Raw genomic sequence first — 72,089 nt, 5'->3', positions numbered from 1 at the left:
GCTTTGCAAGTCATCTCGTAGGTCATTAATGACCCGATTAGTTCTTAAAGAGGGAAGTTGTTTAGATCTTCCGCCTCTTGAATAGCAATGACTTTAGGATCCCAACTCTCAGGAAGGGATCTTAGAATCTTATTTACGAGCTCAAAATCTGAAAAACTTTTTCTGAGTCCTTTTAGACCGTTGACGATATCCGAGAAACGGGTAAACATGTCGCCAATAGTCTCACTCGGTTTCATCCGGAAAAGTTCGAAAGAATGTATCAAAAGATTGATTTTTGACTCTTTCACTCTACTTGTGCCTTCGTGAGTCACTTCGAGTGTGTGCCAAATATCAAATGCGGTTTCACAAACTGAAACACGGTTGAACTCGTTTTTATCAAGCGCACAAAATAAGGCATTCATAGCCTTTGCATTAAGAGTAAAAGCCTTCTTCTCCAATTCATTCCAATCGATCATTGGAAGAGAAGACTTCGAAAATCCATTTTTGACAAGATTCCAAAGTTCAAAATCTATAGAAATAAGAAAGATCCTCATTCGGGTCTTCTAATAGGTGTAATCCGTCCCATTGAATAAGGGTGGACGTGTAATAGAATGGCTCTCTTGGTTTCCGACGTATGCCATCTCTCTTGGGTTTTAATCCGTTTGAGAGTTAACCCCGCTCTGATACTAATTGTTAGGATCAAGAGCACTAAGAGGGGGGGGTGAATTAGTACAGCGGAAAACTTTTGACGATTAAAAAGGTGTTCGTACGATAAAAGCGATTTCGGTAGAAAAGTCGATTCGTAAATCTCTTTAACTTGTAATCAAGCGAGATGTAGTTAAAGGAAATCTATGAAGACAGTTTGCAATTATGATGAAAGTTAAAATGTAAGTGCAAACTAAAATATGATGTTCATACGATAAAACTGATTTACGTCTAAACGCCGATTCAGAAAATACTGAACTTTAAAACACGATCATAAATGTGCAGAAGGCAGTAAGCTATTGAGGAGGTTTGCAGTAAGGATAAGATGCTCAAAGTAAATGCAAACCGAGATTTAGAGTGGTTCGGTCAATCTTGACCTACATCCACTTTTGGCTTCCTCCACCGACGAGGTCACCGACGTCTACTAGAGGCCTTCCTTCAATAGGCAAAGGCCAACCACCCTTTTACAGTTTCACTCCTTTTGACGGGCTTAGGAGACAACCCTTACAGAATTTTCTCTCCTCTCTTTAAAGATCAGAACTTGGAAGAAAAGAGGGAGAAGAACTTTTGGCCTTTACAACAATTTTGAGCTCTAAAAATCACAGAATAAAATCAAGATTTCGGTGTGTTTTTGGTGCTCTTTCAGTGCTGAAAGGGTGGGGTATTTATAGGCCCCAACCCAGTTTGAATTTCGAGCTCAAAACTGTCAATTCTCGAAATTCCGAGATCTAGCGGTTGCATCTCCTGACAGAGGCGGTTGCACCGCCTAGCAGAGCTCGAAGACTAAGCCTCTGGGCGGTGCCACCTCCTGTCAGGGGCGGTTGCACCTCCTGCCAGAGCTCGAAGACCGAGCTCAAGCGGTGCCACCGCCTGACTGAGGCGGTTGCACCTCCTGCCAGAGCTCGAAGACCGAGCTCAAGCGGTGCCACCTCTTGTCAGGGGCGGTTGCACCGCCCAGTCTCGCTCTGAGACTGAGCCCAGGCGGTGCCACCGCCTGGCTGGGGCGGTTCAACCGCTTGGCAGAAATCAGGGTCCGAATGGGTTGATCCATTCGGCCCAATTTGGGTTTTTCAAGGGCCCAATTGCCCCAAGATTAAGTTAATGGGATCACCTCCCATTTCCAACTTGATCATTTTGCTACCTATGATATTTCCTAAGACATTTACTACAACTTGCTCCGGTGCATCAATCACTTCTTCCGGCGAGCTTCTGACGAACTTCCGTCGATCATCCGATGAACCCTCGGTGATGCTCCTACGGACTTCCGGCAAACTCTTGGACTTGCGACGATCCACTTGGTGAGTTCCGACGAGCTTCTTTGGCAAGCTCATGGACTTCTCGGATTTGTTCCCGTAGAACCTCCGACGACTGTCCGAACTTCCGTCGAACTCTCGAACTCCCAACGTGATCATTGTCTTGATTCCAGCGTAACTCCTGCTGCATATCTTACTTTCATCGTAGTTAATCCTACACACTTATCTCAACATATAAATTAGATAACAAATGACAATTGACTTCATCATCAAAACCCGAGATTCAACATAAATGACATAATTTATTTTGAGAAATCTCCCTTTTAGTAAATAACAAAAAGAAACATGGGAGTTCAAAAACAAGATCTTTATTCATATCAAAATTTCAAGTATCAATATCGAGAATTTAAGATCATGATATAGATAAAGACATTCTTATAGCAAAAAAGTGTCATAAGAGAACACATCTCGATTCATGTATAATATCTCTCAATTCATTATAAATCATAAAAATTATAATTCTAACAAATCATGATTCATTTAGACAGTAGATGGTAAAAAGAAACATTAAGGATAAAAGATCTCAATTTATATAGGGTAAATCTCGAAGTTACAAATCTGAAAGAATCAAGATAAAGCTCATTCAAATTCAAATCGTCAAATCAAAATCATTTTCAAGAGATTCACAAAAGCATAATATACATGGATTCATTAATATTTTATCGAAAAATCAATAGAGATGGAAAATGTATTCCCCTTTTTTGTGTGTTTCATTTTAAGTGATTGATTTCATATAAGAATGCTTAAGTTTTTCGTATGAAATCTATACATCACAATTTAAAATCAAAAGAGCAAATCTTATCACAGAAATCATCAAGATCAATAAACCATAATTTACCCAAAAATCATCATTACTTCAAATGATCAGGCATAATTTAAATATAAAATCGTCAAGCATGATACTTACATTATTTCATATAAGCATGCCTTTTTCATTTATGCCAAATCAAAACATGCATCATTTTTAAAACCAAAAAATAACTTTCATTACGGTATAAACCGATAAGCCATAAATCACAAAAATCATCATGCATAATTTTGAAATATAAATTTATTAAGCATGATCATTATGTATAAAATAAAATCATCAATTATGGTATCAAAAAATTTAATATTTTCATTACATCATTAAACATGTAATTTTCATAATCACTTTCAAATTTAGCTAGAAAAAGAAAAGCATGATCCCCTTCTTTTTTTTTACATTTTATATACTAATTTAAAAACAACATATAAAATGCATCAAGTAATTTCAAAATAAATTAAGGAGGTTTCGGGTGAGTCATTTACCTCATCGTCGAGAGCCGTTAAGGCGAAGTTCGTCATTTCGTCTTTATCGGTTTATTCCTCGTCATCGGATGAGCTCGATTCATCCCAAAGTGATTCCTTCTTCTTGCGTTCATAACAAGTAGTTATGTTCCTTTAAGTTTATTTTTGTTCTTTGATTATTGTTTTAAAATCTTTTTAAGCTTTATTGTGAGAAGTTCAAGTTCATCATCACTTGAGCTTTCGCTCAAGTGGTCCTTTTTTGTTCTAAGTGTAAAATCCTTCCTGTTCTTTGTAGAGTTGTTCTTGAGTTATTCATGTGCATTGTACGTCATTTTATAGGTCATCAAAAACCCTATAAGTTCTTCAATCGGAAAATGGTTCAAATCTTTTGATTCTTGTATTGCTATTACTTTCGAATCTCAATTTTTAAAAAGTGATCGTAAAACTTTATTCACAAGTTTAAATTTGAAAAACTTTTACCAAAAGCTTTTAGACTATTGGCGATATCTGTAAAATGGGTGTACATGTCTCCAATACTCTCACTTGGTTCTATTCGAAATAATTCAAAATCATGTATCAAAAGATTTATTCTAGAATCTTTTACTCTACTAGTGTCTTCATGTGTGATTTCAAGAGTGTGTCATATATCGAAAGTCGTTTCGCAAGTAGAAACCCGATTAAACTTATTTTTATCCAAAGCGCAAAATAAGGCATTCATAGCCTTTGCATTTAAAGAGAAAGTCTTCTTTTCTAACTCATTCCAATTATTCATTGGAAGAGAAGACTTTTGAAAATCAAATTCGACTATATTCTATAAATCGAGATTCAACGAAAGCAAGAAAACTCTTATTCGAGTTTTTCAATATGTGTAGTTTGTCCCATTGAACATGGGAGGACGAATGAGAGAGTGACCCTCTTGAAAGCCGAATATAGCCATTTCTTTTTGGGTGTTAAACCAAATGAGAAAAAACATAACTCTGATACTAACTATTAGGAACGAGGCGGCACTAAGAGGGGGGGTGAATTAGTGCAGCGGATAAAATCACTTCGGTTCAAAAAACTCATTTCGATTAAACCCTTTTCGTAAAGATGCTTGAATTGAAAGTGTACAGAAGAGTATAGCAAATAAGGAAGTTTGCAGTTAAAGTAAATTGCTCAAAAGAAATGTAAACCGAGTTTATAGCAGTTCGATCGTTGTGACCTACATCCACTCCCGATTCCTCTTCCGTCAAGGCCACCGGCATCCACTAACGGTCTTCCTTCAATGGGTGAAGACCAACTACCCTTTTGCACCTCTCTTCTCCTTTTCATAGGTTTAGGAGATAACCTTTTACAAGCACTCACTTCTCCTAAACAGAATTCTAAACTTAGATCAGAGGATGGGATCTCTCAAGTGATTGCAATAGTATTTTCCCACTTTTAAGCTCTCTGTGCTTATGTGTGTTAACCAGGCATGAGAGGGGTATTTATAGGCCTTAAGTTGATTCAAACTTAGAGCCTAAAAAGGTCTTATCCCTGGTTTCTCGGATCCTAGCGGTACCACAGCCTATGTTGGGCGGTACCACCGCCTACAACACTAACACTGGCGGGACCACCGCCCAGTCTAGCAGTACCACCACTTAGAAGATTGTGTCTATGCAGTATCACCGCCCAAACTTGCGGTACCACTGCCTGACACTGCCATTGGGTGGTACCACTATCTGATACAGTCTCGGAGATTGTGTCACGATAATACCATATATTGAGTCATTGTTTAGGCCTTTCATTAGGCCCAACATAGTCCATACATATGCCCAACCGACCCCTAACTGGGTTAGCCCAATTCCAATCCTAATTATGTGCTAACTACGAAATTTAAGACATTTACTAAGTTAAACAAGTCCGAAAGTCTAGGTTTCTTCCGGCGATCTTCTGGCGAACTTTCGACGATCTCTCGGCAATGTTCCAGCGGAGTCTCGGCAAGCTCCTGGACTTCACAATGATCTTCTTGGTGAGTTTCGATGAGCTTCTTCAGTAAGCTCCTGGTCTTCTTGGTCAATTCCGACAGAACTTCCGATGAACGTCCGAACTTCCGATGAACTCTCAAACTCCCAACGAAATCACTTTCTTGACTCCAGGACTTTATTTTGCTTTATGCCTTGATCACTATCGTAGTTAATCCTGCATAAATAAAATCTACTTCGATATAGATAATTAATACTAAGCTAATCAAATATTGTTCGATATGTCATTGGTTCATTGACGCTTCATCTGATTATTCGACGCATTGTCCTCTCTTGCGGCCTATTGCTCAATCAGCTAATTGACCTTCACAACTCTAATTTCCTTAGCACATTATCCACTTTTCTTGGCTTGATGCCCGAACTCATAGCCCGAAGCCTTCTGTCGATACGTCAACCGATCCTTCGGCTCGACATCTAATCTTCTGACATATTTTTCTCCGGCCCAACATGATTCTTCCTACTTTAATTGTCTCTCACTGATCGAAGCATCTTGTGTTACTCAAAATACAGATCAAATCATAAACCCTATCAATTGGTTTCATCATTAAAATTCGATATTTAACATAAATATGTTGAAAAGATACTGAGTGTCCTCCTCCTCCTTAAGTCTTATGATCAATCTAAAAGAGGTGTGAGGATTGTAAAAAGTTGTCTCCTAAACCTGTAAAAAAGAAAAAGTATTGTAAGAGGGTGGTTGGTCTTCACCTATTAAAAGAAGATCGTTAGTGGACGCCGGTAGCCTCAACGAAGGTGGAATCGAAAGTGGATCTAAGTTACAACAACCAAACTACTATAAATTCAATGTGCTTTCTTTCTATACCATTTCTTTCATACGTTATATTCTCATCACTCACTAATTTACTTGCTAATTGCCCTCAATCACTTACGAATGTTTTTAAGTTTAAACGCTTTTTCGGATATAAGCTTTATCAAACAAATCTTTGGATCAATTTCATTTTTATCAAAAGCACTAATCCACCACCCCTAGTGCCAACTTAATCCTAACAATAATAACATTCTAATGAGTAGTATCTATACCTTTTGCAAACATAGTATTGTATTTTAGATCTTTTAGAAATTCTACCACGTCTGTGGCCTCGGCTAGGTCCTCAACTATAACCTTGACCTCTTTAGTTAAAATTTTCTCTATCACCTTCATTATTTTGAGATTCTTGATTAGTTTAATTTCTATCATCTCTTCCTTTTTGTCTATGACCACTTCCCTCTTTGAGATTTTGATTTATCTTTATTTTCAAGAATAAACTTGATTTCTAGTGCTTGCTCTATATATTTTTCTTCTCCTCTTTTTCGAAGTCTTTATTGATGAACTTGAAGAGAACTCATTAGTTGTTCTAAAGATATTTGTTCCAAATCTTTAGACTCTTCAATCGCTATAATAATAAAATCAAACTTTGGATCTAGATATCTTAGTAATATTTTATTACTCTTTGATCACTTATTTGTTCACTATTTCATCTCATTTGATGAACAATAGAAATAGTATTAGAAGTACTCAGAAATATACTTAGAAATACCTTATTGTAATTTTTCAAACTCAGCTCGTAAAACTTGTAGACAAAACTTTTTTAATCTTATCCACACTACCAAATGCTTTTTGAAGCATTTCCCAAGACTCTTTAGAAGTATTTGCTGGAGCGATGTTCTAGAATAATGTATCATCAAGCCCTTGGTAAATCATGAATAAAGTTTTTTTTCTCCTTCTTCCTTTTATCTTTGAGTTGTTTTCTTGCTTCTACATTCATTGCTCCTACTTCTACTGGACTTAATTCAGCAAATCCATCTTCAATGATCTCCGATACATCTTAGGAGCCTAGAAGAACCTTCATTTGAATACATCATATATCATAATTTTCTTTTATCTGATGGGGATATAAAGAGGAATAACCTTTGTATATAAACAAATACTAGAAGACCATAATACGCAACGGAATTAAATAGAAACACAATCAAATAGAACACCAAGATATACGTGGAAAACCCCTTCAATGTGAAGGGTAAAAACCATGGGGCAAACTAGAGATAATCCACTATGAGAATAATAAATATACAAATCTCAATCTCTTGCCCTAAACCCTAGCAACAACCACAAGAGAATAACTGGGATACAAGGATCACGTCACTGCCCACAATATCTAAAACCTCCCCAAGTAATCATAGCAAGAGTCTACTATAGATTTGATCTAACCTGAGATGAGAACACCGCTAGATGATTGAGAACAGTCTCTCTACATTGTCCTTGTCTTCTTCCCTTTCTTTCTCTTCCTTTTCTGCCTTGTTCTCCTTCTTCTCTTTGGAATCTCGTGGCCATCAAGATCTACCTCATTGCTGCCTTTTTATAGCCCTTTTCTGCTTCTAAAACGCAGCCACCACACCCCCCTAATCTTAATTAGGGTTAGGTTAAGAGGGGGTATGGGCTGTGGGCTGCCCTAGCCCACATGGGCTGAATATGGGCTGCCCTAGCCCACATGGGCTGAATATGGGCTATTAGCCCAACAACCTCCCCCTTCAGCCCATAAGGGAGGCTATCACATGACTCCTCAATGTGAAGCCATGCCAACCAACTGTCGGCATATCTCTTGTCTTTCTTTTGGTAAGGTCTTCGTCAACATGTCTGCTCCGTTGTCATTTGTATGAATTTTCTGAAGCTGCAACTACTTCTCTTCAAATACATTTCGAATCCAGTGGTATTTGACATCTATATGCTTTGATTTGGAATGAAACATTAGGTTCTTACAAAAATGGATGGTACTCTGGCTGTCACAATGCACCACATAATTTTTCTGTTTCAGCCCCAATTCTTGTAAGAATTCTTTCATCCATAACATTTCTTTGCATACCTCTGTAGCAGCAATATATTCTTCTTCTGTGGTAGAGAGAACAATACACCTTTGCAACCTGGATTGCCATGACACAGCTCCCCCTACAAAAGTAAGTACATAACCTGAAGTAGACTTTCTCGTATCTATATCTCTTGCCATATATGCATCTGTGTAACTTGTCAACGCATGCGGTCCACCTCCAAAGCTTAAACAAACCTTAGAGCTCCCTCTGAGATATCTAAAAATCCACTTCACTGCTGCCCAGTGCTCTTTGCCTGGATTTGCAAGAAATCTGATAGTAACACCCACTGCATATGCGATGTCCGGCCTCGTACATACCATTGCATACATTAAACTTCCAACTGCTGAAGCATAAGGAACAATTTGCATTTTCTCCTTCTCCTCATCACTTGACGGACTCTGTTCTGAGCACAACTTGAAGTGACCTGCAAGAGGAGAACCAACTGGTTTTGCGTTGCTCATACTGAATCTTTCCAATACCTTCTCGATGTATTTCTCCTGTGACAACCAAATCTTCTTGTTTTTCCTGTCATGGGAAATCTGCATGCCTAGTATTTGCTTTGCTGGCCCCATGTCCTTCATTGCAAAAGACTCACTCAGTTTCTTCTTCAACCTGTCAATTTTAGACATATCTTTCCCAAGAATAAGCATGTCATCAACATAAAGTAAGAGAATAATAAAATCCTCACCAAACCATTTGATGTACACACAATGATCTGAAGCCGTTCTTTTGTATCCATTTTCTATCATAAATGAATCAAACTTTTTGTACCACTCTCTTGGAGCTTGCTTTAGCCCATACAAGCTCTTCTTCAACTTGCAGACAAAATTATCTTTACCTTTGACTTTGAAGCCTTCTGGTTGCTCCATATAAATTTTCTCCTCCAAATCACCATGAAGGAAAGCTGTCTTCACATCTAACTGCTCAACCTCCAAGTCCTGGCTAGCAGCAATATCAAGAGCAACACGAATAGAAGACATTTTAACAACAGGAGAGAAAATCTCTTCAAAGTCAATACCTTTCTTTTGACCAAAGCCTTTCACAACCAATCTAGCTTTGTACTTTAGTTGAGAACAATATTCTTGAGTCTTCAACCTAAAATCCCACTTGTTCTTCAAGGCCTTCATTCCATTTGGTAGCAGCACCAAATTATAAGTGTGGTTCTTCTGAAGAGCATCCATCTCTTCCTGCATAGCAACTAACCACTTCTCTTTCTGCTCACTTTCAACTGCTTCTTGGTAACTTTCTAGTTCACCAGCATCGGTAAGCATCACATACTCATCTGTAGAGTATCTTCTGGAAGATTGACGTTGTCTAGAAGATCTTCTCAACTAAGGTTCTGTTGGAACTTGCTCTCCTACTTCTTCTTGCTCAACATGTCCTACAAGTAGATCAACATCAAGCTCTACACTATCTTCCTGCACATCTCCCCCATCACCACGATATACTAGAGGAATAACTGGGTCACAATCTGCTAATCCTTCTGTAGAAGTCTTGGCCTGTGTCTTCTTCTTCAAATCTTCAAAGGTTTGATCCTCAAAGAAGACTACATCTCTGCTTCTGAATACCTTCTGCTTTTCTGGATCCCAAAGCCTGTAACCAAAATGATCATATGAGTAACCAAGAAAAATACATTCTTTAGACTTACCATCCAGCTTGGACCTCTCATTGTCTGGAATATGTGCAAATGCGCGACAACCAAATACTCTCAAATGCTTGTAGGAAACATCTTTCTCTGACCATACATGCTCTGCAACATCACCATCTAGGGCTGTACATGGTGATAAGTTGATCACATCAACTACAGTCCTCAAAGCCTCATTCCAAAATCTTTTGGGTAGCTTGGCTTGTAAAAGCATACATCTAATTTTTTCCATGATGGTGCGGTTCATCCTCTCTGCAATTGCATTATATTGAGGTGTACTAGGAACTGTCATCTCATGTTGGATCCCATGTGACCTACAATAGTCATTAAACAATCCTGTATACTCACCACCATTATCTGATCTTATGCATTTCAATTTCCTTTTTATCTCCCTTTCAACCCTAGCATGAAACTCTTTGAAGACATTAATAACCTGATCTTTGGTCTTCAAAGCATAGGCCCAAACTTTCCTGGAAAAATCATCTATAAAAGTGACAAAATAAAGTGCACCACTTATACCAAGAACATTAACAGATCCACCAAGAGTTTTTGTCCTCAAACGACCACATACATCTGTATAAACACGGTCTAAGGCATGTATTTTTCTAGACAAAGCAGCACTAGCAAATGAAACTCTATGTTGTTTACCAGCCAAACAATCAATACAAGGGTTCAGATGTATACCTCTGAGATCTGGCAATACCTCTCTCTTGGAAAGAGCTTGCAACCCCTTCTCGCTCATGTGTCCCAATCACCTATGCCACAACTCCATACTGAAGTCTTTCTCTATAGCATTTAACTGCTCACCATAAGCTTTAGCATGCAACCTGTACAAAGTATGACATTTCTTTCCACTAGCTATAACAAGAGAACCCTTACTGAGCTTCCATTGCCCTCTGTGAAATCTGCTTTCATAGTCTTCATCATCTAGTCTTCCAACTGAAATTAAATTCAGCCTCAAGTCAATCACATGCCTCACATCCTTAAGCACCAACTTGCAGCCAAAGTTGGTCTTTAAATGGATATCACCTATGCCAATGATGTCTATTGTGCCATAGTTGCCCATCTTGACAACACCAAAGTTTCCAAACCTGTATGTAGCAAAAAACTCCCTCCGTGGTGTAGCATGATAAGAAGCACCTGTGTCAATCACCCACTCAAGATCCTGACACACACAAGAAAAAATATCATCAGAAGGAGACAAAATCAAATAATCACCACCCTGTAGTTGTAGTATTATCCTTTGACTCTGTGGACTCCTGTTCTTTTCCCTTTTTCTTGTTCTTCTTAGGTTGCTTACATTAGTTCTTGTAATGTCCTTTCTCACCACAATTATAGCAAACAATATCTTTTCTTGATCTTAACTTGCTCCTACCCATACGTGAATTGCTTCTAGACTTTGACCTTCATCTGTTCTCTGAGATAAGTGCCTGTGAATCATTCTGAGATGTTGCTGAACTCTTTCTTCTCAACTCCTCATTCAACAAACTGCTTGTTACTTGACTCATAGTGACAATACCATCTGGCGCGGAATTACTAAGGGAAACCACCAGTGTCTCCCAACTTTCTAGTAATGAACTAAGAAGTAACAATGCCTGCAACTCATTATCAAGAGACATTTTCATAGAGGATAACTGGTCAGTAATACTCTGCATTTCATTTAAATGCTCAGCAATAGAAGCACCCTCTCTATATTTTAGGTTCACAAGTTTTCTGATCAAAAAAGCTTTATTGTCAATTGTTTTTCTTTCATAGAGACTTTCCAATTTTTTCCAAAGAGAATATGTAGAAATTTCAGTAAAAACATGGTGAAAGACACTATCATCAAGCCACTATCTAATAAACCCAATTATTTTTCGATCTAACCTCTTCCACTCATCATCTGTCATAGTTGTATGTTTTGCACTATCCCCCTACAAAGGTCCATACAAATCTTTGCAATGCAAGAGATCTTCCATTCTTGGTTTCCATATCATCCAATTATTTCCATTCAAACTAATCATGCGAGAAATATTACTGGCCTCCATGTTCAAATACAAAAATTAAATCACCAAAACCCCGCTCTGATACTAGTTGATGGGGATATAAAGAGGAATAACCTTTGTATATGAACAAATACCAGAAGACCATAATACGCAGCGGAATTAAATAGAAACACAATCAAACAGAACACCAAGATATACATGGAAAACCCCTTCAATGTGAAAGGTAAAAATCACGGGGCAAACTAGAGATAAATTATTATGAGAATAATGAATATACAAATCTCAATCTCTTGCCCTAAACCCTAGCAACAACCATAAGAGAATAACTAAGATACAATGATCACGTCACTGCCCACAATATCTAAAACCTCCCCAAGTAATCACAGCAAGAGTCTACTGTAGATTTGATCTAACTTGAGATGAGAATACTGCTAGATGATTGAGAACAGTCTCTCTGCGTTGTCCTTGTCTTCTTCCCTTTCTTTCTCTTCCTTTTCTGCCTTGTTCTCCTTCTTCTCTTTGGAATCCCGTGGCCATCAAGATCTGCCTCGTTGCTGCCTTTTTATAGTCTTTTTCTGCTTCTAAAACGCAGCCACCACACCCCCATAATCTTAATTAGGGTTAAGTTAAGAGGGGGTGTAGGCTGTGGGCTGCCCTAGCCCACATAGGTTGAATATGGGCTATCAGTCCAACATTATCAATCTAGGGATCTAGAGTTGGATAGTGCTTAAGGAAAAGGTCATAGCTTAACCTGAACTCTAATAGCAAATGTTAAACTAGATAGAGATAGAGGTATCACACAAAGAAAGAGCAGGACAAAGACAAAATATTATATCTTTCGCTCAAAACTCTTTACAACTTCAAAAACTTTATTTGTTTTATGACCCAATATATAATATATGAGGTTTATATAGTCACCATATATATGGTATATTAATTATATTTAATACAAGTCACTTTTTTCTAATAAATTCTTTCAAGAATTAATAGTTAATTTGGTTTATCTAAATCTAATCTATTTTTTCGCAATAAATCTCTTTCTTGATTCAATAAACCTTTTTATAATAACTTAAAATTCCAATAGAATGAACTTAATTATCTCGGAAGCACTTAGGATGTATGAATTTAATTGGCTATTCTTTGGCACTCACATGAATTCTTGTCAGTAGGCAATGCGTTTAATAAATCAGTCAAATTAGCCGCAGCATAAACTCAATTTATTGAGTGTGTTGAACGATCATATTTGGAAGCCTTTTAGATTTTATTTGCAACCATTACGATGAGATAGCGTTGAAATTTACCGGATTCTCAAACCCAATTTGGCTACTGGTCTTCAAATGGATTTCGAAAATAATTCGAGTGTCTTTATTTCTATTTGTATTTGTGTCGACCTCAATTAGTTACTAATATGGATTATGTGAGTCCTGATCCTTATTTCTCTCTCTCTCTCTCTCTCTCTCTCTCTCTCTCAAGCACACAAACAAAGAGAGAAGTAAACAAATGATAGGCTGCTTTGAATTCGACAGCACGAAAGGTCACTCGGTGACTGTCTTGCTCAATCGACGCCTTGTCATCTTTTGTTTCTCAGACCCTTCGACATGGAATGTAGTTCGAAAGAATAAGTATATGAAGTCCGATAAATTACATGAGTTTAGACGGTATTAATATCGTATGCAAATTTGTTATTCGAAATGTTTTAGATTTTATTATATTTGAGTTGAGTTCTAACCAAAAATGCTTGGAAGGGCTTAAATGTCATTGTCACTATTTCTTTTGCTTTTTTTTATATTCCTATCTAAGAATTGTGATGGTTAGATTTGAAATGGCATTTGTTTGTTTTACATTCGTTTGATATTTAGATAATGTATCCCCTTAAAAATGCACAATATATTTGTAATTGTATTGCGTTTAAACTAATATGGTTAAAACCTTTGAATAAAAATTCAGTATCTATATAGTTAATTTAACACACACAAAAAAAAAAACCATTAATTTAATATAATAAAAAGAAAAAAAGAAAAAGAAAAGAACCTCTTCCCTCGCTTCAAGTCTCTTATAAGCGACACACATCCTTGGTACTTTTTCTTCTTCGTGTAAACTTGAGCATCCATCAGTAATGGCCTTATCTCCAACATTCCTTCTACCAACAATGGCGGATGTAGGTGCTTTTTTGTACTAACTCCACGTCTTCTACCTACGTCTTTGATGCTAGCGAAGACATGGACAGCACAATTACCAGCTGAGATCATACACAGTGGCATCCTGCAGCAGAAACAGAGGAACCTATGTGCCCAAGCTGGTGTAACATGTCTCCTTCCAACCGCAAGGCAGCAGCTCGAGCCCTAGAAAGAGCAGGTGGAGCGTGAACGCCGGTCCTCACCATGGCCGGGACCAGAGTCGTAACTCAAGCAGGTCTCCTTTTTTGTGTGACTGCGGTTTATGTGGCTGCAGAGGGGAAAGCAGATGCATTCCCATGTTCCTACCTGAAAAGGAGCTCCCACTATCTCCTAGTGGGGCTCAAAAGCATGCATGCATGATCTATTGGCTACAGTGGCCCAAAGCCTTTCCTCCCTCTTGTGATGTGGAAAAAGGGAGAAAGCAAAGATAGCAATGGGGGCCATGCAGAGCACTCATAGTCTCTGTCTCTGTCTCTGTCTCTGCCGCAGTCGCAGTCTCAGTCTGAGTCTCAGTCGCCGTCCACCACCACTACCAACACCACCACCACCACCACCACCACCTCCATCTTTTGCTAGATTGCAGAAGCACTCGTCCTAAGATTCCTTCCTCCCACCACACCGTCCTTGGCTCACCAGATAACGACCCCTTGCATCCTTTGTTTCGATATCCATTCATATATATATATATATATATATATATATATATTAGATATATGCTTAAAACTTTCTACCCTGATAGCACCATGTCACCTAATCTCCATCATTTCTCATCTTCTTTATTATTGCCTCTTGTGAATTATTGTAGTGAAGCCCACTGACCGGTTTAAATTAGGATGCAAAGCTTTCTTCTTCTTTTAGTTTTTATATATGATTGGAGTGGATCCCTTCCCAGTTGGTGTCCTTGTCCTGTGTACTACCACAAAAGAAATATATCATTCTGCAACGCTGCTCGCAACATAAACCAGCGAAAGAAGATTACAATAGAAGACTCTCAGAACAAACACAAGAAGAATTGAAGGAAAGCAATACAAAGAAGAAGAAGAAAAAATACAGAGAAGAATGGTGGTGATATATTCTGGCAGGATTAAAAGACTTTCCCCTTTTTCTCTTTCTTCCCTTCTCTCGACGACGCTGCCCTTTGTCTTCTCGCCTGTCAGCTCCCCTCACCTGCAGCTTAATTTCCCGTACGTGCCCAACCTTAAGGAAAACGCCCCCCCCCCACCCCCTCCCGCACGTGCTAGGCACTATGGCCTTCCTCTCTCTCTCTCTCTCTCTCTCTCTCTCTCTCTCTCTCTCTCTCACGGCTTCCACGCGCTCGCCCATACCACCGGTTGCGCCTTCCACGCGAGGAATATCCCGGCACCGGCACCGGCATCGGCACCGACCTCCGACGCCTCCCGCATCGACCACCCCTCCCTGTATCTCCGCAGCAGGGCCTTTACGTCGTCGGTCACGTCCTCGCTGAACTCCGCCGGCTCAAACCCTGAGGCCCGCATCCGCCTCGACCACCCCGCCGCCGTGTCGCGCCGCTCCGTTGATTCCGATGCCGCGCACGCTACCAGATCCACGACCGCCCGTCCTGCCGCCCGCTCTAGCGCCAGTCGCTCGTTGCTCGTCTTCGGGAAGTTCTCCTCCAACGACTCGAAGTACGCCGAGAAGAACCGTAAGCTCTCGTTGAACACCTTCAGAAAGGCCTCCCCGTCCTCCTCCCCTCCCTCGCAGGCGACGAGCTTGGCTTCCTCCTCGACGACCGTGACGATCAGCGGCTGGAGCCGGTGGAAGGCCTCGACGAGCGCGTCGCGACAGTGGCCGGCTGGGGAAACTCTATGGAGCGTGTTGACGCAGTTGACGGCGAGGACGGCGCTCCCGCCGTCCCGGAGGTCGAGCTGATCGAGGTCGAGCTCTGACAGGTCGCCGGGGTGATGAACTACATTGAATCGGAAGGGGACGCCCATTAGTCTCGCGAACTTCTCCATCCGCTGCCCGATTTCCTTCATAACCTTCTGTACAACAGACGAGGGCGAGGACGAGGACGAGGGCGAGGATGACTGTGATGATGACGACGATACGACGGTGGTAATGGACAGGTGCGGCGTGTCGTCGGAAGACCGCGTCGCAAGCGCCTCGAGTAGGGTCGGCCACTGCGTGCAGAAGGTATTGCTGAGATCAAGAATGTGGAATCTCTGCGTCCCGCTCGAAGCCGAGCTCTCGAGGAAGGACTCGAGGATAGCGCCGTTGGCGGCGACGTGACCGAAGGAGGACCAGGGGCTGAGTTCCTGGAAGCGGAGCGCGGTGCGGCGGGTGGAGTCGAAGGAGCAGTTGCGATCGGAGACAACAGAGAGGGTGCGCAGGGTACGCGGGCCGGAGGACGTCAAGCGCGCGAAGAGGCCCTGGAGAAAGTAGGCGGCCAGCTTCTGATCCACGTCGCCGTAAGGGGATGAGAGCTCATTCAACACCCACATCAGCTGCTGCACCCTCTGGCTGTCGCAGGCGGCAACGGCGCGTGCGCATTCCGGCAGAAGCTTAGATACCCACCGGACTCCGGCGCCGCCGACATTGCCTGACGACGAGGATGGAGAAGAAAAGTCGATGTTGAGGTCCCGAAGAAGAGACGAGTCGTCGGGATCAACAAGTGGAGCCGAGGTGGGCGTGGTGGCGGCGGCAGAGGAGGGAGGGTGGTGGCGGTGCTGTGACGATGGGCCGGAGGAGAAGTCTTCATCCATGTAAAGACGAGAACTGTTGGTGCCGCATTCTTCCTGATACTGCTCCCCTTGTTGATGGTGCAAAGAGCTTGTGAAATAGTGGTTATGGTGGTGGTAGGTTTGGTGAGCTTTGGAGGCTGATCTCGAGCTACCAGAAGTGCGGTTGGAATTGAGGGAAGACTGTTGATCAGATGATCGCAGGTTAACCAATCTAAATAGCGTGTCCATCTACCCGAGAGAACAATTGCTTGTCGCCAGCTTTACCTCTCCACACATAGAGATTGACGAACAGACGGCAGAAGACTATGTACACGGTAGGAGGCGAAGAGAGAGAGAGAGGATCTAGGAATTGGAATTTAGCTGAGGGACGGGCTAATTTGTAGCTTTTGAGAGTGGGGGAGAAAGAGTGGGAGGAGGAAGGAGGTGGGGAGGGGAATCTAAGGAGGTGGGTGTGGAGGTGTTGGTGAGTGCATGCTTCTCAATGGGGCCAATGAGAGATTTGCCTTTATCTTGATGCTTTTTGGTGCAGCAGATGAGCGAGATGAGGGCTGTTCTCCAATTTTTCTCATGGCTTGCTTTCCTCCTCTTCGCTTGCTGTCATCTCTCTTTCATGATGTTGCATTTGGTGGCAGTGAGACTGGTACGTACGTGGGCCTGGAATCATGCATACACACACAAAGGTCAGCAAAAGGAAAAGAATCCAACCCAGCTTGCAGGAGGCAACAGTGCCTGGAGGAAGACGAGGATCTACAGCTTTCCCTTGCGTTGTTGAGGTGGCGATGGAGTTGTGTCTTCTGACATCCATACGAGAGAGGGAGACCAGCGAGAAGAGAAAAGCTGGAGAGCGTGCATTACCACCACCACCATCATCATCATCACATTCCATCACCACCTTCTCGATTCACTTTATTGCAAGCTTAATCATAATTATTGACAGCGAGCCTTTTTTTTATTACCATAAATTTGGATAGTGTACATCAACTTGCATCAAAGGAAAAAAAAAGAAAAATCATACAATATTCTTGACGGAAAGGTAAAGAAGCTCATATTTCGGAAACGTATTTGAATATCAGCTTCCACCGTCGGTAATTCTTCTCCTATTTCTGTGGGGAATTTTCTTAGAAATTATACGTTACCACAACTTTCATTACGTGAAAGTTTAGAGGGAACTTAATTTCGGCAATTGGAAGTTTAGTGCCACATTGTTTATTAGTTTAGGCATGGCTGTGTCATCAGTCTTCTGGTTCTCTTTATCAAAGCAAAAAACCCTAAACAGTATTAGTTTTGAGGAAGCCATGCTTTGGAAATCAAGTTTTAGGAATTTGACCTCCGTTTATGTGCTTGATTCGGAGCAAGTAAAATGTACTGTTCAACTCAATTTCTACAGCCTCCATTTATGTGCTCTTTCATCCCATGCATGTCTTCTTGTTATTTATTTTTATTATTATTTTTTTCTACTATCAGTTCTTCTTCTTAGGGGACAAAAATACATAACTTCCTACTTTGTGCGCGTGTGTGTGTTAAGTGAATTAAAATTCAAGCTTAAAAAGACCTTTATACATACACCTTCTCACATACAACTCACAGTATTTTCCTACTCTCTCTCTCTCTCTCTCTCTCTCTCTCTCTCTCTCTCTCTCTCTCTCTATATATATATATATATATATATATATATATATATTCCTTACTTCATATAGAAGTACTTTCATGCTTGAATACTTTGGTCCTAACTTGACCAAGGTCATAGATATTGTTATATTAAATATCAATTCAACTTTAAAATCTAAATTATTAGACTTTGGATCAGAATCAATATATGTATGTCAATGATTCTCTCAATTATTCTTTTAAGCCTCTTTTCAATCTTTCCTCGTACACAAATATCCCATATTTCATCACGAGGGAGAACCGCTGCACAGAGCTCCAGTTGTCTAGCATTGCACTATGTTTCATCCCTGTCTTAAGGCAAAATCATTCATCGTTCTTCCTATACCTATTCTGAAACATCATAAGTATGGAGAACCGCCTGCTTTGGTGTCGTTCTCGTCTTTTGTTTGTCACGGGAATCGCAGAATGTTCCATGGGTGTTCTCTCCTTGTCATTGGTTCCTTTTCTTTACGGCCGAAGCCATCCATACCTCCTGTGAACCATCGCGGACAACTCCCTAGTTGGAGCTCATGCTGTCTTTTGTCCGTCATGAGAACCGGATAAACTTTGGTGGATGCGTGCTCGTGGAAGCTCTCCTTTCAAACGAAGGAAGCCAACGTCCGTACGTCATCATCATCCGTTTGCCTTTGTCTTGCTATTAATATTATATGTGGCATCTCCTGACCTCGCAACTGACATCTAACATGTGAACTCCAAAACAATTATCGTTGTTCTTTCCGGAAGACACTTCGATTACGGTGAGAGGGGTTGCAAAAGACTCAAACTCAGCATATGAGTTTGGTAAATTGATGCTTAATCTTTCAAAGAAGAACAACTATCAAAGAGGTTCACTAATTTATTTTCGATTGAGTGCTTAAACAAGCTACAGACCTGTAAACTTTCTCATGTGCATGTTCATTGGATCGATCAGCGTATTGTGCAAAGTGTAATCAAGCCTATCATGTTCCAAGGTTTAATTAATTAGTTTCTGGTTTGAGTATAGATTTGTTATAGATACTTAACACGATAGAGTCTTATATGGGAGGTTATAGGGGGGTGGGGGGAGGGGGGTGATGGGATATAAAGAGAAATAAACTTTTGTATATGAACAAAACGTAGCAAAATTAAATGGAATCACAATCAAATATAACACCAAGATTTACGTGGAAAATCCCTCCAATATGAAGGGTAAAAACCACGGGATAGACTAGAAATAATTCACTATAAGAATAATAAATATACAAATCTCAATCTCTTGCTCAAAACCCTAGCAACAATCACAAAAGAATAACTGGGATACAAGGATCACATCACTATACATAATATATAAATTCTTCCTAAGTAATCACAACAAAAATTTACTATAGATCTGATCTAACCTGAGATGAAAACACTGCTGAATGATTGAGAACAGTCTCACTGCATTGTCCTTGTCTTCTTCTCTTTCTTTCTCTTATTTTACTACCTTGTTCTCTTCCTTTTTGAATCAAGTTGCTATAGTAATTTTCGCCCTTGCTGTTTCCTTTTTTCTACCTTAATTTCGCAACCCTAACTCTCCCTTAATTAGATCTAGGGTTTAGTCAAAGGGGAGATGGGTTGTGGTCTATTAAAGCCCAATATGGGTTGAACTATGGGCTGTTGGGCTGTTAGCCCAACAACCTCCCCCTTTAGCCCATAAGGGAGGTTGTCCCATGACTCCTCAATGTGAAGTCATGTCGATCAACTGTCGGCATTTCTCCTGTCTTTCTTTTGGTAAAGTCTTTATCAATATGTCTGCTCCATTATCATCTGTATGGATTTTGTGAAGCTGCAACTGCTTCTCTTCAAATGCATTTCGAATCCAATGGTATCTGACATCTATATGCTTTGACTTGAAATGAAACATTAGGTTCTTACACAAATGGATGTCACTCTGGCTATCACAATGCACCACATAATTTTTCTGTTTTAGCCCCAATTTTTGTAAGAATTCTTTCATCTATAATTTTTCTTTGCAAACCTCTATAGTAGCAATATATTCTGCCTCTATGGCAGAGAGTAATATACCTTTGCAATCTAGATTATCATGACATAGCTCCCACTACAAAAGTAAGTACATAACCTGATGTGGACTTCCTAGTATCTATGTCTCTTGCCATATCTACATCTGTGTAACCTGTCAACATAGGTGGTCCACCTCCAAAGCTTAAATAAACCTTAGAGCTCCCTCTAAGATATCTAAAAATCAACTTCATTGTTGCCCAGTGCTCTTTGTCTGGATTTGTAAGAAATCTGTTAGTAACACTAACTGCATATACGATGTCTAGCCTTGTACATATCATTGCATACATTAAACTTCTAACTACTGAAGCATAAGGAACCTTTTGCATTTTCTCCTTCTCCTTGTCACTTGATAGACTATGTTCTGAGCATAACTTGAAGTGACCTATAAAAGGAGAACCAACTGGCTTTGCATTGCTCATACTAAACCTTTCTAATACCTTCTCGATGTATTTCTCCTGTAACAAGCAAATCGTCTTGGTTTTTCTGTAACGAGAAATCTGCATGCCCAGTATTTACTTTGCTAGCCCCATGTCCTTTATTACAAAATACTCACTCAATTCTTTCTTCAACCTGTCAATTTTAGATATATCTTTCTCAAGAATAAACATGTCATTAACATAAAGTAAGAGAATAATATAATTCTCACCAAACCATTTGATGTATACACAATGATCTGAAGTCAGTTTTTTGTATCTATTTTCTGTTATAAATGAATCAAACTTTCTGTACCATTATCTTGGAGCTTGTTTCAGCCCATACAAGCTCTTCTTCAGCTTACAAACAAAGTTCTCTTTACCTTTGACTTTGAAGCTTTTTTGTTGCTCTATATAAATTTCTTCCTCCAAATCATCACGAAGGAAAGTTGTCTTCACATCTAACTACTCAACCTCCAAGTCCTAGCTAGCAGCAATACCAAGAGCAACATGAATAGAAGACATTTTAACAACAGGAGAAAAAATCTTTTCAAAGTCAATACCTTTCTTTTGACCAAACCTTTCATAATCAATTTAGCTTTGTACTTTGGTAGTGATCAATATTTTTCAGTCTTCTACTTGAAAACTCACTTGTTCTTCAAGGCCATCATTCCCTTTGGTAGTAATACCAAATCATAAGTGTGGTTCTTTTGAAGAGCTTCCATCTCTTCTTACATAGCAACTAACCACTTCTTTTTTTGCTCACTTTCAACTACTTCTTGGTAACTCTCTGGTTTACCTACATTAGTAAGCATCACATACTCATCTGTAGAGTATCTTCTAGAAGGTTGACGTTATCTAGAAGATCTTCTCAACTAAGGTTCTATAGGAAGTTGCTCTCCAACTTCTTCTTACTCAACATGTCCCATAGGTATATCAACATCAGGCTCTATACCATCTTCTTGTATATCTCCCCCATCACCATGATATACTAAAGGAGTAATTAGGTTATAATCTGCTAATCCTTCTGCAGAAGTCTTGGTTGGTGCCTTCTTCTTTAAATCCTGAAAGGTTTGATCCTCAAAGAAGATTACATCTATGCTTCTAAACACCTTCTGCTTTTATGGATCTCAAAGCCTGTAACTAAAATAATCATGTGAGTAGCCAAGAAAAATATATTCTTTAGTCTTACCATCCAGCTTGAACCTTTCATTGTCTAGAATATATGCAAATGCACGACAACCAAACACTCTCAAATGCCTATAGAAAATATCTTTCCCTGATCATACATGCTCTGCAACATCACCATCTAGGGTTGTATATGGTGACAATTTGATCACATCAACTATAGTCCTCAAAGCCTTATCCCAAAATATTTTGGGTAGCTTGACTTGTGAAAGCATACATCTGATCTTTTCTATAATGGTGCGGTTCATCCTCTCTGCATAGCATTATGCTGATATGTACCAGGAACTGTCATCTCATGTTGAATCCCATGTGACCTGCAATAATCATTAAATAATCCTATGTACTCATCACCATTATCTGATCTTATGCATTCCAATTATCTTTCTATCTCTCTTTCAACCCTAGCATGAAATTCTATGAAGATATTAATAACCTGATCTTTAGTCTTCAAAGCATAGGCCCAAACTTCTTTAGAAAAATCATCTATAAAAGTAACAAAATAATGTGCACTACTAATGCCAAAAACATTAACAGATCCACAAGGAGTTTTTATCCTGAAAGGACCATATACATATGTATAAACACGGTCTAAGGCATACATTTTTCTAGACAAAGTAGGACTAGCAAATGAAACTATGTATTGTTTACTAGCCAAACAATCAATACAATGGTTCAAATATATACCTTTAAGGTTTGGCAATACCTCTCTCTTGGAAAGAGCTTGCAGCCCTGTCTCACTCATGTGTCCCAATCGCCTATGTCATAACTCCATGCTGAAGTCTTTTTCTGTAACATTTAACTGCTCACCATAAGCTTTAGCATGCAACATGTATAAAGTATGACATTTCTTTCCACTAGCCACAATAAGAGAACCCTTACTGAGCTTCCATTGCCCTCTGTGAAATCTGCTGGCATAGTCTTCATCATCTAACATTCCAATTGAAATTAAATTTAGTCTCAAGTCAACCACATGTTTCACATCCTTAAACACCAACTTGTTATTCTTTATTTGGATATCACCCATGTCAATGATGTCTGTCGTGCCATAGTTGCCCATCTTGACAACACCAAAATTTTCAGACCTATATGTAGCAAAAAACTCTCTCCATAGTATAGCATGATAAGAAGCACCTGTGTCAATCACCCACTCAAGATCCTGACACATACAAGAAAAAATATCATCAAAAAGGAGACAAAATCAAATAATCACCCCCTTGCACTATAGCTGTGATATTATCTTTTGATTATGTAAACTCCACTTTTTTTCCCTTTTTCTTACTCTTCTTAGGTTACTTACATTGATTTTTGTAATTTTCTTTTTCACCATAGTTATAGCAAACAATATCTTTTCTTGATCTTGACTTGCTTCTACCCATGCATGAACTACTTCTAGACTTTGACCTTCCTTTGTTCTCAAAGATAAATGCTTGTGAATCATTCTGAGATGTTGTTGAATTCTTTCTTCTCAATTCCTCATTCAACAAACTGCTTGTTACTTGACTCATTGTGACAACATCATCTGGCGTAGAATTACTAAGGGAAACCACTAGTGTCTCTCAACTTTCTAGTAATGAACTGAGAAGTAAAATTACTTGTAACTCATCATCAAGAGACATTTTCATAGAGGATAACTGATTAGTAATACTATGTATTTCATTCAAATGCTTAGCAATAGAAGCACCCTCTCTATATTTTAGGTTTACAAGTTTTCTAATCAAAAAAGCTTTGTTGTTAGCTATTTTTCTTTCATAGAGTCCTTCTAACTTTCTTCAAAGAGAATATGCAGAACTTTCAGTAGAAACATGGTAAAAGACACTATCATCAAGCCACTGTCGAATAAACCCAACTGTTTTTTGATCTAACCTCTTCCACTCATCATCTGTCATAGTTGTGGGTTTTGCACTATCCCCTGTAAAGATCCATACAAATCTTTACAATACATGAGATCTTCCATTCTTGGTTTCCATATCATCTAATTGTTTCTATTCAAACTAATCATGTGAGAAACACCACTAGCCTCCATGTTCAAATATAAAATTAAATCACCAAAATCCTACTCTGATACTAGTTGATAGGATATAAAGAGAAATAAACTTTTGTATATAAATAAATATTAGCAGACCATACGTAGTGGAATTAAATGGAATCACAATAAAATAAAACACCAAGATTTACGTGAAAAACCCCTTCAATATGAAGGGTAAAAATCACGAGGCAAACTAGAGATAATTCACTATAAGAATAATGAATATATAAATCTCAATCTCTTGTCAAAACCCTAGCAACAATCACAAGAGAATAACTAGGATACAAGGATCACATCATTGTACACAATATCTAAATTCTCCCTAACTAATCACAGCAAGAATTTACTATAAATCTAATTTAACTTGAGATGAAAACACTACTTCACGATTAAACTGCCCTATTAGTTATAGGAACATTAGTTATTAACATCCTTTAGTTATTTATTAGTTAAAACCCATATGACGAATCGTGTAGTTAAATCAAAAATTTTTTTTTTTTTTTTTTTTGACAAGATTCCAAAGTGTGTACGTTGTCTTGCCATTTACAACTATGTCAGTGGCTTGTCTAGAAAAAATAGACAGATTTGATGGCACCTTTATGGATTGAAAAGAGTTGGATAGAGGAGGAGTATGATTGATACATGGATGGATAGCTTAGTATGGACGCAGGCCCCCAGACGGTTTTTATATTCGATGGAAAGGCACATACATACATAGAATGCGCCCAAGGGGTCGAGTGTACCCGCCACTGCTACTAATGAGTCAAGAGGCATTACTTAATCTCCGCTCTCCAACCAAGAAGTGACCCTCGTCCCTTTTTAATAGACGTCTTGTTAGTTGAGTGATTCAACTAATAGCTTTAAAATGTTTTTGAGACTTGGAGGATTGGGGGCATTGGGTGTTCAATCAAACGGAATTGGATAACTACGCAGCAACAGGTCAGGTCAGGTCAGGTCAGGTCAGGTGTCAACTATGCTCATCAAATTGTTGCCGTCTTGGGGCCCATTCCAAATAGTTTGTGTTTTTCCGATTGTCTTAAACCAAGGATTTATTGTCGGACTTTATGTAGATCGCTTTATGCGGAAACAGTCTCTCTACTTGTGGAGATAGTGCCTAAACAGATCTCTCTCTCTCTCTCTCTCTCTCTCTCTCTCTTTCTCTCTGTCGTCTCTCGATAGTTTTTAAGTTTGGAGAAGTGAGATTCGAAAGCCACGACGACGAGGTAAATATTGCATCCCGAATTGAGAGACAGTGAACCGCACCCGCACATAGCCCACAAAGAAACGATGAGCATCAAGGAGTGTGGTATTTGTTTTCCTTGAATAAGTGATAGTGGCATCATGGACTATTATAGTCGAGTAATGGATGTGCAATTAATCACAGCAGAGGCAGAAACAAAGGATCACAGGTGACAGACATTAGATCCCAACCATATCGATTTTTACGGAGACCATAATCTATCAAATTTAGGAGGAGAAAACAAAAGTAGTGTGACAACCATTAGTTCCTCTCAGTATGCATTACAAATACAGGAACATAAAATAAGCAAGACCGAGGCAAACAAGACCAGTGCACATATGAACTACATGGTGTGTAGTGAAGCTCCCAATGGTTTGCACGTTTTTTTTGAAACCATCATTGCTGAGGATCCCAGTTTAAAAAGGAAAACCATCAAGCAAATTAGGAATCTTCTGTATCGCAATGGCAAGCAATAGTATACAACTGTGTGGACCAGCCACCCACAGACAACTTCCACGCACCTGTTTCGGAAAAAAAAAAAAAAGAGGTGCATTGTAGTCACAACACTTTCAGCTGATTGTGACATGGTCAGCTGTCTTGATCCCTCTGGTCAACCAATGCGACTGGCCCTTTAGCATCCTTTGAAGACGTAGAGGGCACAATACCACGTCCAGCAGCAAACTCGTTTTCCTGTGATTGCATGGATGATGGACCCTTTTCTTCTTCGATAGGGAGAGTACGTTTTGATCCTTCAAGAGCCATTCCTAGGACAATGTTATCTTCGAAAGCAGATCTGGCAACTTGTGGCTTCACTGTCTGCACGCTCTCAGCTTCATTCTTTGCATCAATATGTTCGGTAACAGCCTCCGGTAAAGGAGGCTTTTGGCTACCAGAATTTGGAGTTGGCCCTGATGAATCCAGGCTTTCAAGGTGTGTCGTGGATGGAGAACTGGAAGATGGTGCTACTACCGCATCGGCTTTCATGTTCTTAGGTGAAGCATCCCCAGAATCTTCCTTCTTCTGCTGGTGCTTGTTGAGGTTGTTTGGAGCTGTGCCACCATGAGTTAGCTTGGGCTCTTGTGTTGTAGCAGTCTTCCTGGTTTGGTTTTCATTTGCACGTGATGTTGAACGAGGCTTTACTTTGTCATCATCATTGATTCTTGATTGAGAATCGACCAAAAGAAATGGACGACTAGATGCTGCAGAATGTCTGAAAACACTCTCTGCGAAAAGACTATTTTCTATGTCAGGATCACCATACATCTTCTGGACTGTACGGATAGGAGTTGCAAGTCTAGCTCTGTGATGGCTGATGACTTTGAGTAGATCTAACATAACAGCTTCCTGTTTGTATTCCAACAGCCATCATTTTCTTAGCATTATGTCTTGTTAAGCCATAAATAGAAAACTAACATTATGAGAAAAAACACTGTGTCCATCAGCAGCCAAAAGCAAAATAAGATGTTAAATAATAAGAACTTGATTATCCTGAATATGTGATGCCAGAAAATGAAGACTAGGATAAACCAATAGTGTGGAAGACAAAATGAAAGGTGTAAAGAATGGATGTCCAACATAACTGCTTACATTCACTAAGTGGCTGGACTGTGCAACTAAAGTTGGCTAACCAAAAAATTATCCCAGTATCTGTAAATTTAGACGAGGCTCGAGTTTTGAACATTTAGTTGTTTGGAACTTTGGATCACAGTCAGATTTTAATTAAGTCAGTTCTTTGTATTGTTTTTTGTTAAACTAAGTTTTTGCCAATAAAAGCTTAACTCATTTACTCAAATTTCTTACCACATCTCACTTGCACCCTAATGCGCTATCTCCTCCCTCCTAATCACTGCATTAACCTCTCACCCACTGTGATAACCCCCTCATGCAATCTCCCAGTCATGCCCCTACATCTGGCTTACCAACTTTGTTGATTGATCCACATTCACAACCCTCTGATCCATTCTTGTCTCCAACAAAAATAATCAAGTATGGAAGGCTAGTCCACTATATTGCTTGCAGCAGTCTTACTGCACCTGCCACACCATCTCTCGATAATCCAGGAATTCTAGTTTCATCATCTCTCTCTAATACACAGAACAAATCCTTTCTGTCATCAACTTGGTTTTATTTTCCCTTTGCAGTGTTCCTAATCCCACTTCACCTAAAATGTGAACGTCCTACCAAACCAGTTTAAATTCATAAGACTTGAATTTTGAGTTCAGGCTGGCCAGGTTACATACCACAGGGATGAAACCATTGGTTGTGTGTGAACTATCTATCAATCCTCCAGACTGCTAATAATAACATTTCTCTTTTGAAGTGTTTAACTAGCTTAATGTGTTAGATAAATCTAAAACAAAATCATGGGCCACTTATTGTCTAGTGTGCACATCATGTTGAATCACAAAAGGTAATCCATAAATTGTGGTAAACCAAGACAAATTGGTCAACCGCTTTTGGTCGATAAAGACTAGGCACACGTTACATTTTTGTAAACAATGCTAGGGATCATCTTTAATTAATATTAATATTCATTTGTTCAAAAAGTAGGAAGAAAACAAGGCGCATGTGACATTTTTGTAAACAATGCTAGGCATTCTGATTCTTCTGGACTAAGTACCATAGATAACCAACTCAGAAATTGTTTAATGATTTTCTTTGGCAACAGCACCCATAATGCATTTTTTATGTCTCCCTACAAGACAAAACAGATTCTTCATAGTTACACAGAGTGGATACACTCGAACCTACTTCAACTAAATGCTAAGATTCTATAATAAATTCATTTAAAGAATACTTGAAAAGAAAAATAGGAACTCTTAACTGCATAGTTAATACAAATACTATCCACTTACCTTTACGCAAAGATACTCTTCATGATATGAGGTCTTAACAAAGCATGAAACAAGAATCTGCAATAGGAAGAAATGCAAAAGAATAAGAAACAAGGACACTAAGTAACGATAATATAGTGGATATGGTACAAATATACCAAGCAATACTTCTGATTTGTATCATCTGAGAATATTGAATAAAATTAAAAAAAATAAACTGTATATGTAGTTATTGTACCAATAAGATACACATTTCAATATTGGACCTTGTCAAACCAGTAAATAACTAATCAATATGTACTGATCCAAATAGTACTTAAAAACTGGGCAGAAACAACTGCTTTGATCAAAATGTTATAGTCTTCTTATTGATGTACTACTAGGAAACAAGATCAAGTGCAGCCCTACTGAAAGCTAATTATGATGAATATTCTTCTTTCCAATCTTGTGAACTTAAAAAGCACAAAAGCTTACAGAAACAAGCATAAAAAGAATAAGAAGCACTAATGTACCTACCAAAGCTCATGTTTGCTATCAGTAACTACTTCAATAAAGCAGGAACCAAAAAGTTTATCGCAACAAATTATGCAACTGGAGTAAAACAACACATAGATGATGAACTATATGTGCCTCGCCATCAAATTTTCATCTTTTGGTGATCGGCGTATGAATTTTCATATACCAGGAATATCTTTTTATTTGATGTCTAGTGTTATTTTAAATCCTTTATCATACTATTTATCATCAAACCCTAAGTATTTGCATCAATTATAGCTTTTTCTTCTCTATTTTTTATAAAATCACCTGGTAATTTTTACAAATATTTTACAATCAAAAGTCTAAGGTCTAATGTTGCTAACATGCATCCTATGGAAGTCCCCAATGGCAAAAAAAATTGTCCATCAAAAATGTGCATAACTAAATGAAGCTTACATGGTATCTTCATATATACTAACCATGAGGCCAAAATCATATAAGAAATATGTCCAGTATAGTGATTAATATGGTGATTAACAAGGATTAACTATAAAATCCTTTGCATTTAGACAAAAATTCTCATATCCAACTAAAGGAATTCCACCCCTGAGAATCTGCTGATCCAAATTTACCCCAGATTGCTATGAATCAAGTTCCATATTCCCATTTAATATGGGGATTTCACATGGTTTTGGACCAAACATCCTCAAAATCACACCTTATTGAATTCTGTAATCCAAGTTCCAAAAGAATTTACTTGGAACATTTGAAAAAATCCCAGGATATCAAATGGCTGTGCCAGTGTGCCTTCAGATACATGATGCTTCGAAAGTAAAAAAGTTTAAACATGGTGGCAAATTTTACCAGAAGAGCTTGATTTTCTGGGTCAATATTGTCTAGAAATACTCTTCTATGCAACTTCTGCTGCTCTATTTGAGGATTTTTTGCTAAAACCTTCCGCATATCTGCTACAATGTTCTGTGCATAATAAAAAATATAGAATTTTCAATGCTTGGTTAAAAACAGAAAGAAATCCAAAGCTAGACAAAAAAAGGCTAGATGCAAATCATTGTCCAATTGCAAAGATGGCCCACACTGCTACTCACACTAATTTTATTAACGTCCAAATGGCTGATGGCAAGATGGGTCTTAATACGCCAATGTGTCTTCTTGCTGAGATTTCTCACAACACTAACTGTGAATTTGTGATTGGGAATATAAACTGCTTCACGATCTTCACCTCTTATGATAGTTGGAGACCACCAACCAACATGCTGCAACATTGTTTGGCCCAACAGCAAGTCAGACAAATCTTATGCAAGGAACTTGTTGTACAAAGTAAAAGAAGATGGTTTCCAATAAAATGCTAAAGACAAATATTATCATGTCTTTGTTCAAATAAATATATAAAAGTATTCTCTTGTGTATTAAAACAGAAATTTACTGTAAACTGATCTATTAAAACCAACCTCTACGGAACCAGAAACATCACAGCCCTCAATCTTAGTCTGAATCCATTCATTGGCAACAAATGGACGTGTTGCATGTATCATAACACTTGAAAGAAAATTCGTGAAAATCTGTGAAAACATTTTGAATCTGATTAGCAAAAACTGCACCAGTGACCAGTTTGCACTTAACAAACCTTAAGGAGAAGTTTGCAGGTCAATAATTCCTTTGTTAAAATGGATAAATTGTGACAATACCTCACGACCAGCAAGAGTCAACAGCACTGTTCCAAGACCACCAGCAGTGATCCATTTCTGGGTGGAAAATCCCAACAACTCCATGAATAAAGAAATTGCAGCAACCCAAACTGCTGTGTAGATAGCTTTTCCAGCAAAGTGGAAACCCATCTGCACAAAATTAAAAAAAAAAGACATACGTAAACAGAAAGCCCATTAACTAATAACATAAAAACAAATTACTAGACAGACTGAAGTTGACACGATTACACAAACAAGGGCATAAAGTGCAGAAGACATGATATCATCTTTTGATGCCATTTCATGTATTTCTGTGAAAAACCTTTAGTGTCTGTTTGGCTCCATGGTAAATTTTGAAGAAATTTGTTTTGCCTTGAAAAAAACTCTTTTCTGATGTTTGTTTGATATGAAAATTAGAAAAAAATTAAAACTATTTCTAAGATTTTCAGATGTAACCTTTTGGTTAAGGATTGTATTTTCCCAAAAATGAAAATCTCTCAAGAACCTCATGTCAGTGACTTTTCTGTAAGCTTTCCAAAAATACAGTTAACTTCCTAACGCATTCCAATTGCAAAATAATGAAAAGATAACTGGTTCCATTTCCTTTTCCTACAATCCAAGCAACTTCCATTTTTTCCCCGTGTGTTTTCTTGCAAAGAAACAGACCCACATTGAGAAATAGATAAGCACTAAAACATAAACCAAGATCTATTCTCTTTGAATAAACCAGATGCATCTAACAGTTATATAATTAACTTCTTTGAAATTAACTGTCAAAAATTTCACAATAATTATGAAACTAATAGTACTTGCTTATCATTAAGAATGAAATCTGATAACAGCTGCTGCAGAAGGCATTTTTTTTCATTAAGCCTCATAACCTTACAGGCAATGAGATAATTTTTAGATATGAAATAAGGAAATCTTTTTTGGATCACTTTCCTTGGCAAAGCTCCACCACAAATAATAATAAAGTATTCTCCATAAAAAAATTCATTTACTAAAAAGTCGAATAAAGGATCTTAGCAGTCTGTTCAGTATAGTGCAATTGTAGTTGTTGTAAAATGTCCAGCAAATTTCTTCAGATTAACCTCAAATTTTAAAAATAATTCAAACAGATGCACTTAATGAATAGCATGACAAACATACTTTTCTTGTATCATCAGCGCCACTGTGCTCCATGAAGAATTTCTGTGACTGCTGAATGAAGCTGAGAAGAATAAACAAAATAAAACAAGTACTTATTAACAGTGTCATACATTCAGTGATATATAAAGTGTAACTGAGAAGAATAAATAAAATAAAACAAGTACTTATTAACAATGTCGTACATTTGGTGATATATAATATTAAGTGTAACCTCTAAGAGCTAATACAGGAACAATCTTTCAAGGAAACCAAGAAGATAAAGAGAATACAGATTGATGAAAACTGAAAAAGGAATCACATAAGAGCCAGTACTAACCCACAACAAATTATATTCAATTTTCTGTTCTTCATGACCATTTTGCAAAAATATGTTTATATCATATACATCTTTTAACCTCCTAAAAAGCATGCCAAGCTACTGAAAGCTAAAAATAGTATTGATAGATGGGCACACATGAGAACAATTAAAATTGCTCATGGTCGAAAATCTAAGTTAGAATTCCCACCACTGAGTCATGGGAAGTACCAAGACAACCACAGAATATGTGGCGTCAACAAGTGAGAAATCAACAAAATGACTGCAGCAATTGTTTCTGTTTTTAAATTACTATCATCCTCACCTTGATAAACAATAGGCAACAGCCAGCACCGTTGATAAAGATCTTACAAAATTAAGAATACGTATTTTAACTGCTTGGCTCGATTCCGAGGTTAGAACTACAGGATCCAGAAACCTGTCAGTAGATTTTGTTAAAGAATGTTATTACATATAAAAGGAGCACTAAATTTATGGGACTCCACAAAAACAAGGTATCATGTATGTCAGCACACCTGCAAATAAGTATGGTTCCAGTCCAAATGAGGAGCGGCTGAATATATGAGGTTGACATATAGTATGTTTTGCTCTTTTTCCAGTTACTATCATTCTATTGGAGCATTGAAAAAAAATATGTTATATTATGAACTCCTATAATTATAGGTAAAAACATGTAGCTGTGATGAGAACACATAAGTACTTACATAAAATAGGCCTCTCAGGTACCGCATCAGTGGCCCAAGACCCCATACAGCAAAAGCAATGATCCCAACAGCAGGGATTAAATGGTAAGAGTGATGGTTTCCAAGCAACACATTGCATGACCTATGAGATAGTCAATCAACTTAATTTTATGCTTCTATCCACAGTTGTGATATTGAGCAACAAAACATTGACATGAAATTGAAAATTAAAAGCACATCAATCAGTACACAACAAGCCATCTCCAAAAGCCAGTCAGGCTTCTCATGAACTTTAGCAAAAGAGTAATATTTAATATTTACAGACTTCAGTTTTCCGTTATGCAAAGTTAATTGCATCTGGAATAGCCTAAACTATTCTAAAATCTAAAACTAGCCCAATATATTTTAGAGTCTAGAAGTAGCCTAATCTATTTTGTAAGCTACATAAATAACCTTCAAGATAATTTTCACCGATAATAGGATCTTGGCCAGACATGCACTCTTTATATTTGTCTTAGCATTTTATTTAGTAATTATTTAACAGCAATGAAGCAACAAATTCATCCCTCCAAATATATAGAGCATGGATGTCAATATCACAGTTTGGAATAACAGATGGTCCACCACATCAAATCTTCCATATATAACATCATAGATATGTCAACAAAATAATTTTTTAATCTACAATACTAGATATAATAAATCCTGATAGTTGTAACTCATGATAAAAGAAAATACTTGGAACTCAAATCCCAGAACTAGAGAAGGTCATAAGAAGAAGATAACATATCAATTGGATTATGTAACCATAGTATGCTCGAGACCAAGAACATTGAACAAAAAACTAAACTCATGCCCCTGCTGTAATATAATAGTTGAAATACTACATGTAACTTAGTGAGATAAATTATCAGAAAAATAGAGCTATTTTGTTGAGAAAGCATATAGATGGTGCAACAAAGGTGTGAGAATGAACTTTTATGCAGATTGTCCGTTAAATAATGGCCCATGTTATTTATATTGGATTCCAATCCTCCAAACATCTTCAACAAAGAACGACCCAACTGAGTTGTCATGGACCAACAATAAGTAGCTTAGTTGTGCTACTTGATAAGATGTAAGAGAACTATAAACAAATGACTAAAGCAACATTTCAACATCCTATGCAATACTAGGGAGCAAAAATCAAGATGTTCTATCATTGTCAATGAAATCGTTGAGCATTGATTAAAAATATTCTAATTTATCTGGCTGTTCCAGAATATCAGCAATGAAGTAACAAAGCAACAAAGTGACTCACTAAAACTACTAGGTGGTGAAGCACCCTGTCAGCTGACCCAGTAGCCAAGAACACGAGTCCATAATGATCCTGATCATAATTGGCCCACCACTTTCTTTAAAGGTAATCAAATGAGTATGAAGGCATACAATCAAAACTGACCAATTCTTCATTCATCGGGACAAGTGATTCAACTATGAAAGCACCTGACTCCAGGAAAGAGAAAGGAGAAAGGAAGAGAAGAGGTACAATATGGACTATGGAGTATATACTAACTGCTAAAATAATTATAATTCTTTCAATGAGTAACTCTACTGGATCAAGGCCACAACTACAGCAGCATTAAGGGAACACTATGGAACAGCCATTGAGAAAAGTAAAGGAGTGCAAATAGAAGTGATTCAATTTGTACTATTATAAGAGTAAAAGAGAAGAGATGCATTAATAGAGAACATCACTTCATGAGAATTCTATTTGATTCTTCTCATGTTTTGAAGAAAGGAAAAACTTTTTTGTTGTGGTATAACCCATCGTTTGATGTACCACCCGAAACGGCATGGTACAGGCAGTATCTACTGGTCCAACAGCTGATCGGAACACGAACAGCCCTATATTGGACGGTATAGCAGTTGGGGGACATATTGAATGACACATCCTTCATACCGGGTGAAATGGTCGAAATTTGACTATTACTGACTTGTACCGGTTGGTGGCCCAGATTGAATTGGTTCCAACATTTAGTTGGACCCATTTGAATGCCTATTTAACCCCATTTCTCCTCCCTCTTTGATCCTATTTCAATCTCACATCTTCTAACACTCTTTCTTACTCAATCACTCCCTCTTTCTCATAAATTCTTACTCTTGTTCAATATCAATGGAAGAACCATTAGAACATGCCGCAGAGATGCTCATCAACATCTAAAAAATATAAATCCACTGTCCCCTCCATATTTGAATATGTTTTATTAAAATAGAACTAAATTTGCATTTAGTTCTAATTAAAAAAACCCCTAAACTAAACTTTTTCCTAATTTTCATGTATTTTTGGATATTTTCTGGGTTTTTTTGGAAACTATCAACACATTCTGACATATCATGTGTTGGTACGCTAGTACAAACTGGCACATGCCGAATCAGCCAAAGACTGGCTGTGCCGATCGGCATGAAATTGCAGTCCTTGGTATGGACTGGGTAACAAATTAGCATGATGATATGAAATGGAATATTTAAGTGTGTAATATCAGTTTTTACCCACAGAAAAGAAAGAAAAACATCTGAAATTCATGAATCAATATCTTGTAGATTATTAAGCATCAAATTAATGCAATACCTAGTCAAAGACAAGGTGGTATTCCTCAGAAGAGGAATCACATGTTCTGAGAATGGTATAGTAGAAGACTGACACTTGAAAACACTGTATCTGTGTGGAATGCAGAACATTGGCTTGTGTACCCTGTCTGAAATATGGGAACTCCAAGCACCTTGTCGCTGCATGCAAAGTTGGATATGCATGAGAAAATATTATAAGCAAATTAAATCGCATAAATTTTCCCTTTAAGAAAAAATATACTAGAAGTTTGTGTTTCTTAAAAATTGATGCATCATTTTTTATCTAGGAAAAAAAATCCTAAATTCACAAATTAAAAGGCAGTAGAAGAAAAGAAGTCCAATTTCCATATATCATCGTTTGAAGCGCACATTGATGAGGTAACAGTGACTTTATTTTTTTTTTGCAAAGTTGTAAGACAGGATTTGATTTCAAGACCTTGCCATCAACATTCAAAATCCTCGCCAGCTAGACAAGCTGACATCTTAAAAAAATTATCAGATAATGTTTCAAGGGTGACAAATTGTATTTGTCTAAGAAATAGTAACAAGACAAGAAAGATACATATATATGTTTTTGAAACTAAAACAATTAAAACACAAAGATTGATATGTGACGAAGAGAAAAATGAAATGAATCAGAGATCATCTACATATTGAAAAAATTGGAATCTTCTCCCACCAGCAAAAGTCAGATGTTTTAACTTTATATCAGGATGGCTCATGCATATCAATGACCTAAACTAGGTATATAATCCATCAACATAAGCTATTTATCCATTCCCTGCATCTCCTATAATTTTTTTTATTTCACTTTTCTATTCCTACCTTTCTGAAAGGTCCTTTCATTACTTGCTGCATGCTATATAACATAAGAAGCAAGCAAAGAAAGGATATATAGGACAGAACTTAGAAATAACATTGAAGAAGATGAAATGATGAGGACAAAAACAAAATAAAGTTCATGTTATCCTCAACAATAACTAAAAAGTTAGTAACAATAGTGTAAATTAATGACCTAGAACTATTATCTTACCAGTTTAAGCTAAAGTAAAAGTAACAAGAATATTAACCATTACTGACTCTGTAGTTAACAAGAATATTAACTATTATCTTACCAGTTTATGCTGAAAAAAGCACCAAGGTCCAAAAACGCTCGAGACGCTAGGCGCTCGCCCGAGCAAAGTGAGGCGCTAAAATATAAAAATATATAATATAATTAATAAATATAATTATTTAAATAAAAATATGCTATTAAATTAAAAAAAATAGGTACAAAATCACAATAAATAAATAAATAATAATAGTATATTTTTTATTTTTAAATAAAAAAATACTATTAAATAAATAAAAATTAATAGTATTAAAATAAAAATAATATATTATTAATCTAATAAATAAAAATATTATTATTAGTATACAGTTAACAGTATATTGTTATTATACTGTTAACAGTATAGTGAGAAGTGTGTGAGAAGACCGAGACTATTGAGGCAACGGTAGCGGTAGCAGGCGATAGCCATAGCTGGAGTGGGAGCGGGAGCAGTGAGCGGTAGCGGCAGCGGGAGCGGCAAGCGACAGCGGGAGTGGCGACAGCAGCGATTGTGGCAGCGACGAGTAGCGATAATAGCGACGAGCAACGATAGTGGCAGTGGCAGCAGAGAGCAACGACAGCAGAGAAAAAATCTCGGCGGCAAAATCGCGAGTGTTAGGGTTAGGGAAGTCGGGGAAATCATGAGAGGGAGCCTAATATCGGTGATTTAGTTGGTTCAGTTGAACCAACTAAAGCACCGAAGACCAATCAGACCTAAAAATCTGGTTCGGTCGCTTGGTTTAACCCAGGCGCTCGCCTAAAGCACCCAGCGCCTGGGCTCGGGTGAGCGCCCAGGCGGAGCCTCTTTGAAGCGCGTCGCCTGGAAATGAAGCTAGGCGCTCGGGCCTCGCCTCGCCTAGGCGAGCGCCTATTATAATCACTGATCTAGACCATCCATATAAAAAGTAGCATACATCTACAAAGAAGACGAGTGCTTGAATTAAATTTGTTATTATAACTATAGCAGCCTGGGATCTATTTCTAAACCCTACATGTCATGGTATGTCCTTCAAAAAATGTGCCTGCTTAAATCTAAAGGAGACTATTCAATACTAGATAACTGAAATTTAATATTTTCATAAAATAAAAAAGGCATCCAAAAAGATATAGTTCTTTATGGATTATGCCAGGTTTGACTATTCAATATACTAAATAACACCTTATTCAGCACTTCATTTCAATTATTTTCATTGCCTGACTTCTCAAGAAGTAGAATTTACTTCTAACTTCAACACCTAAGCACTAATGGCATCAAGTACACCATGGTTTGCCTTTATGCAAGTACATTGATTCAGATAACTTACCATCATAATGGAGAGAAAAAAAAGACAAAGATGATAAAATTTTAACCAATGTGAAAGCAGTTGCAATTTGGTGTCATAAGTAAAAAAAGACAGTGAATCCTTTGACGCATAAGTTTAACATCAATGTGACACTGAAGTCTCCTCAAACAAATTGTTAGCTAATCAAAAATCACAGCTTACCTTAAAATCAACCTAAATGACTAGCATAGAATTTTTTTTGCTATGACTAACAGATAACAAATCATGTTAACAAGAATACTCTGACGAGAATATTCTTGAAAAAAGAAATCAACTTAGAAAATAGGAGCACAACACTGTATCTTAAAACACAAGTCCTGCTTTAAAGCACTATTTTACAGGATAGACATAATATTAAATCTGAAATACCACTTTTCCATTCACAATCACCTTCAGCCTATTATTGTTTTCTTTCATGACTTGCTATGATTGAATTACAAAAAGAATAAGCAAGCATCAAAGAGTCTGTGTCGCAACTGAAAGCACTGAACACTAAATATGTGACTATTATTGGCACAAATTAAGCACAACTACAACAAAATAATATGGTAAAAATTCCTTTGAGAATGATTAACATACCGAAGCGCAAGAAGAAAGGGGAAAGGTCTTCAAGCAGTACAATTTGTTTATTTTGTAGCACTGCAAAGTCATGGTTGATCTTCAGATACTCATACTAAAGAAGCATAATGTGCCAAAATGAAACAAATATGTAAACAAACTCTGTCTTACCTTAAGTCGGTTGGCGTGGCCGATTCCTCTTACCTTAAGCTGGTTAGTCTGGCCAGTGCTTTGGACAACACCTAGCTCATGGGACAAATGCAAGGAAGATCCAACAGTCATCCTCAAAATGGCATAAAACTTCAATAAATGGGGCTAGGAGCCACAAGTCTTCCCCTTGCTGAACCTTTCCACAGATGAGATCCACAATAACCTATGTATAGTAGGCCCCTGAACCTTCAGAATCCCCACCACAGGATAAGAAAACAAAAGACGAGTAAGAAGGCAGTTATCGGTCATCAACCTAACAAGCACTTGCACTGATCACCTCATAAGACGTTTACAAAAGCTAAAACATTACAAAACAAAGTGTTTCCTGCAAATCGCAAGAGCAAATTAAAAAAAAAAAGTGCCTCATCGCCCCAAAACACTGCTTCTCAAATCACATTTCTCGTAATGTTTTAAGTCGGATTACGAATAGGGTCATTTGCTTTAATCCTAATCGACAAAGAAAACATGAGGCGTCAAGCAGATAAATAGCCCTAACATGATTATGAGGGGAAAACCCCAAGAAACTCATTTTGATGGTGGAAACCCATCGTTTCGTTTAACCCATAATCCAAGAGAAGAACATCAAGCGCTACGTAACCTAAGCCTTCACATGAAATCACAATTACAAAGTATCTACATCACCTGGATACAAAGAATAAAACTTGAAGAGGAACAGAGAAGAGCACCTCTCCGAAAATCAAAGAAAAATCAACCAGCTCGGTACGCTCAGATCAGACACTCGATTTGTCTCCAAGAAAGTCTCGGAGAGCGGAGGACGGAGGACGGAGGACGGAGGACGGAGGACCGGGGAAGGGGAAGGGGAAGGGTACGGGGGGATCGGAGACGACGGACGATGAGTTAGCGTGGCACGAAACGTCCTCGAGGAGGGTTAAAAACATAAGTTATTATACACGTGGCGTCGTTTAGTTGGATATCCGGTGGTGTCTCGAGGTCTTGAGTCGATAGCCGGCCTCGTTGGGTGTTTGAGTATGCGTACGTGGCTGGAGAGCAACACAAAATGCACGAGTAAATTATACGCCCGTAAAGCTTGCGCGAGTTTCTGTGCCTTTCTTGAACCACCACCTCAGCATTCAAGGCATTCGCGTAGAAACTGCAGGTGTGGTAGAATATTTCGACGGTCACATCATCGTACCGAGGAAGGAAGGAATGAAGGAAGGAAGCAAACAAACGAAAAGAGATCATGCGATTTGTCCGAGACGAGAAATCATGTAATCAGAAACACACACCAAAAGATCGAGAAATACATTATATTTTCTTTGCCCACACTTGGAGCCTATAAAGTAAGTGGTCGGTTACAGAAGGATGGGCGTAATTATTAGGCCAACTCGATGAAAATTACTGTAAGTATATATTAAAAAACATTTGAATTGTATTGATTCATTTTATGAATTAATTTAATGTAATACAAAAAGGATAGGAGATTATTTTCGGATAACGATAGAGAGATTACGAGAACCCTCAAGAAAAAGCTCAATAAGATATCTTTTTTTATCGAAAATTCACCCAAAGAGATTAACAAAATTTAAAGAACATATATGGGGCATAATTTGTTAGAACATGAACCGATAATATTTTTAATAAATAAGAAAAAATTAAAGGAAAAAAAGGAACCTGTAATCATTTTTTACGTGGTCCTAAGGTAAATTTCGTTCTCATGCAAGAAGAGAAAGAAAGAACTCGAAGGAGAAGAAAATATCTCTATGAGAAAAATAAATAAATAAAAATGGTTTCACTGCTTTATAGGGAAGACTAAGGTAAGTGAATATTTTAGGTTCAAACAATACGAATCTTATGAAAAGAAAAAAATAAGAAGAGAGTATATATATATATATATATATATATATATATATATATATATATATATATATATATATATATATATATATATATATATATATATATATATATATATATATATATATATATAATTTTGATATTTTCCATTACTCGATCCTAACTATAAAAATTTAAAATTTTCTAATCTTATTAAAAATATTAAGAACAAATAAGAAGTACCGAATATATATTATATAATTATTGAGGTACTTTTATAAGACTTATACCTTAGTATAAGTAGTTTCTATATGAAGGAGACGAAGTGAGGTATTTTTATAATTTCTGATGGAGACGAAGTGAGGTATAAGACTTAATATCAAATATATACTATATAATTATTGAGGTATTTTTATAATTATTGAGGTACTTTTATAAGACTTAATTCCTTAGTATAACTCAAATTATAAAATATTCTATCAAATTATAGAATATTCTATCATAGAATTGCTGCTTATGTGTCTTGATTTATTCTTAAAACTTTTAAAAATTACCCAAAAGAATATATGCGTAAAATGATATCTCGTGGATGCCTTACGTCTTTTTAAGTTAAAATTATTCTTTTATCGCTAAGTAGGAATAATAAACATTCATCGTTGGGGTAAGTAAGGTTGGAGTTAAAATTTATTATTATAATAATATGTTACTCTCTTTAGTTAATCAATCGACTTATTATTATCATATTGAATCTTCTTCCAATGATTGCATTTTATAGAAATTAGATTTTTACAGTTGAAGATCTGCAAACTTATCCCCTAAATGATATCAAGTAATAGTCTTTTTTGTTTTATTATTTTTATACCTTTATAAAGGCTATCCAACATGTTATATAGTCATATTAATTTTTTTAGTATTATTAAGCACATAATTTATTTTATGTTTGATATATATCATGCGTATAAATAACATAATACATAATCAAATTATAATTAATAAACATGCTAAAATAAATATAAATATTTATAATTTATTACAATGAATAAATTCATAAATATAAAAATGATAACGATACCATTACAATTCTAAGGAAATTTAACATATCAAGAAATTAATATTTCTAAGGAAATTCATAAATATATGCATCACATGATATTCTTATATCTTTTAATAGGATTTTGATCAACAGAAACATATTTTAAAGCCCCCACGTTTTTCAAAAGAATTAACATAAAACTCATCATTTTGCATATGGTAGTTTTCTTACCCATTTCATATGTCATAATATTTTTCATAATTTTATATATGCATCATGTTTATCATAATTTCACATATGCATAATACTTTTATCATAAAAACATTATATCTTAATTTTCATAGCCCTAAGGAAGTTCTAGCATCGAGAGCAAGAGAAGAAAATATTATTAGTTCGTCTTCCTAAACAACGGCATCCATATTCTCTCTTGGACCTATCAGTTTTGAGTGAACAAGGACAGTTTCTAACTAAGAGCTACCAAGACCAGCAAGCAAGCAAGTTCTTTTCTTTCAACTTATTATAAGATTCTATAGTTTCGTCTTCATCCTTGACATCGTAACAACAAGTATAGTAGAATTATCAACATCTTTAGTAGTATCAATGAAGGTATTGTTAGTTGAAAGATCAAAGATTGAAAAAGGAAGAATTGATGACAATCGTTTTGTTGTGATTTATCCTTGTCACTTGAGAACTTTTGAGCAATTATCGTTTGAGAACTCTTTGCTAAAGTTATTTGTTTAAATAGTTGAAAATTCACGACAAGAGTATAATGATTTCCTTATACATTTATTTCAGAAAAGAAAAGATGCAACTCCTATACATACTCCTTATACATTAGAGCGATCAATGAAGGTTTGCCATTTTATTGAGTTCGAACCCCGTAAGGATCACAAGGATGATAAATAAAACTGAGATTTGTGGACAATTGATTCCATCAATTTTCATCTCACATCGAAGATTAGCGTTTTGTTATCCGAAGCTATCCTTTTTGCAAAGACGATGACATAATAGTTTAAGAAAAGTAATATTAAGAAAGTCAACGATCAAGATTTTGTGAGAACGATTTTTTTATATAACTCAAGAGAACGATTTTTTGATAACTCAAGAGACCGAAAACTCACTCGAGAAACCAAAAATGAGAACTAACGATTTTTTTCATGTAAAAAAATAAAAACTACAACAAAAAGTTATTTATCCTTGTCACTCGAGAACTTTTGAGCAATTATCGTTTGAGAATTCTTTGCTAAAGTTATTTGTTTAAATAGTTTAAAATTCACAACAAGAGTATATTGATTTTCTTATACATTTATTGCAGAAAAGAAAAGATGCAACTCCTATACATACTCCTTATACATTAGAGCGATCAATGAAGGTTTGCCATTTTATTGAGTTCCAACCCCGCAAGGATCACAAGGATGATAAATAAAACTGAGATTTGGGGACAATTGGTTCCATCAATTTTCATCTCACGTCGAAGATTAGCGTTTTGTTATCCGAAGCTATCCTTTTTGCAAAGACAGTGACATAATAGTATTTATGACTCATCCTTTTTGCAAAGACAATGACATAATAGTATTTATGACTCATCATCGAACGTTAAGAAAAGTAGTATTATGAAAGTCAATGATCAAGATTTTGTGAGAATGATTTTTTTATGTAACTGAAGAGAACGATTTTGTGATAACTCAAGAGACCAAAAACTCATCCAAAAAACCAAAAATGGGAACTAACGATTTTTTCATGTAAAAAAATAAAAACTACAACAAAAAGTATCCTCTATTATAGAAATGGAATTACAATTTAAATAAAACATTAGGTGTATGTATGTATACATACAAAATATAAATAAGTAAATTTCATAGTCTGTTATGTAAAGTGGAAGCAATGATGTACGACTGAAGACGCCTTACAATTTTTTTTACTAATTAATTAATAATTTCATTGATTCCTTAATCAAAATATATTAAGATTTCATCTTAAATTATTTTATTTATGGAGTCCACTTAAAACAAATAATTATCACAACTAATTATAAGAGAAGTTTTCCTCTTTAACTTAACTAGAAGAAAAATGGTTGTTGGCTTAATTATCACAACTATTTAGGACAAACACAAACTCCAAAATGGTCGTTGGCTTCTCTGCTCAGAGGGGCTTCAATGGAAGAGAAGCTCCAGCTATTTTCGAAGGCCTTCAGCATGCTTCTTCTGCGCACCGCTAGACCAGTCTGCTCGTTCAATCTGATGCCAAGCTCATTGTTGACGACCTCAACAACAACTCATCGCCGACTCCATGGTTTTTGAGAGCCATCCTAAACAATATTAGGATGCTTGATGCTTCTTTTTTTTCTTTTCTTGTCATCAAATCTATAAAATGATGCACAACTGATCAATCAAATACAATGTGAAATTAAATTTGAATGGAGGGTTAGTTAGTTCCTTGTTAGATTCTTAATTAAAATGTGACAGATTCATCTTAGATTGTTAGAACATAAATAAATAAGAAAAGTAAATAATTTTTTTATTGATACTCTCTGTTACTCGATCCTAACATAATTTGTTAGAAGAGTTTTATCAATGTAATCATTTGATGGAGGTTAAAAATTTGAATCCTCATCCGATAAATTTTAAAAAAGAGATTATTAGTTGGTCGACTTTCTTGAGATCAATTAAACTCGGCTAGTCAAGATTACTTTCATTTTGAGAGCAATCAATCAATGTAATTCTTCAACATGTTCTCAGGTTTAAAACCCTCACCAATCTCATTCGATCATGAGACTGATACACCAAATCCCAGAAAATTAGTACGACGTGTGGTTGATTTCATTAGACTTCGTCTGCAAACCACGAATCCTTTTCCTCAGCACCTTTCAAAGTTGCACAAGTCCATTATGAAACGATTTTGTCGAAAATGACGAGCATATCAAAGCAACAAAAGTTTGTGAGAACTTCCGATGATAATTCTGCAAACTAAGATGCAACACTTTTTGAGGGTGGCACCCAAAAATCAAGCAGCATTACAAGTTGGCACTAGTGAGAACGCCTCCAATAATAAGAGTGTGAATCTAAATCCCAACAAAACAATTGGTTCCCACAGCATCCAAAACTTCAAAAATATGTCTGTGGATTGTGTTTATTGTACAAAATCCTCCACCATCCAACCACTAAATGCACAATTCATTCCGACATTTAATGGTCAAGGCTTGAGAGCAAGAGCCAAACCAAACTTGGGAGTCCTTTCCAAGGCCTTGGTGTCGAACTCACCGGATATCGTTAGAATGGATTTCGGCTTCAGCTCATGCTGGAGAAGAGCCCCGAGCTTGCCAGAGTTGTTGAGCCTTGCCTTCACTGTTGTCTGGGGATCCAGTGCATGTTGTCCTCCAACAGTCATCGTGTTCTCGTTGGTAGAGAACCTTCTAACGATCTCTGCGACCACAGAGCTCTTCTGCATCTCATCTAAATGGTACACGTACGAAGCTCTAAGAGTGTCTCCCTTATCCGCCCTGATGACAAGAGTGTTACTGGTAAAGATTCCATGGAACTCAGAAGAAGAGGTTTGTGACAAACAACAAAGATGCTTACAGAATGATGGAAGCATTATATTCTGGTTTCTTCAGGCCAATCCCAGCAGTATATTTGATGAAAGTTCCAGAGGCAGTATCAAAGCCAGCCTCTGCACCAAATGCAATGCCTTGGGCACCAACTGTCCCAGAAAGTTCAACTAAAGGGTTCTGCTTCAGAGCCACCACGGAGGCAACACTTGCATGATGATGGAGATATTGCACCTCCAGCTGAATGGAGTAAAAATTCGATTTCAGTCTCCAGGCTCATCAGGTCATAATTATTACTGCCATCAAACCTTGTTACCTTTCCTGAGTTATAATCGGGCAGCTTGATAGAAGCAATAGTCTTTGTGGATGGTAAGATTTCTGCCATGGTCAGAGTGGTAGAAATCTGGTAGAAAACGCAGAGAAAAAAAAATCATAACCTCTTCGTTGCTTACTAATTTGTGTCTGACAAGAAGATAATGGGGCGACAAACACACATTCGAATCGGTATCGATTTTGACATTAATGAGGGTATTCTTGTACTTATACTGTGTACCAACATCAAAAGAGTAAAGCCCTCCTTTCTTGACAGCAGCAGAAGTAAGTGCCTGTAGATTGAATCAGAAACAGTTTGGAGTCTGTTAAATGCAGAAAAAGAATACCTCAAGACAAAGAAACCAGAAGAAAATACATGATAATATAACTTCTGGAACAAATAACTTCAGACATGCACAGCTAGCAATTAACATAGTTTGAGATTAAGTCATGAGCATCAATTTTACTAAAATGTGAGAACATAAGGATCACTAGAAAGATGCAAACAACAAAAGAAGAACTACAAATTATGTAAGTGCTACTTCAAAACTGCGACAGAATTTTCTTCAAATTTGTCTCTGAAAATTATCACATTCTGAGCAAAAGTGCCCAGGGTTGGCTGTTAGGGGAAACAGATTAGATTTGTAGTGTGGTGGAGGTTATTGGATCAAGGTTGTAGTATCTGGTGCTTGAAGGAAAGAAACAGGAGATTGATTAATTTGGAGAGAGAGAGAGAGTGAGTAATGGGTGATGATTGATGCAATTTCAAGAAAGAGGGCAACAATGAATGTTTTTAATATGGCAATAGAAATAATCAGGAAAAGACTTGGTAGTCATTACAAAGAAATTAAATTGAAAGACAAAAAAAAAAGTGGGCAGACGACCATTGGCCAAGACAATACTTCTTTAGTTTCTGGTCATCAATGGTGCACCAAGAATTATTAGCAGTTTACACCCCACAAAGAACCTTAACCAGATTTCTCCTGATTATGTAGAACCCATTGACACAGCAGCAAAAACGATAAGGATAAGAATATCAGATAATTACAAAATACATACTCTATGCATTATTAGCTGTTTACAGCCAATATAAAAGACCGTTCAGATTTCTCCTGACTTTGTGGAACCCATCCACAACATATTGAACTCCCAAAAAGACCATAGTAGTATATGAAATGACCAGACCTTGGCCCTATTGCAGATTCCATCTAGTCTTGAGAACACCACATAGGAATTGTTTCAGTATTGTCACAACTTCTTTTGTTAAATAGAAAACAAGATTCTAGAAATATTTGTTCTTCCAAGAGGATGCAATCTCAGGTAAATAAGAAAAATATACAAAATAATTTATCACAATTATGATGGCTATTTCTGCACCTTCAATATTAAGTACCCACATGATCAAGATGCAAAATTTGCACATTTAATGAAATAAAATTCAGGTCATATGAACCACTCCAATAGATTAACATCAAAACTAGTCACAAAACAGGTGGGTACACCTTTTATACAATGTATCACAGTGTCACCATTATTGCCACAGAAAGATGGAAGTCATTTGTCAATGCTAATGGGAGTAACGACACAGCAAAAAGAGGCAAACACTCTTTTTCCACTCATTACCATTATCTGGACACTAAAACAAGCTTTCGAATCTTACTTGATGATACATTACATGGAAATATAGATAGCTTACAGGTGTGAATTAGAAACAAGGGCAAAGGATCCACATAATATGTTTTAAAAAGCACATCATATGTTTAAAAAAGAAATAAGATTCTCTTTGGAATTGATAGTAATGAGGACTGAGAAAGTAAATTACTAATGAAGAAAGAGAGTAAACAAAATATTATTAAAGAATGGGAGAGAGAAGGGAAAGGTTGATATCAAAATTTTCTTCTTTAGAACAAATTACTTAAACGAGTATGTTTTACCTGCCTCATCTATGCAACAGAGCTCTTTCCAACTTGGAAAAGGACTAACGTGATTAAATATTATGACCCCAAGATCTGATCAATCATTGTCATTAATTAAGAACTTCGAGTCCAGATAGACCTCAGTTAAAGAAGATTCTCACTAGATGTTAGCTGCTGTTATCAGACATTATCATGCACTAGCAACTCACCAACTAACCCAGCCAATTGACTTTGCCTATAAAATCTGATCCAAACTGACTCTAATTATAGGGTTAAACCAATGATCAGACCAATCAAATTTATGACTAGAATCAGACTCACCACTAGGAACCAACCTGGGACTCTTAACATGCACTAAGAAACTCACAAACTAACCCAGACAATTGACTTTGCCTATAAAATCTGATCTAAACTCATTCTAACCACAGGGAACCAACCTTGGACTCTTGCTACACATTGTAATAAAAGATGCACCTTCAAATAGATTGGATTGTTGGAATTCAGGGCCCCAACCACCACCAGCATTTGGATCCTTTATACACACTAATGCAGTTCTGCTGTGACACAACTCAGACAGAATGCTCAGATACATCAGCATCGATTAAGAGCTGAATTTCTAATTACTGTCACTCTGTTCCTTTATGCCACAATTAATATTAACATGACCGAATGTAAGAAACTGTTATAACAGATACTAGAGATCCTCCTTATAGATCTTGATAAAAACATAACAAACATTGTTGCTCACCTATCTCACTTTTATGTCATCAGTATCAATTTGTGCCACATATTTCAGGCAGCACTTACCATTCTGTTGGGAAACCTGCTACAAATATTATAAGTACAACAGCACGAGTTTCTGATATGTGCCTTCTTAATATTTGAACATCATGCATCAGTCAACGCTGTATTTCTGTTGGTTTTCTCCCCTGAACCCAACATCTCAAATGGAGATGATCAGCAATACTTCTTTCTTCTAGGAATGGGTCTTTGGTAATATTTGATGCATGGAATCAGACAGCCTACTATAGCTTTTCTTACAATAACCTTGATAATATGTTTTCTAAGTGCAAAGATACTTCTTTTGCTTGCAATTTTCCTTGAAAAATACTTTGCAATGAAAAACCATGTTTGAACCACCTGACAAGGTAATATACTAATTTGGACTAACTGTGGCAAAGCAACTTTCTATCCAAAGCCAATACATTCAAGAAGACAGTAGAGCTTCAATTATAAAAAAGTACCTCTAAAATTTGATTTCTGACACCAAAGGGCCACGAAATCAAGAGAAAAAATACAGCATATTCAAATACAAAAGAAACAAACAAACAAAGAAAAGTTGAAAATTTCAGACGAATTTAATAGTCCAAAGAGTCAAAGCTATATCAAGAAACATCATATCAACCTAATAGTAAATGTAAATCGAAAAAAAAAGAAAAAAACGTAGATTCAGAGAACAGTATAAGAAAGGGCAGTTATTCACATCATTTGAGAAATATAAAATGATAATAAATGAATGAGGTTTTCATAGACAAAGAGGGCATGGAAGAAGCAAAATTCCAGAAGGCAAAAGAAATCCAAAACTCAGAAATAAAAATATGACAGAATCAATTTTCAGGTAATCATATAAAAAGGAAAGCTAGCAAGACACAGCATGATCGCACACAAGGACAACACGTGGCCACATTGAAATACCCAATCAACAGAACAAAAAGTATAACTACATATAATAGGAAAAATCAAATGTGCAGTTAACAGTTAACAGAACAAATAAAACCACATCCAACATTACGAAACTGTGAACCACAGACATGAAGAGCCGCATAAATGGGCATTAAATCGAGGCAGACTATTTAAGCCACCCCAAATTCCAGAAATGACAAAAACCAATCAACCACTTGCAAATCCACCAATTAAGCGGAAAAAAGAAATGCCCATAATTCCAGATACACACGCAGAAGTTATTCCTGATCTCCTTGGAGCAACAAGCGCTACAAATGGGACCATCCTAAATCTTCACAAAGAAAAAGAAACGAACGTCAATCAGATCGGCAGCAACTATTAGATTACGGAGCCAATCAACATGATTCGACATTGAAATTGCAAAACCTAGAAAATAAGCTCGTCATCAAAGATTCCAAATTCATCAGAAATCGACAAGAGCAAAGTAAGGGTAACGGGGAGAGCCGTAGAGGACGATTACCACACCGGAGGCGCTGGAGGTGGAGATGGTTAGCTTCTGGTCGCAGGTGTAGTCCTTGATCAGCAGATCTGAGTTGCCGAACAAAAAAGAACAGAAAACATCAAGTTTCGAGGAAAAAGAGAGATTGGTAAAAGATGAGATACCTTTGGCCGTCCTGCCGATGTCGGAGAATAGCCCCGGTCCTTTCATGGCTGCGGACGAGAAGAGACGGAGTTCTGCTACAGATGTAAAGAGGGAGACCCTACTGGCCTGGGAACAGGGGGGAGTAGAATAAAAATAAAAAAGAAATTAACAATAATAATAATACTTTTCGTGACCGCTCTGGCTTGGCCACTCATCTACGCTCGACGCGAACGACGGGCCCCCCACCCAGCGACTCCACACGAGCCAATGGCTGGGTGAGGAGTAGATGGGCAGAGGTAACACGTACAGGTATCGCTCGCTCGCTCGCTCACCCCGTGAAGCGTTAGCTACGGCCCCACCTCTTCCTCTCCGGCTGCTAATGGCAACTGTCGGCGTGGGGCGCACCGAACGAACGACTAGTTGGTATGTACGAAGATACCAAACGAATCCGATCAGTTATCGCTGGCATACGATGCCGTGAGAATGCACGAGATACGAGGGTAACCCAAAATGACGGCCTTTGTCTTCTTCTTACAATAAAAGGAAATTTAAGAAGGGCAAAAAAAGGCAGCATGCATCATGGCACAATGCTCCAAATGCGTGCGCTTCATCTTTGTACTCTGCCTGTTGATAATTTTATAGCATTATTCATGGCATCCGATCACAAGTCCATATAATCCTATATAGGTTTATAATTATATTCTCGTTTCAAATGTGCCGCTAAACTAAATGATACCTTGGTGTATATTTCTCTCTACAAATCGTGCGGATTTTGGATCCACATCTTTGAGGGGGATGACGCCCAAAAACGTATGTGGATGCTTCTAGTATCAACCTCTCCATGAATCTCAGTTAAGGTAAGAATTAGATTTGTTGAAATGAGCCTCGATTACCAATTTCCTATCGAACGCCATTAGATGACATCTGGAGCAGATCAGTTGATTAAGTACATGCAGTCCAACATGTATTTAAAGCTCGATAACTTTTGGGACACTCCAGAGGGCGTTTCCACGGGGTGGGCCGCGCAACAGAATAAACCAAGACATTCTGGTTAATACGACCATGAAGAATAAGCCGTAGCTCTCATCGTCGCAGGCCCACAGTGATCTGTAGTAATTGAAAACAAAATTTAATTCAAGGTATATGATCAAATGAACTATCGAGAGAATTGATTGGTTGCATAACATGATCATGTCAATGCAATGAAGTAGAAGATGCAAGCGATTGTCATTTAGAGTGGCAAAAGACGCTAGTATAGCTGAACCAGGAAAGAACAAAAAACCTTCGTTTCAAAACAATGCATTATTTACATTAGTGCAAAAACCCTTTGTTATAGTGATTTAGCAAGTTAATTCATGAAAAAACTTGATCCCTAAGAAAATTAGGTCTGTGTTCAAGTGTTTTTGGAGGCACTTGAATTGTGAAATGTCTGATTGGTAGCATTTACATAATAGTTGCGCCAATCATACTGAACAAACTCAAAAACCATCTCATGCGCAGGCAGAACCATAAAAAGGATTTGGATATTTGATTTGATGGCAGAACTGGAGAAAGCTTGGAAAACATAGCGCTACCATGAAGGACGAGGACTAGTTACTTGTGAAGATCATTGATATCAGATATGGAGATCCTCGATGTCCTTCAAGATACTTGCACCACCAGCTGATCTTTGTTCTGCAAGATTCACCACCAGCTGCCCACAGGCACCACTGATGTCTTGGCCCATCTCTTGACGAATTGTTGTCCGGATATTGTATACACCTCTAAGAACTTTTTGGAATGTTCTCACATTCTCTTCACTGCTAGTCCTGAAACAACTCGAATTACCAATCGGATTGAAAGGTATCAAGTTTACCACCTGTCTCCAACTAAAAACTGTTAGAAACTGGATCGGGCATTGTACAAATTTCTTGTGCAGCTTGCACATCCAATATTGAGATGAAGAATTTCCTGAACTAATTAGTTCCTAAAGTACAGATGATGGATGACATCAAGGCTATATTGGCGATCTGACAGTTTATAGGAATGGCACTTCTGAACAGCTAAGCTGCAGAGACATTAAGGCAGTCTGTTTTATGAACATTTCTAAAAAATATGACACGTAAATTTAACATCTCAAACTGAAAAGTCAGTGAAGACCAACAGTGACCTCACAATGGATAACTGTCATAATATAAAGACCATGGCCTGTGGACCAACTCCAAACTGTTTATACCTAATTTTGATCCATTTTCAAACAAAACAAACCTCCATTCAAATAGACAATATTCTTCAACAACACATGGACAAAGCTTTTGAATTCCTAACTCGATGAATCCATGTGATAGTATGCAGCTATTAGGATAACATTTTTCTGGTGAAAGTGGCCAGCTCATTTGACACACACAACAAAAATAGCAGTAAGACAGCTATTGACATAGTAATGTTTTTGCTTCAAATTATCAGAAAAACAAAATATATCAAAAATTATTTTAGCTCATTTATCATAACATTTGCTGCCAAATATAACTTCTCAATCTAGAACTAAAATCAATTTTGCTTATTACAGGAAAACAAGGAAACAATCTAGCATGATTAGATAGGACAAGACCAAAAAACCCTTCAATAATTAACTATAAAAAAATATTTCTGATGAAATGGGTAGCCAAAACAATTCATATCTTGTAGTCAACAAGATAAAGATTCATATGTTGTACCCAACAACTACGACCTTCAGTGATTAAACTATAAAGTCTAATTTTTGTAGCCAAAAGATTCATATTTCTGATGGGATGTTTTTCATATCTTGTAAAGGCATCTTAAGTCAGTACATCACAGCATATCAAAATGTAGTAACCTTTTTTCATTTCTGTGCTTGTTCAAACAAACAAATGCTTTTCATTAAATGGACATAAGAAGTTAATCAGTTTCAAAAGTGGACAGCAAACAATATTTTAGACAATAAGCTCACCACTTTAAATGTTACTAGTAATTTGCCCAGTTGGTGAGCATGCTGCTCGTGATCATTGACCCCATCAAGCATGATGTACTCTACAAAGACTTTCTGCTGACTGCAATCAAGGGTCATAAAAAGATTTGACTAAACTTGAAAATAATAAAGACAACATATTCAGCATATGGGCGCAGTTTCCTAGTTCTCACGTGTTCTTTTGATAGGTCTGTAATGCATCCATAAGTTTTCCCAAAGGAAAAGCTCGTGCTGCTGGCATTATCTGGCAACGAATATCCTGATCTGGTGCATGCAATGACACAGCTAGATTCACAGTTGGAAGGTCAATAGGCAGCTTGTTGATGGCATGAATTATCCCAACCTACAGAATGTATAACAGAAATATTATCATTTTGTGAACTATTAACAGTGACTGTCTATGAAACTTGGCTAATAATAGATAAATAATCAACTGCAGATGAATTTAAGATGCATACATGTTAATTTAGTAGCAAAAAGATATTCATTTCATTTTAAACAGAATGGAAAGATACTGCAATGTGCCTTATTGATTTTGTTTGCACAAAATGGTGACAAAATGGCTTATTAACAAAAAACTGATATGTATTTTTTTTTATTAAATTTTTTTCTGACGTTATTAATATATGTATGTTGCAATTCACACAAAAGTGTTGTTCATGTTTAGACAATAAACCATAATCATATATTAAAGGCTTCTTTACTTTGAATTAACAAGAAAAAAAAAGTGTGGCTATGAGATGTAAAGATAAAAGCTAATCTGAAGTTGTAATAGGCATGTTGTACTTAAGTCGAGATGCAATACTGCATCAATGATAGTGATCATATCAATACAAGAACAATTCTATTAAGCACACAGAAGAGAAACAACACAAGAGGATCAACAGAAACAAGATGAAAAACCCAAACAGAAAAATCAAGAACTAGAAGAAACAAGTGAATGGGTAGAGATAGCATTAATGAAAGTGATCATATCAATATAAAGACAACTTTAGAGTAGACAAAACAGAAATAAAACATAAAGAGGATCAACAGAAATAAGATGTCAATACCCAAACAAGAAAAAAAAGGAAGTACAAGAAACACATTTAAGTGATTATAGTGAAAGGGAAAATAAATAATCTTTTGGAAATGATGAAGACCATGAAAGATGAAAGCCAAGTATCAGATTAAATTTGAACAGGTTCCATCAAGAAATTATGATATATAATACAAATTAATATTCACAAACAAATCCATAACCAAACAAATGTCCTCTGCGGTGTTCACCAATATAAATTATATTGAAATCTACAGGAAACCCTTATCTAATTAGAGTGAGAAAGGCCATATAAGAGTCAAGCTTTAGTGAATACTAAAAGTATCAAACATCCTATTACAATGTAGAACATGCTCCAACATAACTGTTTATGCTACTGTACGGATTACAGGAAACAAGATAAGCATCCTTACTGAGAGATATTTAGGCTACAACTCAATAATAGGAATATAGCCCTTGATAGACATCACAAACACACTGGGATTGTAAACTGTTTGGATGACAGCTTAAATGGCGTTAGCCCTAGACAGAAATGAAAAGCAAACCAAAATATAAATAAATGCCTGACATGGAAAATTGTCAAATATTTTGACAATAAAATTTAGATAACTGTTCCACCAAGAAATGCACAGTGGGAATCAAGGTTTGATGAGGTTGATACATTTCAAACTCAGAAAACAAAATGGATGAAAGCAAGTACACATGAAGGAAAAGACGTAATAAATCCACCAATAATATTTTAAAAAATGCATTAGCAGTTAGTACCTACAGTTGATACAGTAATTTTTTTAGGTGATAGCTGAAATGGAAATCCTGTCATGATCTGGATAGCTTCCACTAAAGCTGCATAGTTGTTTAATGGTTCCCCCATGCCCTGTGTAAGTACAACCATCAATAAGGCCAAGGAGTCATCTAGGTATATAATACAAAATTCACTGGCTATTCTCAATGGCAAAATAGAGAAGCTCTGTGTACAATAAGAAGATGCTTGAGATAAGTGTGTTGCAAAACACAAATATATTTAGAGCTAAAGCAGAGAAGAACCAAAATTAAAAGTTCACCTGCATCACATGCCAAATAGTTTTGAAAGGTTGTGAATACTTTCAAATTGTTGCACATTTATATTTCCCTTTTATCAATCTGGTTTAAGATTTCGAACAGATCAAAACAACTGTAAGCATAATCAACCAATGCCTATCCATAGTCAACAATACCCAGTGTAGTAAAAAACGCTAGACACTAAAAGGCACCAAGGTGCCAAAACGCCCTAGCAAAGCTAGGTACTTAAATATCACCATCGAAACATCAAACTACATTCATTTAAAATACCAAAGTACTACATTGTCCAAATCTAATAATAAAACTGCTAAAAGAAAAAGAAGATTAATGTTAAAAATTTAACAATTTCCCTCAAGAAAGTCAATGACCATCAAATTCGTAGACTATGGACCATTATTAATAATGATTAACATTACATGATTACAAGAGAAAGAAACATAAGGAGAGGTGGAAGAAGTATGCAGAAGGAAATAAGGGGTTGGGAGGGTAGCAAGTAGCTATTTGAGTGAGACCATTCATCTGGTTCAATTGAACCAAATTGGCTAGACTTAGGCTCAACCCAGCCTAAGTTGAATCAGGTAGGCGCTTGGTCCACCCAACGCCTGGGCCACGCCCGATTGAAGTCGCTCGCCTAGCCTACTTATCAAGCACTCTCACCTCACTTGGGTCCCAAGGCGAGCGCTTAGGCATCCGATGACTTCACTTAATCGACCCTAATGAATTCTAAAGCAACACTATTGACATGTGCAACAAGACAATAAGTTATAGACAAAAGATGCTAACACATATATTACCATGAAAACAGAATTCTGCATATGAGTAAAGTGAGATACATGCAACAATTGTTCGACAATCTCTCCTATCGAAAGATTATTCACAAAACTTATTCAATGTCAACAAAGCATATTGACACTAATGCATGCTAAAGCAACATTCATGATATGTGTAACAAGACAAAACAAGTTTCAGAACAAGAGATGCTAACACATATATTACCATGAAAACAACATTCCGTATATGTGTGATGCGAGATGCATGCACCAATTGTTCCACAATCTCTCCTGATGAAAGATTGTTCTTAAAACCCATTGTCCCAGTAGCACAGAATTTACAACCCATTTTGCAGCCCACCTGAAAACAAGCTGGTTATGGAACTCAAAGCTCTTGAAAAAAAGAATAACTGCAGAATCTTAACCAGAAACATGGCATTCAATAGTCTAGCTAAGATTATTTGTCATAAACTAGAATATGGCTATTACACCAGAGCAAACAGAATGGTCGCACCTGGGATGAGACACACAAGGTTGATCTAGGACCCCCAGAACGAGGTTTTCCATCATATTTTCCTTGTCGTGTGTCATATCTCATAATTACAGCCTCCACAGAGTTGCCATTCTGATAATAGAAAAAATAAAAACAACAATAATATCCTTTTCTTTAGCAAGATAACACTTAAGCTGTTCTATAAAAAGATCATATAGTCTTCATAGGACAAGTCTAATTAATAATAAATTTTTTTATCATCATTCACTCATCTGTCTTCTGTAAGATCATAAAGTCTTCTTAGAACAAGTCTAATTAATAAGAAAAGGTTTGACATCATTCACTCGTCTGTCCTTTATAAAATTTAAAGCCTTTTTTTCTTCGAAAATAATACCTTTATACTTGTTCTCAGTAACTGAGTAGATTAATCTGGCAGTGCTAGAGCTTCAAAATTTCAAACGGAACTTTCGAATCTTCTCGTAGTTCAGACAAGCTACGTTTATGGTGCATACACAGAGGTGTGATAATGGGTTGAGATGGCTTGGGACTAGATTCCATTTAGGTAGGGCTGCAGTGACAAATCAACAAATCAAACTACGCACTAGCTGAACACAATTTATTCTTTTAATTCAATATTATCTTTGAATAATATTAATTATTTAATCATTATGTATATGGAATAAGTTAGACAACCATTAAAAGATTGATAAAGTCAAATATTGAAAAATAACACTTTCTACCTTACCTTAGGTGGGAAATTAGCTATGTGAGGAGAAGGGGCATTCTTCCTAATCCCTTATCTCCCAATCCATCTACTTGGTTCTTGTCAAGCACATTTTTGAAGCGCAAACGACTAGAACTTATGAAAGGTAAAGCTACAGATACTTATTGTCGCATTAAGTAATGCTCCTAGTGGTTCAATTTTAGTTACCATCATGAATCTCGAAAGCAAGACAATTTGAATGTAAAGAGAAAGGTGTGAAAATAAAATAAAAAATTATTTGTTTACGGTGAAAAAATGATATAGGTGACCTGAAAGGCTAGTATCGTAGTGAAAACCAGGACCATAGCATCGTTCACCAAAAAAATAGCTAACATGGCTTCTCATCAGACCCCTAACTCTAATGCATTCCATTTTTCTGTCTACGAAGCACCACAATCACAAATGGGATGAAGGGCGAGCGAAATCTAAAGTTTGACCAAATCAAACTATCTACAACAAAACAAAAGTAGAAATTGACATAAAACCAACAAGCCCGAGGTCCACAGCTCAACCTAGCAATTGACATTAGAATTCATTCTATCAGCACACAATAGGCAGAGCCACAGCAATCTCAAGGAACAAGTGAAATCAAACGGGGAACATCAGAATCCAATCTGTCAGCCCCAGATCGGACAAGACAGAGAAAGATGCGAGACCTGTAGACGGATGAGGAGCTTGGTTGTGAGTCGGTCGTTGGAGTCGAGGGCGGAGGAGAGAAAGGAGGTGAGTGGCCGGAACTTGGAGCTGAGTAGAGGGTACGCCGCCGAAGGAAGCGAGGGCACGTCGCTTAGATCGCAGGCCGGGTTGTGGAGGACGTACCTGCTCAAATTCACGGCAGAAAGAGATCAAACGATGATGGTCGAAGAAGAAACAAAACCCTAAGAAAGCAAATTAGGAGGCGTTGAGCGAGGGAGAGAGGGAGTTGTTGATTAGTTACTTCCAGATGAGGGGGACGAAGTGGGGGCTGATGCCGGCGCTCTCGAATTCGGTCCGCAGGGCTCCGCCGTCGAACACGGATCGGAACGCCATGGGAAGCAGCAGGAGGATGGAAGAGGGAACAAAGCGTCTATCTGTTTAGGTTGTTATGAACTTTTGCTTTCCTCTTATCTTATTTAAACGTGTGTTAGTGTATATACGAATCTTCTTAAAATGAGATATTTTTCTCTTATCTATAGTGTTTATTCATGTATTTTATCTATGTATTTGTTTTTTATTGCCCAAGTCTTTTTACCCCCTCTCTCATAATTGTTCATGTATTTTCATATTGATTAATGTATTTACTGTTTGGTTAGTTTTCTTTTTTCCGTATGTATGAAAACATGAGAGAAAGAAATGTTTTTTTGGGATAAAAATATTAAAGTTTGAGCATTTTATAATTATTATAGTTCTAAAGCCCAAATGGCATGAAATTATGTATTGCAGGTGCAATGGGAAGTGTCTTTCATCGGATATAAATTATGAGTGTTCTCATATAAATTTTAATAAAAATTAATATCGTGTCATCTGCTAAATCTCTTCATGTCCCATTGGTGAGAGTCATGTACATTAGGTCATCCTTATTAGATTATAATAGACATATCTTTTGGGAATCAAGTGTAATCATTTCGCAAGTAGCCGTAATATTTTTTTTCTATTTAAAAAATAGAACTAAAGAGAAACATGGGAAAAATAAAACATAGTAAAAATTATTTCATTTCAACTACATTGAAAAAGTTATTATATCTATCAAGCCAAAATAATATATGTACTCCAATACATTTTAATGTTATGTAAATATCCTTTCAAAAAAATAATTATATATATAATTTAAAAATATCCTCTGTCGGGTTTTTACCAAATGATCCATTTGATTTTAACCTATAGTTTTTTTATTAATTTGATGAAAATATCTCTTCCTCCATCAACCTTCGTTGACCACTATAATTGTCCCTAACTATCATCATCATCCTCGCCCGTATGATGCCTCCTCTCTTCCCCCTTCTTCTCTCCCTCTTGTCCTCGTCCTCCTCTATTTTGTAGTTCATGGTGGTTGGATTTGCTGTGGGAGTGATTGAGCACACCTCTATGTTCCTCATTGAAACCCTCAAGACCCAGATGCAAGCTAGCTCCTCGCCCTTCCACTCGTCACTTGGTCTTTGCCATGCTATTCACTTTATTCTCTAGGCAAAGGGGCCCCTTGGACTCGCGCAATGAGTCTCAATGCTAACCTCGCCTATGTCATCTACTTCTCCGTCTATAATATCTCTAAGGAGTTGCTCTCGGTGAAAAACTTCAATAATTCGATCACCCATGCACATTGTTGAGAGGGGAGGGTGCATGAGGAGGAAAGGGGTGGGGGTGCTTTGTGGAGGAGGGGGAAAAGGAGGAAGGGAAGGAGAGGAATGAGGGAATGTGAAGGGACAAGTGGAGAGGGAAGAGGTGACAGAGCAAGAGGAGCGACAAAGGAGGAGGCATCACACGTGATGGGAATAAGGGGGACAGCAACAACAACAAAGGCGACAATAATCGAGGGCGGTGGAGGCGATGTTGGTCAGGGGTGACAGATACAGGGGAGGGATATTTTCATCAAGTTGATGAAAAAGGAGTGCCCAAATAAAAAACAACTATGAGGTATATATATATATATATATGATTTCCCCCTTCTTTCTTTCTTTGGGTTTTTCCATAATGTTATCCTGGTTTTTATATTTCTCATTTGGTATTTTTTTATAATACCCTAAATATCCCTTGCCTTAGCCACCTACTCCGGGTAGGCATTATTGATTATCGCTTCCACCTCTATCGCCCTTTGCCTTGCCATACTATCTCTAACATCCTCCGCGGTGGTCAATGTCCATGGGATACCGAGACAAGTAGCTTGAGATCCTAGAGAATGTACAAGGCATCAACTATCCAATTATAGGAAACATCCAGAGTGATGAAATAATAGGTTACCTAGGAATCCAAGTGGAACTCCTGTAGAGCGCATTGCAAAGCTAAGACTGCAAGTGACAGAGGGTGAGGAAGAAAATATCATCATTTAAGGAGGATAAGGAGGGAAGGCAACAATATAGGAGAGGGCAAGAGGAAGAGGGTCAGGTGGCGATGGTGTAGAGGGTGATACGAAGGTTGATTTATATGAGGTTTGGGTTATGATCCATCAACTCGATATCACTTTTTGGATATAAGTTTTGGTAGAGAAGAAAACTACAACAAAAGACCAAGTATAAAACTAAAAAAAATAACCTATATTATTTGTAAAGCTAAAAATGCTAACTACAAAAGTTGAAATAACGAAACAAAAGTATGATAGAAAGTTTACATAGTTATTCGAATGCAAGTTGTCTTTGAACAACACTTGGGTGGTCTCGGGAATTCACGTATCGTTACCAATTTAAGTCTCTTCATTTCTTAATGTTGGAACTTGTTGGTCATAGGTGTCTTTTAAATTAATCACGTGAGTGATGACACATGTGACATGACACACAATCTTTTTGTTTATTATTATTATGATATTCTCTCACTTTGTTTTGTTTATATATATATATATATATATATATATATATATATATATATATATATATATATATATATATATATATATATATATATATAATGATGTCCATGGATCTATCCAATAAGAATAAGATCATAATAAGATCATGATAATGAAATCGATTCACCTTTACCTTTCAACACAGACCATAAATAATTTTGGTCATAAGTTAATTAGAGATATATCGAGATAACTAAACAAATTGATGTAATATATATCCATCCATATGATGGAGGTGATTAGTCTCATAGTTACTCGTATATGGACACTAGGGATACAATGCATATGCTCATTAGAAAATGAGTTCACTGATTGATCCGTTTACGAAATGCTGGATGGTTGATGATACATAACTCTAAAGATTCTTAATACCTAACAAGAACGAATTTATGATTCGTCTCTACTAATTGCTTCAGCATCAATCTAGAAAGAATTTTTTTTGGGCTTATTGATTATCTATAATCAATGATTTTTAACAGTAATCCTACGAGAAGTTGAATCCCTACGGTCTCACTAAAAGAATGATGTCTTGAATCACTAAACATTAAGGGCATATCCACCCAACTGTCATCCTAGAGTTAGTAGTTTTTTTTTTAAATTATCAATATAATCTAGAATCAAAATTTTTTTATTTCATAGAATTTTGTTTTGGATTTAATGGTTCATAAATGAATCATCCTAGACTATTTTATATAACGAAAAGGAGATACAAGACTCGATCAGTTCAGGTAGTGATTGGTCTGACAGAACCGTAAAACCCCATATAATTTTCTTCAATTTTAACTCATTAATTTTAATTCACTGGTAGCCCAATCGACAATGACGTATCTGGAATCAGAATACAAGTCTGGGAGTATCCAGTAGTTACTCTTAACCTATTGCACATATGAAAATCACTAATAATTACTGTTCAAAGTGAAGGAATTAATTGAATTCAGTTGATAAAGTAGGAGCATACTTAAACAACAAAAGGTATGTACCAGTCATTAATTTCAACATGAACAATGAAACCATACCAAAATTCAATTCTGTGATCAGCTTCGTGTTTCTGGAATTAAATTACCTGCAAAATTTGCACTGAATGATTCGATTACGGACTTGTAGGCCTGTCTTGCAATAGATTAAATGCAGATTAAGTGAAGAGGAGAATGAGGAAGGAAAACAGAAAATTGGAATCAAGGGTTAAGTATAAACATAAGAACAATCGACTAAGATTGACTAATGCATTTGTAATAACCACTAAGAACAATCGACTGAAAACGATAACAGTGCAGAAACCTCACCTTTGTTATGCCATGCTTCCATAAGTGTAATCGATTAAGATTTGCTTCCCTTAGTTTTTCCTTTTTATTCCCCTGATCTACTGGCCACACCCTACCTGAATTAATAAGATGAAATAAATGGAATGAGGATGAATGAATCAAACCTTGGTAGAAGCGTACGATGCACCATCGCCGACGAGGCTCCATCTCGCTATCAAAAGGGGAAAGAAAAGGAAACGGCTAAATCATCGCATTTTGACCTGAAAATACCAGAATTGTGAATTAAGCCGAAGGAGAGGAAACAACTTCATTTCCGCAATGATTGAAACAAAAAGAAAATAAGAGAAAGAGGGAAATAATCAACCCATCCGTCGACCAAAATTTTGAAAGGAAACCCTAACCAAGAGTGAGATCGAAGATCAGCCGTCGATCGGTGGAGATGAAAGTAAATGGATGGAGGGGGAATGGCCCGCGTAAAGAAGTGTAAAGACAGCGGCGGTGGCGGCGACGAGGACTAGACCTTGTTGGGTAGAATGATCTTGAGAGGGTAACGAGAGAAGTGTCAAATGGCGGCGGATTCCCCTTCCCACCTCCTCCACCACCACCCTTCCATTTCCGTCGACCGTCTTCGACGATCTGTAGCAGTAGCACGGAAGTCGCTCCATCGCAACATCCGAACCGTCCATCGTCAACCAGCAACATCTTGCTACGCCCCGCAGCAGCCTCCGATCACAATTCACATGGCAGTCAAGTGTGCCGCGGGGCCTCTTTTGGGTCTGCCGTCAACAACTTTGGTTGGTTGACAAAAATTGTAGATTTATTTATGCATCTTAAACATCAAATGTACGTATCCAAATAGTTTAATTCCCACGTTATATGTGTACTACTACATATTTACTGACGTGACCTTTTTTTTAAGCTGTAACTCAAACCAAATTGGAAGATGTTTGGTTTTCGAAAATGTTAGATAACCCTTAAACCCATTAGACAAAAGTAAACCGGACCAAATCGCTCGGCCTGATGGGTTCATTTTGCACACCCTTCAATTGGCATCCCACTCACACCGGTAGCGGTCAAAGACTCAAAAGGAGAACGAGTCGAGAGGGTTCCCAGAGACCTCTGGTGCAGATTGGAAACGACAAAGATAAGAAAGATAAGAGTGGCGTATTTAATTGGCCTTCAAAAGCTGAAGCTGATAGGGCAGACGAACAAATTGTTGTGAGAGAAGCAGCAGCACCTCCTCCTCAATCCCTGATTGTTATTTACTGTTCCGAGCTCCCGACATCCGAGGAGCACACACTCCTATGCCATAACAGACCAGTACTCTGATCGTAGAGAGATCGACGACGATGGGTTTTGGCAGCAGCGATGATACGGCCACCAAGGGCCGCAAGCTGCTGGAGATCCTCAACGTGAGGATGGTCGGCGCTGGCTGTCGAGTCCTGGTGCTGTCCCACGGCTTCGGCACCGATCAGTCGGCGTGGAACCGCGTGCTCCCTTACTTCCTGCGTGATTACAGGGTGGTGCTCTACGATCTGGTCTGTGCCGGCAGCGTCAACCCCGACCACTTCGACTTCCACCGCTACACCACCCTCGACGCCTACGTCGACGACCTTCTCGCCGTGCTCGACGCCCTCGGCGTCGACCGGTGCTACTTCGTCGGCCACTCCGTATCGGCCATGATCGGCATCCTCGCCGCCATCCGCCGCCCTCTTCTCTTCCTAAAACTCATCCTCGTCGGAGCATCCCCAAGGTGTGCGGTTTACTGCTTCTTTTACATATGCACATGTGCTCTCGTGGTCTGTGTGTGTGTGACAAGGTCTTGGTGGGAGCCAGGTTTCTGAACGATGGGGATTACCATGGGGGGTTCGAGAGGGAGGAGACCGAAGAGGTGTTCGCAGCGATGGAGGCGAACTACGAGGCGTGGGTGCGAGGGTTCGCGCCGCTGGCGGTGGGGGCGGACGTGCCGGCGGCGGTGAGGGAGTTCAGCCGGACGCTGTTCAACATGCGGCCGGACATATCGCTGTTCGTGTCGCGGACGGTGTTCAACAGCGATCTGCGGGGGGTGCTGGGGCTGGTGCAGGCCCCCTGCGTGGTGATCCAGACCGCCAACGACGTGTCGGTGCCGCCTTCCGTCGCCGCGTACCTCAAGGCCCACCTCGGCGGCCGCACCACCCTGGAGCTCCTCCACGACGAGGGCCACCTCCCCCACCTCAGCGCCCCCGCCTCCTTCGTCCATGTCCTCCACCGCGCCCTGACGACAACCCAATGAACGCTTCCAATTCCTCCTCCTCCTCCTCCATCACCTGATGGTTTGGCCCACCACCATCACCTGCATCCGAACCTGATCAATTTGTGGAGAATTACGTGTCTTCAAGTGTGGGTGTTCATTGCTGCTATACTACATGTCCATTGGAGGTATGTGGTCACGTGAGGACTTTTCCCGTCCACCTTTGGTTTTGCTACTCAACTGCTTTTTCCCGCTTACCGTGCTACACAATAATGAATATCGAATAAGGAGGTGGGGAAGTGCGCGGGTCGTTTACATGCTTCATTTTTCGCTTCCTCTCTGTGTATGTGAACCCCCAATGAAGTAGTGATCCAAATGAGACACAGGTTTCTGATGTGATAGGGAGATGTGTGGAGTGGCCGACGTGGTGGGGCTGGTGGAGAGAGAGGAACATATAATGTTTTGGGAACTTCCAAGGGAAAAGAAGGGGATGTGGAGGAGATAGTGATGTGAGTGGTGCTTGTGGGAGAAGGCTCCAGTGATGGAGGGCAATGAAATCTGGATATAGATCAAGATGGGACCTAAAGAGGAGCAACAGGTGGCTGTGAATCTTATCCTGGTGGAGGGGCCTTCTATGACTTTATCGTTTGTTTGTGCTGTCTCCCACAACCCTTATCTAACATTTGTCCTTTTCTTATTTTCTTTTTTACTAAAATAAATTTATTTCATAATAATAAGTGCACACAAAATTATAAGTTTTAATAATGATAAAACTATTTGCTCTTCTACTTTCCTCTAATAGAATACCATTAATATAGAAAATATCTTATTTTGCTATCATTTTTGAATTCAAGATAAACTATTCTTTTAAGCATAGATAGGAATACAATGACCTGTTGGTTACATGTATTAATATATAGTGGTGACTAGGTAGAAAACTACTTGGCAAATTATGAGAAAATAAGTTCCTTATATACTCTCTAATTAACCAAACAGTACATTGAGTGTACCATCATGTCCCAAACACTGAACACCATTTGAATTACTAGAATTTTCACCACCATTTTGGACCAAATCCTTTATTTATGCCTCCTTGGAGATGAAATGTTGTATCATCGTGATTAATTAACTTCCCTAATAAAGTAATATCTAACGTCTTATGGGATCGATACACTCCAAATACCATTAAATCATAATATAAATTGATTCCTTTGCTAATATACAAAACTTTTGGGATCTGTGGTAAGTCAATCAAAACATTAATCATCGTACCAAAACAAGTTGAGTTTGAAATTTTTATATATTTCTCTATGTTTTGTCCATTTTTTAATTAGAATATTTATATAATACATATTCTTCATTTAGTCTTGCATAATATACTTGAATTTAATTTTATGTGTAAAATCAAGTGAGAGGAAATGTTAAAGTTTAATATAAACCGACTCCTCTTATCCTACTTTGATTCGATACACTAATTTTTCGTTGAAGTGAAATATAAAACTGATTAATATTATAGATCCACTGTTAATTCAAGTTTTTGATATAAAAATATTACACAATACATACATATTAGTTTAGGAATAAAAAAAGAGTCAAATATTTATCTTTTTTTGGTTTAGGAATAAGAATAAACAAATAAAGAGACTTTTATATCAATTTTATTATTTTTTGAATAGGTTTATGATGTTTTTAAAAAATATTTTATCCTATTAAAAAATAGGATAACTGAGGATTGGATCGGTTCATCCTATCCTATGAACCTCTAAAATCGATAGATCGATTCATTTTATTTACTGACTCAATCAAAAAGAAAATTGTAATATCATTTTATGTCATGAGGTATTTCAAAAATTATAAAAGATGAAGACTAGACTTAGGAAATATGGAAAAAAAAAACTCTTCTTATATAAAACAATCTCAAAATTCATATATATATATATATATATATATATATATATATTCTTTGTTGGAGTGCTAATAGTTGTCGTAGCAAAAGCAGTTCACAGTGCAGCTACTTTTGTTGTCCTCTCGATCCGTAGCCACCAAGGGGTCAACTAGGCCCTTAACAGACTCAAAGTGGGCTGAATAGAATAGCCCATTCAGTCTCTGAAATCTTGGCCGGCGGTGGCACCACCTGGGAGACTCAGTCTCCTAGGAGTTCTGGGCGGTGGTATCGCCCCTATCAGGTGATTATCACCTGATAAGGGTGATACCACTGCCGGTAGTTATTACTGCCAGTGGTGGTACTGCCCCTGTCAGGCGGTGGTACTGCCAGAGCTCGGTCTTCGAGCGTTGTCAGGTATTAGTACCGCCCAGACTAAGCGGTAGTACCACCCAGTGACAGATGACAGGTGGTAGTACCACCCAATAATGGCGGTGGTACTGTCAGGACCCCAAAAATCCGGGGTTGGACACTTTTAGGCTTTATTTTTTTTAACTCATTGGGGCCTATAAAAACCCCACCCTTTCCTGCATAAAAGGGCAACAAAAACTTGACATTATCTTGAGTCTTTGAGGCCTTAAAAATGTTGTAAAAGCTAGAGTTCTCCTCCTTCTTTCTTCTAAGTGTTGAGATCATTCAAGAGAGGAGTGAAACTTGTAAGGGTTGTCTCCTAAGCTCGTCAAAAGGAGAAAAGCTGTAAATGGGTGGTTGGCCTTCGCCTATTGAAGGAAGGCCTCTAGTGGATGCCGGTGACCTCGTCGAAGGAGGAAGCCGATAGTGGATGTAGGTCACGTTGACCGAACCACTCTAAAATCTCAGTTTGCATTTACTTTAAGCATTTTTCCTTTATAGCAAACTGACTCTCCTCCTTACTGTGCTTTAAATACGTTTACATTTGCTTTGACGTAAAACATCTTCCGAGATCGGCTTTCTACGAAGACTTTACGAAATATTTTTTTTTTCATTTGTGTGATTTACATTGCTGCAAATCACCTTAGTCCTCTCTTGCATTTTCACTTAAGACTTCAAGCTCAAATTCCTTCCGAAACGAAATGAGTTGAAATCATTCTCGTTGAATCGGCTTTAATCGAAATAAGGTTTTTGAAATAGCAAAAGTTTTTTGCTGCACTAATTCACCCCCCCTCTTAGTGCGCTCTTGATCCTAACAATTGGTATCAGAGCGAGATTCACTCTCAGTTAGATTAAAACCCAAGAGAGATGACATTTGTTGGAAACTAAGAGGGTTACTCAATTACACGTCCGCCTATGTTCAATGGGACGGATTACACCTATTGGAAGACTAGAATGAGAATCTTCCTAATTTCTATGGATTTTGAGCTTTGGAATATTGTAGAAACTGGATTTCAAAAGTTTTCTCGTTCAATGATCGATCGAAATGAATTGGAGAAGAAGACTTTCGCTTTAAATGCTAAGGCTATGAATGCCTTGTTTTGTGCTCTAGATAAAAACGAGTTTAACCGAGTTTCGATCTGTGAAACAGCTTTTGATATTTGGCACACACTCGAAGTGACTCACGAAGGCATTAGTAGAGTGAAAGAGTCAAAAATCAACCTTTTAGTATATTCTTATGAATTATTTCGAATGAAACCGAGTGAGACCATTGGAGACATGTACACACCCATTTTACAGATGTCGTTAATAGTCTAAAAGGACTTAGTAAAAGTGTTTTTGAATTTTGAGCTTGTTAATAAAGTTATAAGATCCCTTCCAAAGAGTTGGGACCCTAAAGTCACGGCTATTCAAGAGGCCAAAGATTTAAACAACTTGCCTCTTGAAGAATTAATTGGGACATTAATGACCTATAAAATGACATGCAAAGCTTATAAAGAGCTTGAGGATACCCTTCCAAAGAACAGGAAGGATATGACACTAATAATACAAGAAGACCACTTGAGAGGAAACTAAGTGATGAGGACTTTGATGATGACTTGACACTTTTAACAAGGAAATTCAAAAAATACATTAAAAGAAACAAATTTAAAAATGACACTAAAAATAAATTTGAACGCAAGAAAGATCAAGTAATTTGTTATGAATGCAAGAAGCCGGGACACTACAAGAGTGAATGTCCCCAAGCCAAGAAGAGGATACCGAAGAAGAAGGTGCTCAAAACAACATGGGATGACTCAAGCACATCCGAAGAAGAGGAGCCCAACACCGAGCAAGTTGCTCACTATGCACTAATAGCCATTGGAGAGAAGGTATCTAGTTCAATTGATACATATTTATCATTTAATGAATTATTAAATGCTTTTCATGATTTATTTGATTAATGTAAAATAATTAGTAAAAAATATAAATTGTTAAAAAAGGAGCATGATTCTTTTATTAGTAATTTCGATAAATTAAAAATTAAGCATAGTTTAGCTCGAAATGCCATGATTTAGAAATACTCCAAAAGGAGAACTTGCTACTCAAGGATACCTTAAAGAAATTTGAGGTTGGTAGCAAGTCATTGAATATGATCCTTATCAATAAAGGTCACATTCATAAAAGAAGTGGAATCGGATTTGTGAGTAGCTCTCATCCAAATCCAACTACCTTCATTAAAGGCCCTATCTTACATATTTCACCCCAAAACAAATGCAACTTTTGTTGCAAACGTAGACATAAAGCTTATCATTGTCCGTTTAAAAAATGTAGTCCACAAATTGATTTGGGTTCCTAAAGGAACCGTAAAGAATTTCATGCAACATGAGAAGCAATTTAGATCGATTTTTGAGGCACCCAAAGTCAAATGGGTATCTAAAAATCATCCTCTTTTGTAGAAATGTATATCATCACAAGCTAGGAATAAGAGATGATATCTTATTTTTTGGGTGCTCAAGGTTTATGACCAGAGATCCAAAATAACTCATAAAGCTCTCTAGCTAAAATAACAAAAAGAGGATCAGTATAATTAAAACTATCAATTACAAAATGATACTTATACTTCATACGTTAATGATGCAATCTTGTGTGATAAACACTTAATTTTGATCTCTCAAAATTTTGATACTTGAATTCCCCTTCACACATCTTCCGGATTTTTGAATTTATCGGATATATTCCTCACTCAAGTTTTCCGGATCCAACTATATCTTACAAGATCATGAACTTACGGCTTGCGATGCTTGCATGATAAGTCATAAACATATTGAAAACATATAAGCTCTATATGATATTTGAGTATAGTATGCATTTCACAAGATCGATCATGAACGTATGAATTTTCTCATCTTGTGATGTGAATTTTTTACATGATTATGTAATTAGGGTTGTGTACTCCACAAACAAAAACTCCCTTCAAATTGAAATCACCCACATCAGCCCACACACCCTTGTAAGCAGTGCTCACTACTTGTAGGCAATGGCATCGACCGCTAGCTGTCATGGGTGGCAGGCGGTTGCACCGCCCGCAACCTACCCTCTTTTAAAATCGAGCTAGGGCCGGCGGTAGAATCGATCCCAACTCATTTTCCACTCACCCTTGCAACTCCAAACCTCTTTTGAACTCCATTCTCTCCCTCTAGCTGCCCAAAACTCCATATTTCCTACAAGATCAAGGATCAATCATACATCTTCTTGAAGATCTCAACTAAGGTATTTTCTAAAAGGCTTTGATTTCTCTTTGGTATTATCTACTCTTGCTCATTATTTATCTTCATAATAGCAGTATTTATGGGTTCTATTAGATCCTTTAGGGACAAAGGAAAGAGGAGATTAGAAGAAAACTATGATTCCACACTTTTCGATTCAAATCAACATGTCCTAAAATTTACATCCATAGAATCTAGACATGTTTATAAGGGAAAATATGTTGATTTAGATAAACTAAGCGATTTAGAACCTATTCAATGGTTTACAAATCTAGACCTTCTCCCAATCCTACAAATAAGTGAACGTATCTACCCTAGAATTGTTAGGTTGTTTTATAACAATCTACGTGTAGATGAAGAAGAAAAGGTATCTACCTATCTTTTAGGACGTCATATACCCATTACGGATAGATCAATTTGTGACATCATAAGCATCCAGGTAAAAGAAAGAGGTTGTTATTTTAGAGGACAATGGGATGATGAAATAGTTGGGACCACTTACGTTGATGCCTTAGGAATAATTTTTGGCAATCCCAACTTAATGATACTTCCAAAAAGCTATGAGAATTTACTACCATTAAGCACCAAAATACTTCATCACATCTTGATTAGTATTATTCTCCCTAAACAATATCATCATGATGAAGTAAGCCAAATGGAACTAGGTACCATGTATTGGATCATGAAGGGATATAACAACTGTTTTGGTTACCTTATCCAATAAAACATGATAGAAATATCTAAAAAGGACATGATGCTTCTATATGGTAGCATAATCACTAGAATACTCCATGCCTACGATATTGCAATTCTATCCGACGAAGAAGTTATAAAGCTAGATAGATTTAGTATCATAAATAAAAATCTACTTTGATGGATGAGATGTATATTTAGAAATAGTATGTGGGTTAGACTGCCTAGAAGGACCGATCCCCCTCAACCAGAACTAGAACCGGAAACACTAATCTTTAGGGGTAATCTATCTCCTCCAACTGGTCCCTTTGAGGAATCACCTCCGGTAGAGCAAGCACCTTCTTCAACTATCGAAGACATAGGGATTCAGATGGATCGTTTGAACAAAGACAAGATTGACTTAAACAATACCAAGATCAAATCTTATCTGAGCTGCAGTAGATTCACCGATAGTTTAACACATTGTTTAGACATTTTAACTTTCCACCACCAGAATGAGCATATGTATGTATTTAGAAAAAGTGGACACAATTCCTTCTTGTCATGTTGTAATACTATGCTGTAAACTTTTTATGCTACTCACCTTGATGATCGCAATGCTACCTACTTTGATGATCGCAAGTCCTTGATATGTTTAACTATTGGTATCTATGACTTGATGTATTATTTGATAAGCATTTGCGGAGTTAGGAATATTAATTTGTCCGAATGCATGAATTTATTAAATTTTATTTTCGGACTTTCTTGATTCTTTGATCACTTAAATTCGGTGCTGAAAATTTTATAATACAAATTTTACATGATGATAAGATTGTGTGCTTCAATAACATGTTTACTTTGATGTTGGAAATTTTGTGCCTTGATGCTAAAAGTTTCCATGATGATGAGCATGTTATACTTTCATGATTGTGATTTGAGAAAGTTTTAATCATACATCAGATTCTTAATCTTTGAGCACTACAAAGCACTAATGATTTTACCTTCATGATTCTGATTGAAAAGCTATGACAAAACATTGTTCGAATGCATGATTTTGTTATATTTTTCTTCCGGACTTAATATATTTCTTGAATAGAGCTTTCATGAGTCTATGCCATATCAAATTTATTTCATATCCATGCACCATTACTTAATGATGGAATTAATTGACAAATGCATCTCTCATGGACTTATTTTTTAATGAATTTTTATTGAGAAATGGATTTGATGTAATGATTCTCTCACATGAATTCCTGCTCGATGAAGGAAGATTTTTTGAGATGAGCACTTGCAAGGATTTAATTTCATATGTATATTTTGATCCTTATGAAAAATAAAGCATAATGAAACTCTCTTATTGATCTTAACTTCATTTAAAGTTGGTTCTCAATGGCTTTACCTTCCTTACTTTCCTCCTTCATGAATAGCCTTAATGATAAATAAAAGGGAAGAAGTAATGAAAGCTATCTCCTTAATGTTGAGAACTTTTGAATGATACCATGTCATGAATGCTTGAAATATGATTGGTATGATTTTGTGACATGAATTTTTACCACACTTGCATATATTGTTGAATCGTTCTCCTTTTTGTTGATGACAAAGGGGGAGAAATATGTGATAAATTGATGATAAATGTATGTAATTTTACACTTGAAATGGTTGCATTATGATAAGATATCTAGAGCTTAATTTGAAATATTATAAATTGATATCTTGTCATAGAATGAATTGCTATGATTGTTATCCTTCATATTTGAAATATAAGATTTGAAAATGGGTGTCATTCCTTGACATCATTTTCAGAAAGTTACATCATGATAGGAATCATGATGGGTGTATTGATAAGTTTAAATGAACTTAACTTATCAATATGTCTCTTGAATTCAAAGGCTTTGAATTCAAGAATGACTTTTCTCAAGTATGACATATAGATAGGGGAGTTAAGGTTAACTCCGTCATCAATTGATTATCATCATAAAAAAGGGGGAGATTGTTGAATCTTGGATTTTGATGATGAAGTCAATTACCGTTTGTTTATCTAATCTATATATTGAGATAAGTGTGTAGGATTAACTACGATGGCAGTAAGACATGTAGCAGGTGTTATGCTAGAGTCAGGATCAAGATCACATTGGGAGTTCGAGAGTTCGACGAAAGTCCGGACGTTCGTCAGAAGTTCTATGGGAACCATACGAGAAGTCCAAGAGCTTGCCATAGAAGCTCGTCGGAACTCGCCAAGAAGATCGTCGCAAAGTCCAGGAGCTTGCCGAGAGTCCATTGGAGCATCGCCGAGGGTTTGTCGGATGTTCATCGGAAGTTCACCGGAGGAAGCGATTGACGCACCGAAACACGAATTGCAGTAATGATGTCTTAATTGTCATAGTTAGAGTATCGATTAAGTTAGGATTGAGAGGTGATCCTACTAACTTAATCATGGGCCAACTTGGCCCTTAACAGACCCAAATTGGGCTGAATGGAATAGCACATTCGATCCCTAAAATCTTAGCTGGCGGTGGCACCTGGGAGACTCGGTCTCCCAGGAGTTCTGGGCGGTGGTACCGCCGATAGTTATTACTGCCAGCGGTGGTACCGCCCCTATCAAGCGGTGGTACCACCAGAGCTCGGTCTTCAAGTGCTGTCAAGCGGTAGTACCGCCCAGACTGAGTGGTAGTACCGC

At 37.4% G+C, this 72,089-nt stretch overlaps 5 protein-coding genes and 1 long non-coding RNA gene across 9 annotated transcripts; 1 reads left to right on the top strand and 5 right to left on the bottom strand.

Annotated features, from left to right (window-relative positions):
* Window positions 1-14,849: 14,849 nt before the first annotated feature.
* LOC135628751 (protein SHORT-ROOT 1-like) lies at window positions 14,850-17,343 on the bottom strand. Its single transcript, XM_065135639.1, has one exon. It carries the CDS (start codon window positions 16,866-16,868, stop codon window positions 15,237-15,239), a length of 1,632 nt encoding a protein of 543 aa, XP_064991711.1. The 5' UTR covers window positions 16,869-17,343; the 3' UTR covers window positions 14,850-15,236.
* An 8,061-nt stretch (window positions 17,344-25,404) lies between these two features.
* Window positions 25,405-39,001, bottom strand: LOC135582395 (mechanosensitive ion channel protein 2, chloroplastic-like). 2 transcript variants are annotated; one of them, XM_065137534.1, is made up of 14 exons: window positions 38,839-39,001; window positions 38,114-38,338; window positions 37,964-38,023; window positions 34,974-35,131; window positions 32,384-32,504; window positions 32,195-32,289; window positions 31,984-32,097; window positions 31,364-31,424; window positions 30,215-30,364; window positions 29,978-30,088; window positions 29,615-29,782; window positions 29,373-29,486; window positions 28,053-28,109; window positions 25,405-26,541 (listed from the first exon to the last, which is right to left on the bottom strand). In XM_065137534.1, the coding sequence occupies exons 2-14, from the start codon at window positions 38,222-38,224 to the stop codon at window positions 25,786-25,788; spliced, it is 2,076 nt and encodes a 691-aa protein (XP_064993606.1). In that variant the 5' UTR covers window positions 38,225-38,338; window positions 38,839-39,001; the 3' UTR covers window positions 25,405-25,785. The 2 variants fall into 2 exon arrangements, with proteins under 2 accessions (XP_064993606.1, XP_064993608.1); XM_065137536.1 differs by having other exon boundaries at window positions 38,114-38,332.
* Window positions 39,002-44,006: 5,005 nt separating this feature from the next.
* Window positions 44,007-49,257, bottom strand: LOC135629536 (mitochondrial outer membrane protein porin 5-like). Its single transcript, XM_065137049.1, has 6 exons — window positions 49,101-49,257; window positions 48,958-49,025; window positions 45,021-45,131; window positions 44,843-44,929; window positions 44,558-44,766; window positions 44,007-44,478 (listed from the first exon to the last, which is right to left on the bottom strand). The coding sequence occupies exons 1-6, from the start codon at window positions 49,144-49,146 to the stop codon at window positions 44,172-44,174; spliced, it is 828 nt and encodes a 275-aa protein (XP_064993121.1). The 5' UTR covers window positions 49,147-49,257; the 3' UTR covers window positions 44,007-44,171.
* Window positions 49,258-50,453: 1,196 nt separating this feature from the next.
* Window positions 50,454-57,818, bottom strand: LOC135629535 (uncharacterized). The gene is made up of 8 exons (XM_065137048.1): window positions 57,110-57,818; window positions 56,829-56,991; window positions 55,431-55,541; window positions 55,143-55,277; window positions 53,857-53,961; window positions 52,222-52,391; window positions 52,031-52,130; window positions 50,454-50,938 (listed from the first exon to the last, which is right to left on the bottom strand). Exons 1-8 carry the CDS (start codon window positions 57,199-57,201, stop codon window positions 50,696-50,698), a joined length of 1,119 nt encoding a protein of 372 aa, XP_064993120.1. The 5' UTR covers window positions 57,202-57,818; the 3' UTR covers window positions 50,454-50,695.
* A 2,805-nt stretch (window positions 57,819-60,623) lies between these two features.
* On the bottom strand, window positions 60,624-62,074 carry LOC135629534 (uncharacterized). Of its 3 annotated transcripts, none has more exons than XR_010493271.1 (3): window positions 61,371-62,074; window positions 60,991-61,229; window positions 60,624-60,813 (listed from the first exon to the last, which is right to left on the bottom strand). It is a non-coding gene; the product is annotated as an uncharacterized LOC135629534 (long non-coding RNA). The 3 variants fall into 3 exon arrangements; XR_010493270.1 differs by having other exon boundaries at window positions 60,624-60,770; XR_010493269.1 differs by having other exon boundaries at window positions 60,624-61,229.
* A 93-nt stretch (window positions 62,075-62,167) lies between these two features.
* Window positions 62,168-63,523, top strand: LOC103973433 (probable strigolactone esterase DAD2). Its single transcript, XM_009387995.3, has 2 exons — window positions 62,168-62,722; window positions 62,806-63,523. The coding sequence occupies exons 1-2, from the start codon at window positions 62,319-62,321 to the stop codon at window positions 63,239-63,241; spliced, it is 840 nt and encodes a 279-aa protein (XP_009386270.2). The 5' UTR covers window positions 62,168-62,318; the 3' UTR covers window positions 63,242-63,523.
* Window positions 63,524-72,089: the final 8,566 nt, after the last annotated feature.

Source organism: Musa acuminata, chromosome BXJ3-1, assembly GCF_036884655.1.
Source record: "Musa acuminata AAA Group cultivar baxijiao chromosome BXJ3-1, Cavendish_Baxijiao_AAA, whole genome shotgun sequence".
Taxonomy (NCBI): domain Eukaryota; kingdom Viridiplantae; phylum Streptophyta; class Magnoliopsida; order Zingiberales; family Musaceae; genus Musa; species Musa acuminata.
This window is presented reverse-complemented; position numbering and strand designations above follow the sequence as displayed.

Bases quoted from the DNA above. Each gene is read 5' to 3' on its own strand.
- LOC135629535 (XM_065137048.1), bottom strand. From the start codon at position 57,201: ATGGCGTTCCGATCCGTGTTCGACGGCGGAGCCCTGCGGACCGAATTC. The intron at 55,278-55,430 runs GTGCGACCATTC...GCTTGTTTTCAG, and splicing joins CCTTGTGTGTCTCATCCCAG to GTGGGCTGCAAAATGGGTTG. The intron at 50,939-52,030 runs GTGAGCTTATTG...AGTTGGAGACAG, and splicing joins TACTAGTAACATTTAAAGTG to GTGGTAAACTTGATACCTTT.
- LOC135628751 (XM_065135639.1), bottom strand. From the start codon at position 16,868: ATGGACACGCTATTTAGATTGGTTAACCTGCGATCATCTGATCAACAG.
- LOC103973433 (XM_009387995.3), top strand. From the start codon at position 62,319: ATGGGTTTTGGCAGCAGCGATGATACGGCCACCAAGGGCCGCAAGCTG. The intron at 62,723-62,805 runs GTGTGCGGTTTA...GGTGGGAGCCAG, and splicing joins CTCGTCGGAGCATCCCCAAG to GTTTCTGAACGATGGGGATT.
- LOC135582395 (XM_065137534.1), bottom strand. From the start codon at position 38,224: ATGACTGTTGGATCTTCCTTGCATTTGTCCCATGAGCTAGGTGTTGTC. The intron at 32,098-32,194 runs GTGTGCTGACAT...ATCTACTGACAG, and splicing joins GGAACCATACTTATTTGCAG to GTTTCTGGATCCTGTAGTTC. The intron at 30,089-30,214 runs GTATTGTCACAA...ATGTTTTCACAG, and splicing joins TGACTCTTGCTGGTCGTGAG to ATTTTCACGAATTTTCTTTC.
- LOC135629536 (XM_065137049.1), bottom strand. From the start codon at position 49,146: ATGAAAGGACCGGGGCTATTCTCCGACATCGGCAGGACGGCCAAAG. The intron at 49,026-49,100 runs GTATCTCATCTT...TCGGCAACTCAG, and splicing joins CATCGGCAGGACGGCCAAAG to ATCTGCTGATCAAGGACTAC. The intron at 45,132-48,957 runs GTAATCGTCCTC...TTCAATCTACAG, and splicing joins CCTCCAGCGCCTCCGGTGTG to GCACTTACTTCTGCTGCTGT.